The sequence below is a fragment of the Sturnus vulgaris genome, chromosome 1 (assembly GCF_052056855.1).
Source record: "Sturnus vulgaris isolate bStuVul1 chromosome 1, bStuVul1.hap1, whole genome shotgun sequence".
Lineage (NCBI taxonomy): Eukaryota > Metazoa > Chordata > Aves > Passeriformes > Sturnidae > Sturnus > Sturnus vulgaris.
The window spans coordinates 49,801,029-49,873,117 of record NC_142243.1 but is presented as its reverse complement, the minus strand read 5'-3'; the positions used below and the strand labels follow the sequence as shown (position 1 = coordinate 49,873,117).

The 72,089-nt window shown below is 39.7% G+C and overlaps 1 long non-coding RNA gene across 1 annotated transcript; it reads left to right on the top strand.

Moving 5' to 3' along the window:
* Positions 1 to 43,733: 43,733 nt before the first annotated feature.
* On the top strand, positions 43,734 to 50,932 carry LOC148225204 (uncharacterized). Its single transcript, XR_015804392.1, has 2 exons — positions 43,734 to 44,023; positions 46,159 to 50,932. It is a non-coding gene; the product is annotated as an uncharacterized LOC148225204 (long non-coding RNA).
* Positions 50,933 to 72,089: the final 21,157 nt, after the last annotated feature.

Genomic DNA, 72,089 nt, shown 5'->3' with positions numbered 1-72,089 from the left:
GCTAGTTTTTTTGTTTGTTGGTCTTCTTCTGTTTCTGGTTGTGTGGACAGTCTCTGGCGAAGTGTCCTGGCTGTTTGCACTGGAAGCAGATGATGTGCTGCAGCTGCTGTGGTGACATTGGTTGCTTCTTGGCTTCTGGTGTTACAGTTGCTGTGGTCTTTGGGTGTGCCAGTCCTGGATTTCTCTCATGTCCACTGAGCAGTTCTGCTTTCCTGGTGCAGGCTTCTATCATCTGTGCTAAACTAGGTGCTGGCTCTAGGGGAAGGCTAAGGATATTCCTATGGCAGGTATCATTAGCATTCCTCTGAGCCATCTCTTTAATCAATTCGGCTTGTACCACCAGATCAGACACCTGTCTTTCCACTTGCGCACGAAGGCGGTCCACAAACTGTAAGAAATTCTCAGAAGCAAACTGTTTAATGTTAACATAACTGCCTTTTGCATCTACTGTTGGTAATTGATTAAAAGCCTTTTCTGCAACATTGCAGATTTTATCCAGGACCGACTTGGATAGTACTCTGGTTTGGCTTTCGGGGCAATGCCAATCCTTTTCCCCACATAGGTGTTCATATGTTATGTCATTATTATCAGCATCTTTTGCTTCATCTGAGCTTTTTAAAAGCTCTAGTAAAAGCACTTTCAAAGATCTTTTCCACAGACTTTCCCATAGATCATATTCTGAAGGAGTTAACAGACATCAGAAAAGCTCTTTGATATCATATGGAACCAGTTCGTTTGAGTTAAAGGTGGCTCTCATCATGCCTTTAAAGATTTCACTATTTCTACCAAATTCTCTCTGTACTTTACAAATTTCCTTTTTATCTTGATAGGACAAAGGTTGATAACTTCTTCTACCATTTCTTTTACCGAGATAAACTACAGGAGCAACTGATGGTATATACTCTTTTCCCAGGTGTTGACTTTCAGGGCTGGGCACCTCCTCCCCACCCAGCCCGGGAGGCCACCCACTCCCCCCACCACGGGTACACCATCTGTCCCACAGGGGCTGTGAGCTGATCCCTCCCCACCCCCATTCCCACCCCCACCGAAACTAGCAGGGGCTCCACTGCCCTCCCCCACCCCGCAGCAGCTTGGAGGGAAGGAATGTGAAACTGGAGCGGGGAAGGGGTGGTGGGATCCAGGGTTGCAACACCTGTGGGCGGGGTCGCCGGGTGCCATGCAGGGTAGGGTCTTGGAGGGGGGAGGGGGCAGTGGAGCCGAGGGAAGGGATGGGCTATGGGATGGGACAGGGTTAGGGGCAGAGACCAGTGGGTGAAGGGGGTTGCAAGATGAAGGAGGAAACACGTGGCTGCCACCATATGGGATCCCCCCCCCACTCGGTCTATCGCATGACCAGAGCTATCTAGGACCTTGACCCTGACCCCTTCAGGCGTAGCCACGTGGCCGTTGGCCAGAGGGGAACGGTACAAGGAAGGAGGGCTGACAATTTTCGAAAAATTATCAGTACTGGGATACTGGGGAGGACCCAGGGACTCAGAACAGCTACAGCTATGCCGGGTGCCCTGTGTCTGCCAGGGAGACCCGTGGGTCCCCTTCAGGTCCGGGTTATAGGGTTTTGGGGAAAGGGAAGGTGAGTCCAAACTGTTTTGCTGCTCCTGCCTGTTTTCTGTTTGAATTTAAAGTTTCCGAATTTGTAAGAATATCGGGAGGAATACAGAGGCTGTTTTACCTCCATTTTCCACTTTTAAAGTTAATAAATCCCCTATTTCATCCCAAAATGAAATCGAATTTATATTTTGCCATTCAAGGTCAGATTTTTCAACAGACAGCCAGCTGGCAAAACGTGCTAATCTTTTCTTAGATATTAAAACATTTCCTGAACTTAGTATTTCCCTGAGTTAGTTTTTTATACTCTTTTGTAAGGCAGATTGCTGTAAGCCCATGATGTTTAACAATTTGCCACTATATCCACCCCACTACAGTTAAAAACACAGGAAAGGAGTTAGGTGTTAAAACGTGCCAGGTACACCACGGTTTTCAGGCTTTACTGTCTGCGGAGCGGATGTTAATTTCACCGTTTCTGTCAGTATAGCCCACGTGGCGCCCGCGCCGCTGTAGGGACCGATCCCGCCACAAAAATCCGCAAAAACCGCAAAAAAACGCAAAAAAAAACCAAAACAAAAAACCCCGTGCTGCAGCTTTGAAACTGGTCAAAGCTGTCTGCCTGCCATGCTGAGCCTGGGGTGGCCGCATCCAGCCCCCCCCAGCCAGCGTGCCACACCACCTGGCCTTGGAACACCAAGTCGCGCACGCCGCTCACATGCCCGCGCCGCCTCTCTCCCCGAGAGTGGCGCTGTGCCGGCCAAATGCCACAGTAAGACCTCCCTGCAGAGCTCCGGGAAACCACCCGCCGCGAAAGGAGGCTTTCACTCACCTTTTTTTCTTGCAGGCAGAGGCGTCTGTGTAATGTAATGGGTCTACATCCAGAACCGACCTGCCTGGGCTCCTAACAGGCTCCTGGTTCGTGCTTAAAAGTCTTCAAACTGCACAAAATGCAACTAAAAGAAATTTAAGCTAGTTGATCAGCTCCAAGGCTTCTTGAATCCTGAAAATAGGAGTCACAGCCGGTCGTGGGGTGCTCTGTAGAGACCATCCACGTTGAGGTGCCAACTGAGGCTTTTTCTCGGTCCTAAAATGGGGTCTACACCCTTTCCTCCGGTCTAGCTCAGCTGTTAGGGTGAAGCCTCTCAGGCCCTAGCCACATGGACGTAAATAAGATAACAAAAGAGGCTCTTTCCCCTGATGAAGTTGCAGGGTTTATTTCTTGTGGGTAGCGAGGAAAAGAGAGAGAAAGAGAAAGAGGTCAATGGGCACAGATCTTTTCTAGGGTCTGAAAAGGGGGGCGGGGAGAAATTGGATCCCAGCCAGCCCTGTATGGCCAGGAGGGGAGAGGGACCAAGCTACAGGGCATAGCAGGGGTCACAGAATGTACCATTTACAATGCATCTAGGAAATGCAACATTAACTTAATTAATTAATTAATCTTTACAAAATTAGTATTTTTAACATTTCTATTAACATGCATCTTTTCTCTTCACCATAACCATTTGCTGGTTTTTACGCAATTTCCCAAATAACATCTGTTACTTCTGAAATTCCAGTACTGAGTGCATTTACGCTTTGTCAGACTAATTTTGAAGGACATCATTTGGAGGTGTGGATGCCCCCTGATCCCAAGGACCATTCCCTTAGTTTTGGAGGAAGGGCAGTTTTTATGAAAACAGAGGTAAAGTCCTAGCTCAGCTAGTCTGTGCAGCACAAGTACCCTGCCTTGTCCCAACTCCAGCAAGTCCTGGTGCCGACTGACAAGATATGTTTTCTGTGTTCCCAGGCAGATTTCTTGTGCCAGGTGTGTCAATAGCAAGGGACCTTTGCAAAAGATTCAAAACCTGAACAGAGAAATCAAGGTCAAGTCATAAAAAAACCTCCACCACATAGATGAAGAGCTTAAGAACAGTAGCTGAAAAGTCTCAAAAGACAAAGAGAGCACACAAAGAGATGACTAATTCAGAACTCTCCTTAATCCTCATAATTGTTAAACATGTATCACTATGCTTAGAGAGAGCACTTTGGGTTTGTTGTTGTTTGACTTCTAGTTGGTTTCTGTCTGTGCATTTGTTTGTTTTCAGGTTTTTCTTCCAAACACGCCTGCACTTTATCTGCATTTCTTCCTTCACAGGAGCTAATGGAGTCCACACAGCACACAACTGGGCTTTCTGCTCTGAAACAAAAGCTTTTTTTCTGACTCTACTATGATCTTTTTTCTGCATGCCATGGCAAATCTCTGTTCAGATCCTCTGATGTATCCTTTGCAAAATTCTCAGGTCTGCAAGAGCCATGCCTATGTGTCTCCTTCACGGCAGTGGTTTTACAACACAGCAGCTTGTTGGGCAAATGCACTAGATCTTGTTTCCGGTTTTGCCAAACGTTAATATAGTCAGAACCAAGGAAGAGACTGGATCAAAGTGAAAACAATATAGGGTGCTATACCATGTGTAACTTAAGCAATCAAGAAGTTAGAAAACAGAGAATTTGCTTCAGAAATCAAATACATAGCACCTCTAGTCTCTAAATGTAAAAAACACAGGTGAGAGGGAGCAGGGTGTTGAGAATTCTCCATCTCATCAAACAAAATTACTTTCATGAAACTAGGGCCAAGAAGTCTGAGAGCATTGAAATTGGCCACCAAACTCACAGAATTGTGACAGTTTACACCCGTCAAAATTTTTGACACCGATTTTTTCTGGTTTGCCACACCTCTGCCTGGAGAGAAGTCTCTGCTACAATATGCATGATGAATGCATGTCATCACAGGATGGGCAGAAATCCAGTTGCCCAGTGTTGTACAAGGAAGTGAGAAAAAGAACATTTCTTGAATGTTTGTTGCCTTTGAAAATATTTGAATTGAAATAATTATAGTTTTGTTTAGTACTGTAGCTACATAATTACAACTTTTAAAACAGTACACTCATTCTCCAGAGAAGCAGAGAAAATGTTCATGTGCATTCTACATTTATAGAATATCCAGTCACATATCTGAAAAGGCAAGCAGAAGGATTTGATGATTTTTTTCTTAAATCCTTTGAGCAGAGGCAGCAAAAAATCACTTACGTACTTTGAGTAGTAGTAGTGATGATAATAATAATAATAATAATAATAATAATAATAATAATAATAATAATAATAGCTCTTATGTAATCCAGTATGAAAACTGTGAATGGCTGCTGGCACAGCAAATTAGCTAGAGGTCTTTGGGGGCCAGATGAGCTAAAGAAAGATCCAGAGATGCAAAGAATCCGGCCAATTCAGAAATCCTCTATGACTATGTGTGGGGCTGATGACAATGCCCTAGCCTCTAGAAAATAAACCAGGTGTGTTAGCCTGGTGATATCCCCTGTGTCACTCACCATTACCAGAGGGGATGAAGACTGCCAACCTATAGAGATATTTCTCTATTGCGCACATTTTAAAAAAATAATATAGAATTGTTTCTGTCCCCAGCAATGTTGATACTGGCAGTAAAATCACACTTTAGTTGACCTCTGATTACTCCCATGCTCTTCCTGGTCAAAAGGCAAAATTCACCAGAAAATTCGTGAATATTCAACAACATGCTCTTATTGATCTGGAGGTAGCTGAAACCATCAGAGCATGGACACTTGGGGTCACCAATTCAAAGGTAATTTTTGCACTTCTTCATATTCCAACTAGCTGAGCAGTGGTGTAGTGTTCAGACCAGCCTAGGTCTCTCCAAGTTCATGGCAGAAAACAAAAGCCACACTAATCACAGGGATCTTTTTCACATGTCAATTTGTATTTTTTATCACTTTAGTGAAGCACCAGTGCCTATGCATCAGCCCAAAACTCAAAAGCATGTATGTGCCTACAGTTTTTTAGTCTATGACTGAATAACTAAACTACTGCCAGCTTACTTTTGTGCACCATGACATTGCAAGCTTGTCATTTGATAGCAATTCGGGTACTCAGTGAACCACAGCACACTTTCTGCCAGCTCATGCATAGCACATGTATTGTGTCAAATTATACATTACAACTAACCATGGTACCTCTCATTTAAAACACCACATCACATTATGTCAGGTTACATTGTGTCAAGTCACATCATTTTCTATAAAGGAAACTCTGTCAGACCCATTGCAATGATAACTTCCATTCCTTTTTATTTTGTTTAATAGGAACGGCCCATCTATAACCACACCAGTGATCTCTCCCTTCCACTTCCATCTCTGAGGACCTCTCAGAAATTTTTGTTTTCTTTATACAGATGCTAGAATCAAATGTGTAATTTCTCATCTCAAAAGTCATGCTGCCAGTTTAATAAGGTCCCCATCATCCAGTCCCTCAAGAATGTCTCCTGAAAGAGCAGGAATTTAAAAATATACTTTATTATTTCACATCAGTAATATTAATATTTTCTGTTCCACAGTGCAGCCACACCTCATCCAGGTATGTTACAGCACTTGGTAAACATTAGCTTTTCAAGAGACTAGCCTGAACAAAACATGTTGGGGCAGCTGCCTTGCTTTACTGACTGTGCTCTGGAGCAATACAGAATACGTGCATACTGCCTGAAGCCACAAGAAGTGTGGATTTGCTGGAAGATCTGATAACTACTTCATTGCTCCCCTGCTTACTGTAATTTTTCATGTTTAGTTACCTGCTAATCTTTTCCTACACCTTGTTAAATTGCCAGCACATTGAATAAGGGACCAGTTTCACACTGGACATCTGGCAAAATGAGGTGCAATCTCACCTCTGACACACTGTAGTACACCAGCTTTGTGTTGCTGGAGGAACCAGACCACAAGTATGTGTGTATTTGTGAGCACAACCAGATTGAAACATCTGCCCCAGATTAACTATGTACATAATATGCTTTTTCTCCATCTTCGTTAGAGATGTTACACCTGCAGCTGGCTGCAAATGTCCTTAAACTGAGGGCCTCGTTGTTGTGAAGCATTAGAAGAGGAAGCACGACTCCAATATGGTATTCTCCTTCCCCAAAAGGAGAAAAATAATCTTGAAACCCTGTGGTGAGCTTCTTAATAAGATGCAACCATTAATTCCAATATGACAGACCGGTGCAAAAAGCGGTTGCTGCCACAATGAATGGGAACCCCAAAGGTGTAATAAGGGCTCAGCAGCTGGAATCCCTCATCTTCCATGTGGTAGACATCCTAGCCAGAGCACCTGTGCATTGTCCTAGTGAGTGTGAGGGAGATATCCATGAGAAAATGGGAGCAAGTGCCATCAGCTGCGTTTAAGGTAACTACCACCTTAATTTTCAGTAAGGTCTTGCACTGAGTTCTACTACATTAATTTCATGTATAATTGCAAAAGACATCAGACTTTATGCTCAGGATGCATATTATACTTACAACTCAATAAATTTCCTACTTGTAATATTTTCCAGAGATATATAAATTTTATCTCTTATGAAATTACACTGTGAAGAATCAGAGATTACTGCTGTTTTTATCTAACTCTAATAGGACACAACATTCAAGTAAAAAATATGGTTTATTACAGCTCAAATATTTAATAGTTTCATTGTTTAACCTTTTAAATATATTTTCTGTACAAATCTAATTCTCTAACCTTCTTAACCTTCTCAACCTTCTCTAACCTTCTTTAATTAAGGCCCTGATGCTTGTTCATCCAACAATATAATAATTTATCTTAAAATACTAAAAAATGGCATTCCTACTGACTGAATAACAGAAAAAAGATAGCTAAAGAAAAGTCCAAGAAACATGCCAGTTTTGCTTAAATAGTACAAAAAATATTATATATATATGCTACCAGTTTTACTACCTATCACTTGATCATATTAGACTAAATGCATTCCCTATTCATAGAAATCACTTCTCATCTAAGTAAGAGAGTCCAAGAGTCAGAAAAAAAGAAAAATTGAAACTTATTTTCAGTGCTTCAACCAGTGAATATTTGGGCCCAAAAGTTACCTTCACATTTTATAAATAAAGGAAGAAATATAACTTCCATTGTGTTTTCTTAGCTATATATACATAAATGACTATATAGATATAAATATAGATATAGATATATAGATATATGCATGTACATAGAGATACCACTGCATGAAGACCACAAAATATAAATAATTTTGAGAACTTCACTGTAGAGTGCAAATTTGAAATTCTGGTAACCAAAGCAAGGCCTATGCCTTTGAATGATTTTCAGAAAGATAAGATGTGAAAGTTTATTATAAATCTGTAACAACATATTTCTTTGTTCATTCAAAAGGGTTTTTTCCTGCAGAACCAGGTTCTACAGTAAGGATAGGTTTATAAGCAGCATGTTTAAAAAACAAGAGATTAAATCTTCCCCAACTGTAGAAGGCTTTAAGTAAATAGATGTCCTGGGGTACAATGCAAAAGTGTGTATTCTATCCCCGTCTGTTGAAATGTGGGAGGGATGGTGATCCTTATCTCTGTGGGAGATATCCTCTGATGATGTGCCACCTGATAAAATCAGGGGGATGATCATTGCTATCTTTTCACAACCCATCCTTCCTCCAGAAGATATATTCTGTTAATGGGCCATTAAGTCCTATTGTGTGACTGATAAGATTACATCATCCTATTGGGAGATGCTCCAGCCAGGGGCAGGAGCCAAGCCTTTCCTACCTAGATAAAAAAATGGGGTTTGGGATGCAAAACAGCCCTTTCCACTGGATCCCAGAGGAAAGTAGGAACTTTTCCACATCATTGCTGGACCTTCAGAGAAAAACTGCATCCTTCTATGTGATCACTGCTTCAACGGAACCACATCTGTCATCCAGGAGGACTGCAGCCACCATTTAATGGGACTGCTACTAACACCCTGACTGACAGGGTGTCAGGTTGTATTCTGACTCTCTCAGTGGTTTTTCTTTTGTATTATTGCATGTATTTTATTTTTTTCTCTTTTTTCCTATTAAATTTTATTACTGACTTGAAGTCTCTCACTGGTTTTCCTTTCAAACCAACACAATAGAGAAATAAGAAGACAATAGCTCTGGATAAGAGATTCTCAAAATGAAACATGTACCCCACATTTGGAGGTACTTGCTATACCAAGTCTGAACAGGTGCCTCATCAGGAATCCACATGCCTGTAGAAACTGTATTCACTTATGGAGAGAATGAGTCTGAATTTACACGTATTTTGCACCTGCCAAAATATTTCCATGTGATGCTGGCCACATTGCTCAAAGAGTTAGCAAGTATCAGTACATCCATGACCATTGTAATTGTATTCTGGGTACCCATTTTAAGATCTCAGCAGATTTGCACAACCTGTAATCAGTCAGGACTGAAAATAACAGTAATACTTACTTCTTATAAATTTGTATAAAAATTAATTAACAATAATAGTAATAGGACACGTCCATTAAGTCTACAATGCAAACACTCAGTCTGGACTTTCAGGATTGGTGTCTCACATTAGCATATACTTAAAAGGACATAGTATAATATTTTGTATTAAAAACATTTACATACACTCTAATTTCAGGTCTCTGTTCTCCACTATAAAGGAGGAGGCATTATCTCACCTCTCCAGAGCTTCATGAGCAGCAACAATTAACACTCAAAAGCATTTAGATACCTGAAACCCCCTGACATGTCCCTGGGAAGAAGCAGCCATGGCACACTGGGAGCAGAATTTGACTAGGGAGCCCTGAATACAGCCCTACAGCCATGTGTGGGCCTGACTGGAAGGAAAAAGCAGCTATTCGGTGAGCAAGGGCTGTGGAAAATTATTTCTACCCAAACAATTCACATTAATAAAGGCTGAGAATGGTGTCTCATAGGTCTTGAGCGGTTAACCTTGCAGCCTTAACATTTTTTAAAAGGTGCCTCCTTTGCTATTTAGTGACGTTTCTTCAGTATCCTAGCCAGTGGCATAGAGCCCAGGGCCATGCATGAGCCCCTCCACAGCACAGCCCTGTGGGGAGGGAAGCACGAGTCCTGGCACAGCTGTTGTGGGTTCCAACGAGGCTTGTTTGCGCCACCAGGGATTTTGGCTTTTAAATTAGAGAGACAGGAGAAAGGGGAAAGTGTTCTGGGGCAAAGCAATGTGTTTCCTCCAAATTAGGCATTCCCTGGCTGTTCCACCTTTTTCTGCTGCATTCCTCTTAATAGCATTAAACCCGAGACAGAGATAGAATAGAGAATTTAAGCCTGAACAGCTAAAGTCATAAGCAGTGGATAACAGAGTCTGAAAATAGGAAGCCTTTAGCCAAACATCAAAAACAGCTTATTTCTGTGAGAAGGGTTATGCAAAATAACATCTCTCATAGCATCACACTGCTCAATGAACCCAGTTCCAATTCTGATTATACCAGTGTGGCTTTGATGTAATGCACTACACCTGATTTATTCCAGTTCAAAGGAAAAATGAATCCACCTATGCGTGTCTGGGCCTTTCTGTTGTTGAACTCTATCAGAAAATACATCAAAACATCGGAACCATATCAGCCAGTCAGATTTCTTCTCAAAAGTCAGAGTGGTGCCTAAACTCACAAGAAAACGTGCAGCTCAACAATTTTTTTTCCTTCTTTTCTTTCTTTGTTTTTTCTATTTTTCAGGGTTTGTCTCTTTCCTGATCCCCTCAGCAGTGTGCACGGTAAAGTCATATTGTGTGTGGCTGCTGCCTGTACCAATAAAACCAGCTTTAAAACTGGAGTCACCCAGCCCCCCATTCCGAAGAGGAAGCAAGGGAAGCAGGCAGAGGAAACGTTTGGCTGTTGGTGCTCGCATCTCCCAACTGCTGCCTTCCTCAAGCCTCTTCAGCAGAAATGATTGTGGGAAAGCATTTACTCCATGAAGCCCTCCTGGCAAAAGCTGGATGATTTCTCACTCAGGTTGAAAGGGATGCGTTTATGTGTTAGGTTGCAATATAGGATGTATGTGTTCTATTACCATCTATTAAAACCAGGTGGAGCAGTGATCCTTATCTCTGTGAGAGATATTCTCTGCTAATGGGCCATCTGTTAAAAACCAGGTGGGGCAGTCATCCTTATCTATTCCACAACCTATCCTACCTCCAGGAAGATATATATTCTGTTAATGGGTTATGGAGTCCTACTGTATGACTAAGAAAATTACACCATCCTATTGGGTCCCACTGAATAACTGATAAATTGCATCATCCCATTGGGAGATGCTCCAGCCAGGGGGAGGAGCCAAGCATTTCCTACCTAGATAAAAACTGAGATCTGAAACACCAAGACAGCCTTTTCCACTGGATCCCAGAGGAAAACTGTACCTTTCCACATCATCACTGGACCTTCAGAGGAAAACTGCACCCTTCTACAGGACCACTGCTTCAACTGAACCACATCTGTCATCCAGGAGGACTGCAGCCACTATTTAATCAGACTGCTACCAACACCCTGACTGACAGGGTGTCAGGTTGCATTCTGACTCTTTCAGTGGTTTTGGGTTTGTTCTTTGTAATTCTGTATTTCTATTTTAATTTTCCTAGTAAAGAACTATTCCCATATCTTTGCCATATCTTTGCCTGATCTCTTAATTACAAAATTATAATAATTTAGAGGGAGAGGGTTTATATTCTCCATTTTAAAAAGAGGCTCCAGCCTTTCTTGGCAGGCACCTGTCTTTCAAACCAAGACAGTTTATAATTTAGTAGCTCTGCAGTGGCCATTCCCTCACTGTTCAGACCAATCAAACCTCCAGCAGAGCTCCTTTCTTTGCAGAAAGGAGTGGGCCCATTTTTTTTCTTTTTTTAAAATTTTCTGTGTATAAATGAAGTTTTCGTTTGAGCTGTCTGAAAAGCAAAGCTAGCAAGAAAAAAACCCAGACCATCTGAAATAAGGCAAGAACACTGCTATGAATATATAATAGCTTTTAGCTGGTTAGATTTTTCTTGTTGCTTGACAGTGGGGGATTTTTTTAATTTTCAGATGCATTAACTTTTTATATCTTTTATAAAGGTGTACTAAAATTAAAATTGCAATAAAAATAAATACAAGTGTGTTATTTTCCTAATACTGGATTTATTCTGCAGCAACATACACACTTAGCAGCCCAACTACACTTTCACCTTTAAAGGTCATTTTGTCTTTGAGATTTCAAAATAAAAGGATAAAAGTAGGGTAAAGGTATTATCTACTAATGCTTTGTTTCTGTGATCTTAAATTTTAACCTTTTCTTGCTATGATCTATATATGGATGCAGATTTCTATATAATGAGCTGGAATCTCAGCAGATTTAAAATACATGTATGTTGCCTTGTGTTTCAGCCTTCTGATTGTTGACAGATTCTTTTTACAGTTTCTCACACTCTTTCCTGTAAATAATGATTGTTTCGCATTCCTCTTTGGAGAAAGAGAGAATGGATGGACTGTTGATGGGACCTATGGGGTCAGGAGGTATTATCCTCACTGGCTAGTCCATGGTCATTGTTGGAATTCTATAAATAGACATGAAATGTAAATAAAGTACTTCTTCTCCTGCTTGATTCTTCAGAGTGTGTCTTTCCTTCTGTGCCATTACACCACACGTATAGTCCACCAAGTTGAACTGAGCTGTGCCAATTTATGCCTACTGAAGTTCTGGATCACTATTCATAGCCCTTTCAGCAATTTCTAACTAGTCTGATACAATCTTTCTCTGTTAATCCCAATTTCTGTAATGAGCAGCATACCAGAAAGGGTTGAAACTCCATTCAACTGTACTGCATATTCCCTAAAATTCTTAGCCACATAAAATAATAGCATGAGCCCAGAACATCCTCACTCTGGCTTAAGGTCTACTAACTTGTGCTATGTGGTTATAATGTGGAACTTGTTGAAAGGCTACAGCTAACATCTGACACTATCTTTGACTTTCAGCCTAGTCATACTATGAGAATTTGCACAACTTAGTGGAATATTTCATATATAATTGGCAAGCTCATCCTTTTTACTAGGAGAGGTAAGCTGGACAATTGCTACAGAGACTCTGTTCTAAAATACCACTTTTATGTTACTAAAACCTGATGTTTTGGTGTGCTTGTCTTCCTGAGACATTAGCTATTCTAGCCTTATCAGAAGTGTTTTTGAGCCTATACTTCAAGTTATTGTTTGTTTATTTTTTGGCATGGACCAAACTGTAATATCCATCCATGTCAGCCTTGCCACATGATGTCTTAAATACCATGCAAAACAAAACTAGTTATCTTAAACATGGGTGTACTTGACAGAGTTGATATATTCGCCCATATTGTTAGGTCAACATTCACAATAACAATTCTTTATTATATTAATTATTATATTATTATATTATTATATTATTATATTATTATATTTCATATCTGTTATTATAAGATTATGATCTAGCAGTACCTAGAGGTCTCAGAAGTAGCTGGCTCATCATGCACATAGTTTTATACTCCTGGAGAAACTATCCAAAATGAACTGGGGTTATTTAAGTAGCTGCAGTGTACTTTCTAATTTCAGCCTCTGGACTTGCACCGGACGTCATTCAGAGACTGAGAGTGAGAGATGGCAGATCATTTCCCAACAGTGATATTAGCTCATGTTTCCAATACAATTCTTAGTGCCTTCCAGACTAAATGTCTTTAATAGCTGTCCCAGGAAAATGAATGGACCATGAGCAGAAATAAGACAAGTTTCAAGTGAACAAGGAAATCAGAAGTGAGTTTGAAGTAATTTGAGACTCAGATGGAACTGAGGGCTTAGGAATATGCCTCTGATCCATGTTCGTAGTTGCATAATTGAAACTGTAATTCTGCTGGGTTTCAGCACTCTGTTGTCATCTACATTTAATTTCACCCTCCAAAGTGCTCACAATAGTGCTAAATATCCGTCCTAATCAGAGACTTTACAGACAGTACACTATAGTGTAAGAGACCTCTGGTCTCTCAGTGAGAGATCCAAGAACTGAAACCACAGAGAACTTTTGGAGAAGGAAAGAGAGCAACAGAGAAGCTTGTCATACAGCTAAATCACTCACTGAATTCTGCAAAACATGTGGCCTGCTTTACCTCTGTAGGCCTTTTTTTCCCAAACTGAATCGATGCTGCCCTGTTCTTTATATTTATTCCATTGATAGTTTAGATACAAAATGTCAGAATCAGACATGCAAGTGTAAGATAGCAGTATTTTAATATATGTCTTTAACACCGCTAAATTTTTGTAGCTACAGCTACAAAAATGTGAGACCCTTTCTCCTTTTGCCTCTGATGCCAGAGTGTAACAGCAGGCTAATATTACATTGATATGGGGATTAGAATAATATTAAGATTATATATACATGTGATAGTTATATACGAATAGGCTAATACTGGAGACTAATAATAGGTTAGCATATAATTCTGCATGGAAAATCTTCCACATATATATAATATCATGTCTACAGTTGCCTACATATGTAGTACCCCCTAGTGCAAATGGCTTCTTGTCCCATCCTTCCCACAAGAGTTCAGGGCCACAGACATGACTGAAAGCATGTCCTTCTTTCCCTGACATTTAGCCTTCTTTTTCTGCTCAGCCTTTGACCTCTGCTCAAAGCCTCCTTCCTCATTTATTGAGAACACAGCATAAGTAGCATATTGGCAAAAAACAATGCCCTCTGTATGCACTCCATACTGCATATGAAAATATTTTTCTGCTACTGAAATACTAGGAAGATCAGCCTGCAGACAGCAACATGGGAGAAAGACAACCATCCAGTGAAAAAAGTTCAATGAGAGCTAAGGAACTTCCTCTATAAAGTGGTTTCACTCAATAAAGATGTTACCATGCTAAAAGAAAGTTTTGTGCTAGCGCAGAAGTGAATCTAAACAATTGATTTTTTGTAAAAGGTTTTTCCATTAGTAATCTCTCAACAGAAATCCCCAGAGGTGTTAGGAATCTGTAACATAAATCTGTGCTTAAAATGAAAACTTTAATAATCTTATGTAAGGCTTTACATGATTTCAACTGTGACAGAGAATAGCACAGACTTCCACAGCCACTTCCAGGGGCTACTTCCAGAAACTTCCAGTTTCTCTCTACACCCCTAGCAAGACCTCAGTCAAATCTCATATTCATCTCACTTGCTCAAGGCACTTATAGACATTCTTAGGAGGGACAAAAAGCCTTGGTAATGATACTACTGAGTTGAAAGCAGATTGATCCGTTCAGTAAGTGCAAGAAATGCACATGTGTGTTTGAAAGGTTTAAAAGAAAACTAACCTGTTCTTAAAATGTGAGTATCTCTTTCAGGTAGAAAATCGGCATAAGGCACAATTAGTAATTTTCCCTTACTATCTTTATATTTGCCTACCTACTACTTAGCCATTCACAGGCTCAACTGTGCACAGACATCTGAGGAGTGAGTCCTCAGTCTAGTCTTAATTATACCTTGTTTTGCATTTAGAAGCTTAGAAACATTACTATGGGCTACTCTGAAATTCCAGCAACTGTATACGAAGGAGAGATTAGAGCCCTGCTGAAGCCAAAGGGAGTTTTGCCATGAACGCCTGTATGTCAGTCAGGGCACTCACTGTGGGCTGAATTGAGCCTGCAGTTACTGCTCTGCCAATCTGTAAGTGCAGAAAAGATAGCTGGTGGCTAAAATGGAGTAGTAAGTGCCAAAACTCACAATTTCAATTGTTTCTCAACTATGTCATGCCACTCTAAATACTCTTCTAAGAGACACTGCATTACCAAAGTAATTAAAAAGTAATTTTATTTTCATTATCTTCACATTTGCATCCAGAAACAGAGGAGAAAGTTAATCAGAGGTCTTGCTCACCTATGCATATTGCATGTTAACGGTTGCTTTCTTAATTCTACACAAAACACTCTGGAACTTATGAATAGCATACCAGACCCACATTAATTGTACATATACGGAAATACAAACCTAGCCTAAACTTTATCTGTTTTGACTTGAGGGAAATCAGAGTCACAGTGCAGATCTCTGGGTTGAGTCCTCTATTTGCCTGCTTTCACTGTGTTAAGAAAACATTATTGGCATTTTGGAGCAATCTCCAGTGCTAAACCTGCTGGTCAAACTTGCTTGAAGCAATGTGAAAAAAGGGCATTTACTCAAGACCAGGCTCCAAAACGAGAATGTGGGTAGGTAGAAAAAATTACTATAAGAATTTGCTGTCCTGAGGCTGATGCAGTCTGGTGTCAGCTTGTAGTTTGCAGGGTCTACTCAGCTGCAACTGAAACTTTGAATAGAGGCATTCACTTTGCATGCACTGATGAATAATTATAACTCTTTAAATAATATTTTCACACTTAAAAATTTTTTTTTTTTTTTTTTGCATACGACTTAAGCCTCCTCTTGACTTTATCATTCAACTGGCCCAGTTTAAACTTCCCATCCCTTGGGACAGAGGTATAAAGTCTCTGTAGCATGAATAATTTTCTGGAAGGGCTGTGTCTGCTCAGTGCATTATGAACCAACAAGTTCAAAACTCAAACAAATCAGGGTGGAGCTATTCCAAGCACTAGTCATCTCAGATGTATTTTTCTCCTTCTCTTGATCATACAGATTCAGACAGTCACAGCCCAAATACAGAGGTAACATCATCAAAAACATTTCTGAGTATCACATGAATGACAAATAAATCCTGATACACAGCAAGATAAAAGATATGCAGTTAATTAACTTAATGCTTGATACACTGGCCCTACCACACCAATACAGAAAATCAGCCATATGAACACAAAGGAAACATCGAGGTATGAGAGCACAAACATAATTTAAATGAACAGCTTCGGGTGATGATAGAAACTACATACTTTCACTTTTTGTCTTCTCACATCTCTTTTAAGTCCCATACAAAGTACATTCATAGTATCTGTGAGACATAGCCACTTATCTGAGGCAAATTGCACCAGCAACTATGAAGAGCACTATTCATTGAACTTATAGCTGGTCACGCTTCAGAACTGCAGGTATTTTTCAGTTAAAAGAGGTTGCTTTCTGTGAAAACACACTACTGCTGAAAAACACTGCAACTGGAAACATACCAATTTATAAGAGGAACAAAGTTCTCATCCCCAGTTCTAGCTGGTCCCTGTGGAACACCTTATGCCCACATCCTCCTCTGTGTGGAACCATGGAAAAGCACCTTGCTAATGAAACATATACCTTACACGCTCATACATCTCTTTTCTTCTCCACATGTTTTATATAGCCTACACTTCCTTTTTCATAGATTTAAAATACTGCCTGAGGAATCAAGCTGAAACTGAGCTGTAGCAACAAAAGTTAGTGTCTTTTTTTTTTTAATTAGGAAGGAATACTGATATATAAGTATGAAACTGCTATCATCACAAAGAGGCAGATTTGAGTCTTGCACTCTGCCAGGGCTCTCTTCCCAGTAGGAATTTGAATGAGGAATATGTAGTAAATAAAAAACTTACCTAGGAATTTACCAGAGTGTACTGAGTGGCTGTGGCAGTCTAAGCACAAAAGCTAGCCACTGTGGAGCAAGCCAAGTGATGTACTTTTAGTATCACCCACAATAATAACTGCACTATATGTGCACATTTACATCTCACATAATTAATTGCTACAATAAGTTATGTTATCTACACTGTGGAACGAATTTTCTAGCCAACGTCAGTTGATGTCTGCCAGTGTCATACCCAGACTCCAGTCTAAGATGGGACCCAGTCCCTCTTTCATATCTAGTTGGAAGCTGAGCATACAGGTTGGTGCAAATCCAGCATGTGCCAGCCTGGCCCCTGAACTCCCTTGTTTCAGAAACCAGAAGGCAACCTTTTGATGAACCCTGTAGAGCCAGAATCTGGTACTCTTACTCTTTTCCTGCTTACTTGCAAGAAGTTCAGATTGCCCTCCCATGTACAAGTCTTTTACTTTGTATAGTAAAACCTGTCTCAAGAGATTGTTGTGGTATACCGAGTCCTGAAACAGCTGCAAGGAGCTGGTTTTGCATGGCATGATTTCATTAACATTCAGGATCACAACACTAGAAATAAAAATAGATGCAAATAGTCAAAGAAATTTAGGGTTTTTACTGCAGTCTTTCATAGGAAGCTGGCGAAACAGTTTTTACTTTACCAGATTTCCCAGTAGAAACTCAGCAGGAGCCAGTAAGTAAGCAAAGATGGTGTTGTTCAACTGATCTGTATTGTCTTGTAATAGATAAGGACAAGGATCCACAAATTCCTAAGAATCACCAGGTCTTGCCTATCAAAAAAAAAGGCCAACCAATGCTGCCTTTCACAGATACCTGTCTACAGATTTTGTGGACTTAGTTCCCAGCACTTCATTGATCTTGCTGATTGCCATTAAAAAAATTGACTGTCTTCTGCCACCTTTCATGGATTGCTGACCCAGCTGCTACATATTTGTAGAGTGCTCTGGCTCACAGTATCAGTAAACAGAAATATTCCAGATTCCATCCGAAGTTTTCTAGCCTCACTTCCAGCTTTGGGATACCACATGCATTTACCAGTGTAACCATGCAACAGGAGGTTGTTTGGTAACACATTCCCAAGGAACCAGGAACCACAAGGATGAAAATCATTGCAAGCTCTGTCTGAACCACCTAGACACCCAGGATTTGAATCACAAGTCAAGTGAATACAAAACTACTGGGATTGCTTTTGCTCTCAATCTGTTGGTCTTTTAAAATTAATTTTTTTAACTGTTCAGAACAGAATACTCAAGGGAAGCTGAATTCTAATTCATTACTGAGGCATCTAGCATTCGTGATTTAAGCAGGCATGCCTAAATACTTAGAAGGTACTTAGAAGACAAAAAAGGAGAAGACATTTTCCTAACTGCTTTTTTTCACACTGCTATTATGCTCAGTGGAACAGATAAAACCATAACAAGTCACTGGGTTGGACTTGCTGCTGCAGAAAAATGCTGTAAATCTTTCGCAGTAGTCAGACACTGGAGTGGCCATTTCTATCTTGTTATTAGTGCTCACATCACTGATACAGAGACCACTGCAGGCCTTAAATTGAAAGACTCTGACTAATGGGATTTGTAACAGTCCTGAATGTACTCATCCCCCACAAAGATTGCTGTTGGGAAATCAGGGTCGGTGTTAATGCGAGTCCACAGACAATTTAGAGGCACTGTGATGAGTGAAGTCCTGCAGCTAAGTCGTTATTTCCGCTTTTATTGAAGGATAAATTTTGTGTTAAAGAAAAAATGCTAGGTTCTTTTAATTCATCTTCTGGATGGGGAATGTTTTAAATTATGCTTTTAGGACTTTCCCCCCATTGTCCATGCAATCTGAGATTCTTCTAGAACAGCACCAAGGATTAGTGGAAAATAGCCCATATCTTTAGACTTTCGGGAAAAAATAAGAGCTAACGAAAGTGTAGTTATCACTGAAAAAGCATTAAGGACGTCCTGCACCTTCCTCATTTGCATGCAGCACTTACCAATGTCAATATTGTTAACATGCAAGCCTTTACTGCATGTGGTTCCTCTTGAATAACTAACATTTGTATCTTTCAGGCAGCTGGTATTACATAAATCTATGGAGTTCAAGATATTGCTCATTTGGATTTCCTTATTTAGCAGCTGAGCCTCATGCCTCTGTCATTTCTCCTGGCATATCTTAAAGTGCTAATAACTCTCAGTGGCTTAGTTTAACACAGGGTCCAAACATGAATAACTTCTATCCCCTATACCTGTAATTCCCTAGTCAAGCTTCTAATCCGAATTATGAAGAAGCTTTCTAGACCAAAATTCTGCTGGGCTTTTTTGGCAGGATAAAGAAGTCATTAAACAAGTGAATATTATATTTCAGTATCATATTGTGTATGCTTATAGGTATAGCTAGTTCCTTCAAAAGCACTGGCAGTTGCAAATCTTCTGTGACACTTCACAACATTTCTCCCCAAATTACTTTAATTCTAAATTTACAGCTGCAGGCACAAAGATGGGAATGTTTTGTGATGATTTCTTCTGTCCTCAGTTAATTAGCATGTGGAAAGACTGGTATCCCTGGAGCATGGATGGCTAGTGTCTAGAAGGCAATCAGATTTTCTAAACAAGTCCAGCTGCAGATGGGTCAGATTAATTTTTCTCTGAGTTCAAATAGGGAAAAAAATACATGAGTCATGGAACTGCTGTATTTACAGATGGTCCAAATGTGAAAATCCATAGTGGTCTCAATAGCATGGCTATAGAACATAGGCTCATTCAGGGATGACTGCATCTTAATGACTTTGAAGTGCATTAATATCTATGAGCAGTATTATTGACAGGCATTCAGCCATCAATTCTGTGAAATTATTGCCAGGCAAGAGCAGAGTGCAAATAGTACAGAATCACTTTTTTAGACAAAGACAAGTAATAACTACAGTGCCCAAGGAAGGGGTCTGACACCCTGATGTTAGAAATTGCTATTTCTAGGAAAGATGTAGGAAAGATGTAATATGGCAAATCTTTCTCACCATGAATATAAGTATCCAAAAAAGAAAGAAAATATCCCTGGAGAACAGTTATCTGGTAAGGGACTTTTTGCTGGAAAACGTGTCTGTAGATCCAGGCTTTTGTAGGCCATGGAGATTGACTTCAACTCCTCTATGATCCACTTAAGGTTCCTGTAATGGTTGTTCATATCCCTACTACTGCCATCCCATCAGCCTTAGCACTTGGGAACCTAATCAGCTTACAGATGGCAGAGTAATGCTGCTCAGAGAAACAATAACTTACATCTTACTGTGTGCCCCATTGCCCTCGGAGGTGACTGTTTCCAGTGTACAATCAACACTGAATTTCAGGGACAATCACACACTCCATGGAGGCCAGAAATGAGCAAAATAAACATATTTGAAACTATGTGTGTATAATTACATGCACAAACAACAAGGCAATCCTTGGAATTTGCAGATCCCCAACACAGCTTTTCTCAGGCACTCTCTTATTTATGCTGGAATGAGCATTTCCAGGCAAGGGTGAAGCCACAGAACTCTCTGATATGTGGTGTTGATGGTGCCCTTGTCCAAGCCTGGGCTGGAATCTCAGTACACCACCAGGTCTGAGATCTGCTGTGCCAACGTTTGTCCCAAGCTAACTTAACCTCCTGATGGTAGAGCTGGACCTAGAGGGAGCCTCAGACTCTGAATATATCTCTCAGCTGCCCACTGAGTTCCCTTCCCAGGCAAGCACTGGAAGTGGTTTGTTGCAGGAGGTGGGCAGAGACTTGTAGAGCTGTGGGGTGCCCGGAGAAAGGGTCAAATGCATTGTTATAATAAATACGTATGCTTGGAATAAAAGAAGCTAAGTCTTATTTTTTCCCCTCCCTTGGCTTTCCCTTCCCACAAACAGCACAGAGCCAAGCCCTGATTAATGCAACACAACACCAGCAGAACACAGCTGAATATCATAGTCATAGGCTGTTTATTGGGATGCCCAGTTGTATATTAGCCTACAAATTAAACCTGACAGATGCATATTGGTATAAAGAAACTGACTAATGAAGTGTTGCCTTCTTGTTACCTGCTGCACTGCTCTTATATTCACAGGCATTGTCTAGTAGCATGGGACCAAGAGAGATAGGACACCTGCTCCTACCCTGCCTTTGGTCTGTCTCTGACTCCAGGCAAGTTGCTTTGCTAAAATTCTCCTAGTTTCTTCTCTCACCATTTCTTTTCCACATTCAAATGTAAATTTTTCAGTGATGATACAACTGTACTATGAATTAGAGCAGTACCTAAGTCCTACTCCAATGACTTTAGCAGCAATTAACAAAAATCCTAAAATAGTGTAGCAGTCCACCCAGATTTTGAACTTTTTCACAATAAATATGCTTTGTATTATGTGCAAAATTCAGTCACTTCTTCCACTTGTTTAAAAAATGACAAATTAAGAAAATAATCAACATTATTGCGCTAACTTTCCTCTTGTTTACATTAGTTCTACAAATTCTTGAGTTCAGCAGAGCTGTGCCTGATTTACATCATTTAAGTGAAAAAGGATCAAACTCTGTGTCTCTAGATGCAATCCAGCCAGAGAACTGGGTAATCGCCTGAAATTTCTATGGCAACAAGGAAAAAACTGTTCAGCCTACGGTCTGGGTATTTTCACTCTGTGTATGAGGGAGCATTATGTCAGAGACAGGGAGGGAGAGAGAGAATATTTAACACATAATCAATTAAATTTCACCTTTGATACAGTCAGTTGTTTAGAAACATCATCTTGGCATTAGTGAATGATTTTTCTCATGGGCTGACAAGGTACCTGTTTTTTTTCTGTAAGGAATGATTAAATTAGACATCCCTTTTCCTCCTATGAATGAATGATGAAAAATGGATTTGGTATTGATTGGCCCACTTAGTAATGCTTCTGGATCTCTGTACCTTAGTTCTTTGTGAAACTGTAGCCCTGGAGAGTATCATCTCCATTCCTGACCTAGCAACATTTTTCTGTCAGACACACCATATTTTGCTTGGCCTCCATGTGACTACTTAAGGAAGAAGAGGGGGCATAGAGACTTTCACAATTTTTAATAGCTCTCATGTGAGGAGAAGTGTACTCTGTGCTCTCCCTACTGCAGGGGCACCCGTGCTGTCTCATCTTGTCTCCCCTTAGCATCTCAGTAGAGTTCAGGATATTACTCCTCATGCACTAAGGAAGCAGCAAATAATTTCCTCAAAGTGCTACAAGTTTCCCCTTCTGTGAAGACACAGGCCCGTAGCATGGTCAGAGCTATACTTTAGTTGAAAAGCTCAGTTAGAAGCTGAGTAGATGCTTACCAAGACCACTGAATGGGTCAGACAGCTCCAATGAATTCTATGAGGTTTGTAACAGGCTCACAGTATTGATTAGGGCTCTAACACAACATGAATTTAAGGGCTGATTGATGCCAACTTGAGCTTCTCTGTGGCTCAAGATCCAATCTAAACCTAAGTATATGCTGAATTCGTATACACCATGCAAACCTACATTTTCCTATTGAACAAATAACAAGTTTCACAGTATAGGGAATTGACACTTATTGTTTCTGTGTAGACAGAAAACCAGTTTGATAATATCCAGATCTTTTCACAGTTCACCCAATGGAACAATTCCTTAAAATGGGGAAGACTGTCTTATGATAAGATGCAATCAATACATAGAGCTATATTTGGCTGAATTTGACAATATTGTGTTTCAAAACTGCCTACTGATAAAAGCAAAGTGACTAGGCTACATATGGATGCTTATAAAACCATTTGTATGCACAAAGAGAATAGTTTATGCAAAACAAGAGATTTCAACATATTGTGGCATTGTCACTTGTATGTTGTTTTGCTGGACAGTATCACCTAGACTGCAGGATCAGGCTAATTTGGAGACACCATCTAGAACTCACAAACTGTCAGACCCAGAAACGTGTAAAAACTCGTAATTTTGTTGCCAGGCAGTCAGCAGTGACAGAAAATGCTCTAATCACCCTAGAATAGCATTGCAATGTAATACAATCAAGTACTTAGCACTGCTAGCATCTATTCTTCTGCATATGGTTTTAGGCATCCCAGCTATGTAATGTAAATTACCTCTGTGCAAACTTGCAGTGCTTAACAAAAGATTTTCAACAAATACTAACAGTGATGCTAAGAATATTGATAGCTTGCTATTGAGATAGATGGAACATCTCCTAGCCCCAGTTCTTACCCTAATAGTGATGCAACAACATCTATTTTTCCAATCATATATTACTGCCTGATAAACAAACTTTGTTTCTGTTAGCCTAGAATGTCCACTGCTCTTCACCCATTTCTGGGATCAAGACTTCTCTAAATTCTAAATTGGCTGTCCACCAGCAATACCCTGGAGTGGAGTGGAGGTGAGATGATTAAAGTGAATAAAGTGAATAAGTCAACATGCATTTCACTTTATATAATAATCAGGCAGCAGGGTCTAAGCTGCCTGGGAGCCAAAAACTCCCATAGTTTAATTGCAGTCTTCCTGTATAGTTTCCTTTACCTCTCTTGCCCTGCTTTTCAGTTTCTCTTTTTTTTTTTTTTTTTTTTTGTAAATTATTTCAAATGGTACAACAGCAATTTAACATAGCACCATTACTCTTTCTGGAAATTGTGTAAAGGACTGCTGCATAGGCACATTTTTTGGTGCATTTTTGTTGTAGCTTCCTTCATTTGTATCTTTCCTCAATGTACCTCTACACAGTAGAAAAATCTGCTTTCACTGAGACAGTGCTCTGCCTCATGGTAGCACCTGGACTATGCCAGGACAAACACTGCCAAGGATCAGGTTGTCACCATGTGTGGCACTATGTAGCCCACTACTGAGGCCATGTGGTGGGGAGATAAATAAGCTATGGTACAGGAAGGACAGATACCGGGTTACAATTTTCTCAGCCATCACCAGCTGCTGGAATTGGTAAGCACTGGTGGGAAAGCAATTGTTTTCGTGCTGGCTGGTGACGAAGGAGGCAACCTGATGTTATTGGGATTTTTCCTGATTCACACAATCAAATAGAGAAAGCAGAGTTCTGCTCTAAAATTCACAAATGCTCTTCCTGCAGAGTCTCTAAACAATGCTGAGGGGAAGCAGGCTGCTTTCTGAGTGCTGCTCTTTTCCTTATGTACAGTACAAAAATAATAGATTTAAGCAGACTCAAATTGCAGGCTGTAATTCAGACACCTGGTTGTCCCTTCACAAAGACAATGCATTGAATGTGAAGCTATAATAAAACACAAATACTTGGACAAGTCAAGATTTAATGCTGAATGTGTAGGATACACAGAAGTGCAACACACTAGCACTACATTTTCTTGATTCATTACAGGACAAATATCAGGTGAAGAGTTTCAAAATTACTCACTGAAACAGAGCTGCCTTGCTCTTACCTCAGCACCTATTTGAGCAATTTAATTTGCAAATTTGTCAAGTATTCAGTACCCTTGACTGATCGAATGAAATAGGAAAGATAGATGCTCTGAAAGAATCATATTTACAAGTGATTAGATAGAATGTGAGTTTACACAACCAATTTGAAAATATTAAACTTAATTTTGCAATGCACAAAAGCAAACATTTTTAAGGCAATACCATTTCAACTGGTTTTTGTTACTCCACATGAAATCGAACAGTATGATCCTTAAATGCAAAATGATATACATTTCCTCATCCGTAAGATGAGTAGCACAGTTGGTTAGAGCTAGTGCTTGTAACATCAAGGCTATGGGTCCAATCACTGTATGGGTCATTCATTTAAGAGCTGGACTTGATGATCCTTGTGGGTTCCTTTAATTCGGACGATTCAGTGATTCTGCAATGTAAAAAGGTCTTTGAAGAATATCATTACTGTGCTGCATCTTGGATGCCTTTCTGAGCACCTGAGCATAACAGAAGTCCGTGCATAAGAGATACTAATTGCCAGGCTTTGACAAGCCTTCTTTCTTTATTGCAGTCAACACAAGAAATGTACAGATTTATTAAAATAAATGGAAGCGTGATAGAGATCTCATCACATTCTTGTTGTTCAGCAGCTGAACAAATCCCATGCAGGTAAATTCAGCATAGTCCACATTGCACAAGTCTGTCTCTGCTGACAACGTTCCAGCTGTTTCACTAATGCAGTTACCTGGAATTTACTTACATTTCAGATTGCTTCTGGACAAATAGCCCTGGACCAAGAAGTTCTCTGGCTCCTCTCTGACAGTTTGATACAACAAAACACTGAGCATGCTGAGGCTGAGCTCTGCAAAGTGCTTGACATAAAGTATGTATTTTATTTAGCATGTCAGAGGAGCAAGCCCCACTCACAGTCACCTTTTGTAGCAGTGATGAGTTCCCTATTACCTATTCTACAAGAGAGCAGTTTCCACTAAAGCCAATGCTAGTTCCACTTCCTCCACAGACACTAAACGTGGGAGGTCAAGATCTATGAGAAACACAGATCACGGCATCTTCCTGAGAACTGAGAATTTCACATCAGTGGTAGCATTAATATATGCCTCTGAGTCTACAAGCAAAGAACCTGACTTCAGGAGCACAGTAACATAAGCAATCCTGTTCACTGTAAATTAACTTCTTCCTGATTCACTATCACCCAGCCAGCCCTAAACTGCCACCACAAGCACAAAGGGGTCATATACATTTGCTTTCCTATTTGTGGGAAAGTTATTACAGCACCTTGTATGCATTTGCATGAAGAAAAGATTATTCTCTACAGCCCAATCCAGATTTTAACAAGTTCTGTGACTAATTTTGCAATATTTACTTTTTTAATGTAGTCAGCATCTGACAAGCCTTGGGGTTTTTTTGCATTTGCATAACTTTTCCTTTGGTTGGTAGCATCCTGTGGCCCTTTCTAGAGGTGAGAACAGGGAGTAAGTCCCCCCAAGAAGAAAGGACCTCACAATCTGCACTTTTAACCACACTAGTGAACTGATTTACTTTGTGCACAGCATAATAGTTTTCTAGAGTAATTTCTTGATCCTGGTGTCATAAGAACACTTCCAAAAACTTTGATCCAGATGCCAGAAATGAAACTTGAATGACTTTTCCTTTTTTTTCATCTGTTTAAAGCAAGATTCTATTAGCTAGCATGCATTCATAAATTTGCATGGGTCAAAATTTCATCATCAGTGTTTGTATACTTCTTCACATCACAAAAGATACTGACTCCAAATTCTAAAGCGTTCATTTATGTCCCATCCTTAATTCGCCAGTGCAACTGAGCAAGGTAATTGTGCAAGATCAAAAATTGTTTTACTTTATTTTGAAAACTGAGCACGGTGAGAAGACATTGAAAAAAATAATCAGTCATTTAAGGCACACAGTAACGGCAAAACAAAATTGTCTACTTGCAATATAATTTTTTCATGGCTTTATTTGTATATTTTGAAAGAATAAAATATCCCTGACCTGGCCTTTGCCTCTCCCTGGTACAACAGGTTATTGAAATGTTCAATGCCTTCACAGCTCCCTCTAAAATGAAGCCTTTAACCTTTAACGTGGTCTTTCTTATGTCTATTCTTGACCTCATGCAGTAAACCAGAAATAAGTCAATCTCTATTCCTTCCAAAAATTTTTAATAGAATTAAATGTATAGGTCTTCTATTACTCCTCCATTTCAAGAATCAATGATTCCTCAGGAAGTTATTTGTTTGTAGCTTTTAAAATATTTAGATAGAGCCTGACTTCAAAAGCCACAAATGGGAGTAAACTTACCTGAGTAATAGATGTGATACAAGAAAATCAGTGAGATTTCTTGGCCCATTAAAAAAAAATTAATGAGGAATTAAAAATGTAGATAAATCATTTGAGTGTCTTCAAAGTCTGCAAGTTCTTAATTTCTCCATGTTATTTTGAAACTAGCAGGTACAGAATGTTTGTTTCTGTCTGTATTCCTTATGTAAAACTACAGCAGTATAAAGTAATATCATTAAAAGAAACAAGGTCAGAAAAGACCAAGCACTCTAAGAGCACAAAACAACAAACTTAGCTGAGTTTCTCAAAATTCTGGCTTTCATTTAGGGGGAAAAAAGGGCTCAAAGTTCCTGACTTTTTCCCTTTTCTTTTAATTTAAATTACTTGTTACACATTACAGTTGACCCTGTAATTAAAGAAAATTTATAAAGAAATACATTGCTTTCCTTCTTGTACTAACTCCTATGCTCCATATTATTGAACTATTTAGCTAAACGATCATGAGCTACTGTTCAAGACACAGTGGAGAATTTTATCTTCCTTGTATGCCAACTTGAAAGGCCACCAGAAGCCTAATTTCACCATAAGTTACAGATTTTGCTTCAGCTGCTACTAACCAATGCTCTAGCTCCTGGTACCAATGCCATAGTCGTGAACGTAGAGGTTGCTGCTGCTGAGGCACTGTTTAAAAACATGTCTTTCTGCAAGACACATTTTGTAACTCAAACACTCTGCTTTGGCTGATTCCTCCCCCAGCCTCGTCTCAGGGGTTTAAAATCTAATGCAGTTGTCAACAGATAGGCCACCTGCCTGAAGCAATCAGACAAAAAAGCAAGGGAAAAACAGAGTCAGGTGGACCAGACAGGGCCGTTTTGGGGAGCAAAAGGGGCAGCCCCAGTGGACAGCTTTTTGCATTTCATTAGTGCTTCTTTTGCTGATCGAATGTGCAGAGAAAAAAGCATTTAACTCACAGTCATCAGGCTCACCCTTTTCAGATGCACCCTTTGGCCCACTAAGAAAGATGCAGGCAGTTCAGGGAAAACTGTTGTGTCTTCTTGGGGAAGGGGAAGAGGGGTACTATTCAATTGAGAAGTGCTTTTATAATTAATTTAGGATATTTGGCCCCCCCGATCCTTTCCTCTTCTCCTCAACAGTATTTAGTTGTTATTTTCACCATCACCTAATTATTTAGTATTGGTTTGTGGGAGGATTCAGCTTCACATGGCATCCCACACCGGTTGTCATTTTGTCAAGAATTCCTTCATTAACAAGCTGTCAATACCTTGCCAACAGCCACCATTTGGTTTGTTAAGGGACGTGGGGCTCTGGAGTGAAGAGTTGGCTCTGTACCCTTTCCTTTTTCTAAAAAGATAAATAAATAAAGCAAGAGGCAGATGTCTGCCAGTCTGTTCCTTTGTGACACATTGCAGCCTTTTCCCTTCTTTTTTTCTCTATTTTTTTCCTTGCTGAAAGAGCAAGGCAGAAGAGGGAGAGGAAAATCACACAGACTGTGTAGGTTGTAGCTCAAGCTCCTATCTCCCTATCAGGCTGCTTCCTTGGGAAGTTGGCTGAGTGCTCTTTGCCCCATGCTACCTCCCAGGCCCCACATGCCCCTCAACATGCCCCAACTTCAACATGTAAAGGAAAGTTCTAAAGGAACACAAGCACCATTTTACCTACAACCTTGGAAATAATCATCCTAATGAAATATGAAGACAGCCTACCCATTACATAGGTGCTTCTGGAGGAGTTTGTCCTTTCTGGCTAATTAACTGGATTAATACAGATGCTGACAGGTTTTGCCAGTCCTCTTATCACTACTCTTTTGAGACACTGATGATTAAGAATGGCTTTGTGCATCTTCCCCCTTGAAAGCCCTACCATATTTGCACAGTCATTTTTTTTTTCCTATTAGCTCCCAGGACCAAATCTCAGCTTGATATCACTGATTAGCTTTTGATTGCCCTGTGCCTACCAGGTAGAGATTCAAGGTTAGCACAGATGCTGAGAGAATTGGAACATTTGTCCATTGTCTTGAGCATTTCTGAGACTCTGCTGTTGCAACCAAGTTTCGGCTATGTCAAGCAGGAATTTAGCTGGGTTGGCACAGATGACAGCAAATTAAAAGGCAGACAGTGGGACAGGGAGCAAAGAGTGATAGAAGTCTCTGTGGTATCCAGAAACTACAAAAATAAAGGATTGTTCAGAATGACAGGGAATGAAGTAAGTGTTGTCTCTGGAGGTCTCTCTAGCAGGTTTTTGGTCCTTACAGGCCGGTGAGGCTGTCATTATGTTCAGAAGACACTCAAAGGAATTTAGGGTAATCAATGACATTTTTTTCCTCTTTTTGTTCCTGTCTAACAATTATGCCTTAAATGTGGGGTAGACCATCCAGTCAGCTGTAAAATCACGTGTACAGAAGTCATATCTGCACACAGAACACTGATACTTATTTGCCAACAGTTTTTTACACATTCAGCTACCCACAAATACAGGATTAAAATGCACCCAGATAAACATTTAAACTAATGTTAAAAAATTCAGTTCCAGTCTTTATTTTGAAGAAATGCAAGGGTGTTTATGCCCCTATAATTCTCAGAAACAGGGAATTATAACAATGATCAATCACAATTATACAAAAAGGTTCTCTGAAAGTTGTGTTTGCTTTGCTCATAGATGCCTTTTGAAAAAAAGTGCCTGGATCACAGAGAAGGCTTTATAACATTCAAGTGAAGTGTAAACACTGCTATCTGGATAGGAAAAACTCTTTCATTTTTCAGCTGCATATAGATCCCAAACAAAATTTCCATGGAGTCCACATGAGTGGAGTCAGAGAATAAGTAGAAATTAAGAGAAATGGGTTGGATGCAGTTTGTTCCAGTCATCCTCTCTGGTTGTTCTCTTTTATCCTCTCCTCTCATCTTATTTTTTTTCTTTTGTTCTTTGCTTATTTAAAGTGTTTGTTGTTTTTTTCTGTCAGGTCATACAATACCGGAGAGTGTAAAAGTGAGATAAACAGAACTAGCTGGCAGATGATTTGACAACCAGATGTATGCACCTTGAAAAACATGTGTGTATAGAGACAGACAGGTAAATAGATAGATATAGATATGCACACCTTCATCTCTGCAGACTTTTAACCTCTTTGGGCCCCTTCAAACTATCACCTTCACTGGATTATCTCAAAGATGAGCACTGGTGATCCCAGTGCTCTCCCTGGTGACAGCAGTCTTCCAGGTTTAGCCAAAAGCCTCCACATGAGTATTGTCCCAGAGGACATGTGCCCAGGGCACGTGTGACAGGGGTCTCTCTATAGCTCTGAAAACCTGCAAGAAGTATTTGCTCTGTGTATTAACTTATCAAAACCCAAGTTCTCCATTTTCCCTGGGGGTTTTCTGTTCTTGTTCCCACATTAGAGAAATTAGACATAGGATCATCCCTTCTCATAACCAAGGGATTTTGTCCTTGTGCCTCACAAGGGATAAGATATCTCTAAAATTTGGTTAGCAATTCTGAAATAAAAACTTCAGATAATACATTGTAGTCAGGGGAAGCAGAGGGAAACCAGAGGCTTAAATTTCAGAATGCTTCAGAAGCTTGCAAATGAGAAAGAGTCCTCAGTTGATAACCATTTACCTGCCTCTACTCTTCAAGGGGAGCATAAATGAATCCAAGACATCTAATAAATAATGTTTAGAACAAAGCCAAGCTATGTGTTTACAGCATCCCAAATGACATGTTGTTAGAAGAACTTCAGCAGAAGATATGTCCACACAGTCAGTAGTGGGAAAACTAAAGCAATGGCAAGCAGGGTGTGACCCAGAATCCAGCCTGCAGGATGATTCTTTATCTACAGCAATTTCCATGAGTTAAATGCAGAAAATAAAACCTGAGACAGGTTAAAAAAAGAGGAGTACTGAAGAGCTTCAAAATGTTGTGCCCAGTTACAGAATCACCTACATTTTGAAAGTGGTACCTAACAATCTGGCCATATGGTTCCCATCTACCTTAATGGAACTCAGGCAGGCAAATCCCTTATGCAGCACTTCAACAGTGCTAAAAAGCATGCCAGGCTCTACACCCATCATTGTTATTTGCTGCAGAGCATTAAAAGATCAGCTGGATCTTAAAGGTTCCCATTATAAATATGTTTCCTTGAACAACTGAGAAAAGAGGGACTATGACAGAGAAGTTACTAGTAGGACCCAGACCCTGGCAGACCCCAATGCTGGTGCACAGCAAATACTATCATCAAGCATTAATGTTATTTAAGCTTGGGCAGGCAGGGCTGGAGATAAAGTAAAATATCTGATCTTATCTTTCAAAGCACTATTAGGAGTGAGTCGATCTTTCGGATAATGGCATTACTCCTTCTCAACAAATAAAATAAAATTAAATTAACTTAAAATATTTGTAATTACATCCTGGATTATTTCAAAGCCTCAAATGTAGTGATTTTCATAAAGGATTCATTGAGCTCATTATTTGTGCTTTAAAACAGCTATGCTTCTTAAATATCTGTGCAGACACAGAATAACAACATCCTAAAAATGTTTGCAACATCTCAAAACCGTTTCTTTGTACTGCATTGAGCATCCAGTGCCCAGGAATATCTCTGGGTTTTAGTGAAGAAAAAATACCCCAAAAGTAGCATAGACTCTTGAACTGGATGACTGTTTACTTCTTCTTGCAGGTATTCTGGTTTATGAAAACTCCTTTTTTCTGACTAGGATGCCAGTCATGTTGAATCACATTTTCAAAACTAGACAAGAGCAAACTCTTCTACTAAGACAAATCTGCCCCGTGAGCTTTAATAAAGCAATCTAAATTTATGTTGATTTTAATTGTGGGCTCAAGAGTCTCTTTTCATTCATATCTGTATTTGTACAGTATCTGTCTAAATGGCAATACAACAAAATCCTCATAACAAACTTAGCCAAGACAAAGAAGCTGAATTATCTTTCAAATTTAAACATTTGGTGGATTTAAAGTGTTTTTAAAATAAATGATTGATATTAAAGGTTTCAAGAGTTAGCCTGGTTTCTGAGAAGAGCAGTTAAACAATGACTGATGAGATTTGAAGTTTTTCATATATGAGCCTGGAGTTACTTTTTTATGCACCCTAATGCTTCTGTAGAGTGCTTCACTTTTTATTGGCTAGCTGTGATGCTTTAGCTGCAATTTTTTCTTGCTCACACAATAAGAGGTACTGTATCTATGAAAGACCCTGCCCTGGCACTGGTTCTGAAGCAGATTTGCTTTCATGGTACCAGTTGTATTGGTCTCCAAAACCAACCCACACAGAGTTTTGGATTAGGAATTAAAATATACAAGAACTAAAATGCTTTAAGAGTCTCAGAGAAGTATTTACAAGACCAGCTTCAGCCAAAGGAAGTGAGTCTTCCTCTGTTCCTTTTGGAGGACAGAGGCAGACTTCTTTGGGAGCAGCTCATGTCAGCTAAAACTCAGTGTTTCCTTAGCTACCTTAAACTTTTTAGAGGTTTCAGTGTCAGCACTATCAAGGCTAAGCAGCTTAGGGACAATTCTAGATGCTTGTATCCTCCAAAATTATATATAAATGCCTTAGAAGACTGCTAAATGTCTCTGACCAGTTTAGTGTCTCCCTGCCACTGATCTCAATGTTTTCAGTCCTCTCTTTGTACATGTGCCAGCCTTTCTTTTCAGTCTTTTTCAGACCAGAACATTTATAGTGTGATCTGGGAGAAGTAACTTAGACTGCAAGCCAGATACCAGGTTTCTATATTTGAAACAATTTAAAGTGAAGTAAGAACTTAATTAAGTTTTGACTTAGAGGTAACAGCTTTGCACTTCTTTTAACAACCTCTTAAAAACAACTTTTACTAATGGCAAATCTCTGTCTTCAGTTACATAAATACTTTTAAATACTGCTCCTCATCCAAAAAAATATTGACATCAAAAGAGAAAGTGAGTAGACTTCAGTATGTGGAAACCATTATCCAAAAAGGGAATCCAGACAAAGGGGAAATAGTCTGCTTATTTTAAATACATATTTTTAATTAATTTCTTAGGGCTTTCATACTGGTATTTCAGCTAGTATTTATTTTAACAGCCATAGGAAATCCAAGTGATAAAAATTCAATACTCAAGCATTGCTTCAACAGCTAAACTGAGGGGACAAGACCTTCCACATAATTTTTCCTTAGAACAAACCAAAGAAAAGGAGACTTCACAGGTATGACACTTACCTCTCTTCTTGCCTTCATTTATATATTGTGCAAAAGTGTTGCGGTTCAGGTTTTAATTTATATGTTGTATAAGTTGTTATATCCCTTGTTCATAATGGTTTTTCCCTTGGTTGTTACCCCTGGTTCAATGTATAATGGTTTTGCCCTTTCCCACCGGTACCCCTGTCTGTCATCCTAAGCGCCACCCATTCTTCTAGAGCCTTCCCTGCCAGTTTTCCTAATTCCCTCCCAAGCCCTTGTCAATCCCTCTTGGCCCCTCCTATTGTTCTAGTACCTTCCCTGTCAGTTATTCCGTATGTTAAGTATATGATTTGATGCCATGTATAAGTCCCCACCTATGTTTCCCCCCATTGGTTGTATGTATAATTAGTCCCGCCTTATGTTATGCCCCTAAACTGTATCGATTGGTTGCTGCATTGTACCCTCCCCTGTGGGACGTCCCCTATTTAAGTTGCTGCATGCCTGTGTTCCTTGCCTTTTTGGGTTCCTTTCCTTCGTGTCCAGTTCTCCCCTTGCCTTCCCAATAAATCCTACCCTAGAACCTGAAAATGTCTCCCTCTCGTTCCTTTGCTTCTCCCCAGACGTTGGAAGAGGCCAAAGGGCGCTTGGAGCCCTAGCTACACTCCTGGTTCCAGGAACCTGGGAGGTAGCCCACTCGTGACGTCGGCAGTCAGTGGAGCTAGCTGGGCTTGCCAGGGTTCAAGTGGTCAAGGCTGCCACGTTACAAAAGCATAGCCATTCTGGGTCCTAGCACTGGGATAGGTCTTTCTCATTGCAATTCCGTTATTACAATTTGTTTGCCTACTTTGTCTGTCTCCTTCAAGCCCTGGTGTGCAGCCGAGCTGCTCGGCAGTGAAGGCTGCTCAGCCACTTGCAGGGCTCCTCTCTTGAGTCAACACTGGTGTGACCACTGAATGATGTGACATTTGATCTAGAGGTCAAATAGATCAATAGATCTAGAGGTACAAATCAGCATGTGGCAGGACTTTTACAGGCCTGCTGGCATATAATACCCATTGATATTTCAGCATTTGGGGTGATTTTAAATCCCAGATGATTGCCATCTACATAGGCACCTACGTCTTGTTGTGATGTAAGCCTTCTTTTGAAACAAGAACTTCAGAGAGGAATAGGACTTAACCACAGTTTATTTTGTCTAATTGGGTGCTGACATAAATACACATGATATTTTATGCACATGCACACACACACCTGTGCACCCAGAGGCCTGCAAGACAACAGGTAAAATTTTCAGTGGTCCCTAAGGCTAAAAACACATAGGAGAAGTGCAGATCACATGGTGACAGCTACCCACACACACAGACAAATGTACTGTCAGGCTGAAAGAAGAGACAACATGGCACACAGGAGAGCAGGAATTTGAACTGTGAAAAATTCAGTCCAGGTTCAGTCACAGGAAAGTTCACTGATTACAGTGCAGGCCCAGTACACTGGCAGAAGCTGCATCACTGATCTGCCACTTTTTGAAGCCAAGGCATCTTGGTTTATCAAAGAAATAAACAGCATGTGTGATTTACATCCTTTGGGCTCCTGAAGATGTAAAAGACTACCAAAACAGAAACTTTTAAATATCCATCCTTTGTACTGGAAACCTAATCATTACTGTGGGACTGTAAATTGTGCTGAATTTAGCTGCTACATTCTGAGCCAAAGTCTGTCCTCATAAGTCTATAGCTTAGTTGGCTTTCATCTCAAGGTTAGTTTTTCAATATGAAAACCTTTTACCAACACTAACAAATGGATCCCAACTTGATGGTGTCTTCCTGCATAAATACCATTATTTCAGTTTAATTATTTCATCCAATCTGATTGTTATGGCTATTAACACTTTACCAGCAAAGGCTGCTTTCTTTTTATTTTTTAGATGATGTAATGCTGCCTGAGAAAATGTGGTTTAGAGCTACTGATATATATGTGTGTGTGTGCATGTGTGTGTGTGTGTGTTTGTGACAATATATGATTTTTAAGCAGAGCAGGCTCCTCTCAGCTCTCTGATGTGCACATAATACTGGTATGGAGTTTGACTGTCCATTTCTTTCACATTGCATTACTGTATCATACAGATTTTTAGTTAGGCAAACGCAGCAAAAATATATGCCAATAACAGACAACACAGAATTTTTGCAACCATTTACATTGATTAGAATATTTTCTACTTACCCTCCATATTTGCAAATAACTACAAGCTGTTGAGAATCAAGATATTTATCTTGATGATTGTTGTAAATGAAAAATAAATTAAATTTTAATCGTCTATTAAAAAACTATTCATCATTGGTAAGTCTGTGAATGCATTCTTTTAAGGCTACTCCCAGGAAAAGAGCAATAGCTTAAAGCTTCACTGCTCCAACTGTTCTGTCATTCCTACAACTAGCAACAGTTAAGATTGAAAACTCTCATCTGGAAGTTTTTCCTGTTAAGAAATGAGATTGTGTAAAGAACAAGATTTGGCTAAGTAATGCTATTTCAACTCTTTCTTGGGGTTTGTTTTGTTTTGTTTTGTTCTGTTTTGCTTTGTTAATAGGATATCTTATATAAAATAGAATAAGCCTTCTGGTTACAGTGGATTTCAAGATTCTCATGACTTTTCATTCTATTTTCTTCTTTTGTGATTATAATAATTTGAGTGAACAGAACTGATTTTTTTTTCATCTTCTGAATCATCAGACAGTTCAGCAAGACTGAAAAGCCAGAGTAACAAAAGGAGAAATAAATTTTTAAAACCTGGTCAATAATCTAACTTTCAAAAAGTTGTGTCCCATAGCTGGAAAGAGTAAACATTTTAAAAAGAAAAAAAAAAAAGAGATAAAAAGTAAAAAAACTTAAATGCTATTCATATTGTTAGTCTCAGTGGTAGAAAAAAGGGGAGTGTGGAATTAATATAAAAATTTGTGAATAATAGACTCCAAAACAAATTTAAAAATAAAAGTAAGGAAATATTTTATTTTAAAACCTGAATGCAAGATTCTTAATAAAGATATATAACCACACAATTAGAACTTGTCCACAATACTTCATAGTCACATTGTTAAAGTATTCAGATTTGTAGCACTCCAATAAAATAAGGAATTTCTTGTGTATTATCAGGGGAATCATGATGATGTAGCAGTTTTGTGTGAATTAGGACTGCAGAATATGTCTTAAAATTAGAAGAAGAATGTATTTTAATTCAATTTTTTAAAGGACTGATTATTAATATGTTTCTTCCTTAGAGAGTTAGTTATGTTTAGAATTTCTTCAATTTGGCACATCTGTGGAATTCTAATGATAGTTATTTATTCATAAGCAAGGATAGATAGACTCAAGCTCTTCATTATTTGCCCTGTACTCCCAGCTCCTTTTACAAATTGTGACTCACCACTGTACCTTCAGTGATATCTTACAATTCTAAATTGAGTGAATTCTATTCATTTCTATGAATAGTCTCAGGTTCTGATTGGTATGTCCATATCAGATGTTATCACCGTGGTTTTGGCAATGTCAGTGATGCAAGGAAGTGGTTTTACATGATGGAAATAGCTCTTTAATCATTTATGGAAACCATGCACTTTGACTGCTGACTGTGGCTAAATATAACAGCAGGCTGTTGGAAAACACTAGGACTTCCTAAACATACTATGGAAAATTCTGTCTCTGACAATCTCCTGAGGACCCCACTGTAGTGGACAGCCAGTCTCACCTAGGAAACTATAAGCTAAAGTGCTTTGTTTGGGTAAAATCTGGTTTTAAAAAGCTACTTTTGTAAAGAGGAGAATGTCTATGGCAGATTCACAGAAAAAGTGCCTAATGGAGAGCAAGAAGGAAGACCTTGCTGAAGGGCTTGAAGTAGGCAGATTTTCCTCCTTTCCCAGAATGAATGGTTTAAAGTAATAAGGATCTAGGTGAAGACTTTTTCTTACCTCACAGCCTCATTTTCTTAAATGGAAGTTCGATAACGTTGGCTTCAGTTTAGCTAGGAAATCTGTCTATCGCTGACAAATCCATTTGCTTCTCCTGGGAGGGAGGTGAGATCAGCCCCCACCGACGAGGCTGGGACTGAAGCTGGGGTGCAGTAACCAGGACCCAGCCTGATGCTGAGAGGATATATGGGAAGAAACATGAAGTCTGTGGGAACAGGAAAGAAAGGAAGAAAAACATCAACGAAAAATAGTAGGGATCACCCTCATCTCTATTCTAGTCAAAGCCAGAAACAAAACAAACAAAAAAAATAATTCCTTGGGCATCTCCTGTTACGGGGTTGCAGATTTTTTCCACAGCTGATTTAGCAAGTAGCTCTCAGTTAAAATTCATTTTGCACTTAAACTTGAAATATTTTTGAAAAAAATTGCTAAAACTTGAAATAAATACACACTGGGCTACTCTAAGATTGACATAAGACATAAATGAGACATTCAGTTTAAGACCCCTGGGAAAATCATTGGCCTTAGCCTCTTATGACCTGCAGTGCTCTAAGTCTACCTGCTGCCCATTAGTACCAGTCTCTTATCACCTCCTTTTTAGCAGGCGCTACTTTCGATTTAAGGAAATGAACTGTTTGTCCCTGCCTTGAGGTTTTTGGTGTTTTAATGTGTCATACCTTTTTTTTTTCTTCCACAAGAAATAAAAGCTTTTCGCTTGAAAATCTTCTCTTGTGGATTAAATGCAGTTGGTGATGCCAAAAATAATACAGCTTTTAGATAACCATATTTTTCAAAGAGTGAATCAGATGACTGATATCTTCATTTAATAGTCTCTGTTAGCTATTTCTGCTTATGAGAGAACATAATTTGCCTCTTTCTCATTTTATTTTTGGGAAGTTTAGCAGTGCAAGAATTCTCCCCTAGGATCACAAAGCAAAGTTGGAAACTAGAGATGTAGAAGGAGTATTTGTTAAAAAGTATATAAATGCTAGTGCCAGTTTTTCTATAAAAAGGAAGCTGAGAAGCATGCTATGAATGTTCATTTGCAAAGTCTCAAGCTGTGACTGCATAGCTGTGAATCTCATTCCGCTATTGTCAAAGCACCGCATTGGTAATTGGCAAGAACGGATGGCTGGCCACATACAAAGTAACAAAAGTTACAAGATCAGCAGCAACTAAATATACTTGCTTCTCCAAAGTGTATTATCTTTTATTCTTTTTCCTCTGAGAGCTGCATGATAGGTGATGAAGGATGAAGTTGGGGAATAAAGGGAAAGTGCAATCCCCATGACTTAAAGCTGGAATCCAAGCCCTCCACTTGCTTTCCCTTCCTCTCTGCCCTGGAGCTCACTGTAGTGGTGCAAGAGGGGCCAGAGTGAAAGAGGCATTCAACGAGCATTCATCAGGGTTACTCATCAAACCCTCCAAGGACCACCAGGTGCCTGGATGTATTAAACCACACAGTTGTATCCACAGCCAATTCTCCCCAAGGGAATAGCATCACTAGCTGGGAGAGGAAATGTGAAAGGAAGTTCTTACTAATATCATGTGTCACAGTAGGACGTAAAGTAACATAACATACAACGTGATGGAATGCAACTTGGTATAGCACCAGTCTAAGGGGCAGGAATTTCACCTCAGCAGCAACCCAGACTGAAAATGTCTGCTATAAATTCCTGTAATGTAGGAAAAATACCATAAAAAGATTGTGCCTTTTTTTCTGCAACAGCTGTGAATAATTTGGCATTTAGGCAACAGTGTAATAAAAATAATAAATAATAATTTAGCCAGAGCCTGTTGGATCCTTTAATAGATGCAATACTTGAGCTGCTGGAGTCTCTTGAGCATTTCTGAAATGTTATCACAATACACAGGTAAAAGAAGATCCCATTGGTAGCTCTGAATGTCCCCTAATGATTCCCTATCCAGACAATTTGCTTAGACTCATCACCTTTACCATCATAAATCAAATGCTGATGTGATTTTACGCCCCTTAGCTACCCACACAGAAAAGATATTATATTAGATTGTTTTCTGTTGCCTTTTATCCTCCCCTGTTCCAAGAAGTTTGGTAAATATCAAGGCAAGTTTTGAAATTATAGGGAATTTGAAAGTGTTTGGGTTGGGTTTTTTTTAGCTCAGTTTTGTCCTTTAGTCTGATGGAAAATTTTTACCTTTTGGTGGAGGAGGAGAACCTTATTTTGTGGTGCATGAAAATTGAGACAGTTGAGGGGGGTCTTAAAATTTACAAAAATAGTTTCTCCAGGATAAAAGGGGAAAATTTTAAATTCAATTCCTTGGTTTTTTTACACAAAATTAACACAAAATTAAAATGGATTTACACAAAATTAAAATGGGTTTTTTTACACAAAATTAAATCTTGAAGACATGAGTTGTGTCACTCCAGCTGTGGCTCTGGAACAGTAAATTAAGTGGTAGCGCCACGACTGGGTGAAAAGAAAGTTGCCACAAAAAGTTATGTAGAAGTACATCTCAGAATACTCCAGCCTAAAATGGGTGCTTCCAAAAAAATGTAGGAAGCAGGAGTATTCAGAATATAAAAGAAGTTTTATTATGCAAGGAAATGCGGATATTTCAAACTTTGTTTTATTTTGAACATGCCAAAACTAAAATGAATGAAAATTATTAAAGTGATATTAAAGCTCAATTTTTTTCAGTGTAATGAATGTCAGAATATTTTCAAATACTTTAATTTTCAAGTTGTATGATTCAACAGACTGGATTTTGTCCATAAGGGGAATGGGTTAAACCTGTAGTTGAAAGGCAAGAAGTCCTATGGGAAAAAATGAGACATTTGCCTTCATTCGTCTGAACTGGAGGTAAATGAGCCATCTGGAACTGAGCAGAGAAGAATGAATAGCTTCTCTGAAGAGAATGTGTAAGTGACATCCTCTCTGAGCACTGCTTTCCAGCATGGAACTCAGCTTGGCCTAAGGGGTCCTGTGAGGATAGCAGCAGGTGAGGTAGAGATGTGGTGGATAGGTGTGAGTGAGAGAGACATTGATATATGTTTTCCAGATTTGACAAAATGAGCTTGAGCAGATGTGTTATTCTCTGCCCAAGAAGGATGCTGTGGGGCAGAGCCTCTATCCAAGTAATGTGCTCAGCCAGTTGACTAAGAAATGTTGATTTGCTTTAGAAAGACTATTTTTCTTTGAAAAAACTACTTCTGGCTGCCTCTGTACTCCATGAAGAGCTAAGTCCTCATTTCAGAGCACCTCTAGGCAGCTCTATGAGGGCAAGCATGGGGCACAGGGATCCAGGAGCAGGCTTTATACATGGTGCAGCCCCAAAAACCCACCCGCACTACTTAGCAAATTCCAGCTACATGTGAATTAACAAGAACTCATGAGTCTCTGCCTCAAGTCTCTCAAGGTACCAGGGACCTGGTCTAAGTATAAAACAAACACAGAGGCACCCTCCATGAGGCCAAGCAGGATGGGGATGGATGCAAACCTGCCCCTTACCCCTGAACACATCTGGGAATGCAGCTGTGGTGGTCAGTGTAGTGCAGGCAGTTTGAAGGGCTCTCAACAAACTCTGCTAAAAATACAGGCGCATATATCTCATATGGATCATCCCTTTTTCCTCCTCTGCAAGTCTGATTAACCAGTTAATCACTTCCTTGGCAGCATTGCCAATCCTGACAATGGCTTGGGAGGAAGCCCTGGGAATACCACCTACCTCACAGTTCATCACTGTCTCTTTCTTCCCTCATTTCTCCCTGCCAAACAAATGTTCTTTCCTGAAGCCTTTCAGTTGCTTTTTTGTTTGATTTTCCAATAATTCCCCTTGCTTTGTGAGGGACACATATTGAGAAAGTAAGAAAATTACAGCCTGAAAAATATTCCAGGCTGGAGCTTTTCAGCTCTGTTCCCAGCTGATAAGCTGGTCCAGCTCAAGGCTAGGGAGAATTTCTCCCAGGGTAATAATTTGGTCAAAATAAAAAGGAATTAATAACAAAGATAGAACACCTGTTGTGGTGTGTGACCAGGCCCTGGGAATGGGGTGTCCTCTCTCTGAACCAATCACCTTTTCTCTACTCTTGGAATTGCGAGTCATGCTATAAAACCAAGTGTCTTTCTGAATAAACGTGTCTCTTTCTTCCTGTCATGAGAGAGGACCATGTAGCTGTGCATCTTATTTCCACTGCACTTAAAGGGTTAAAACCCCTTTCCACGGCTACAGCTTTGTTGCTCTGAACTCATCTATTCAAAGACAGAACCCCCAAGCAGTAATTATGGAAAAGGGAACATGGACCTATACTCACAGCAGCACAGTCGTAAAATAGTTCTGTCCCAGATCCATAAGCACTGAACAGTCTATTTTGAACAGTCCCCTGAAAATTTTGTGAGTTTTACAGGGCAATATAAGGTTAGGCATGCCTTTAGTAGATCATGGTAAGTAGCAGCAAGTAGTTGCTGACAGAAAAGACAGCATCTCTTCAGCACTAATGTATGGACACTGCAGAACACATCTCTTTTAAACAAGAAATACTGGTAAGAAAAAGTAAAATAGCATTTAGAAAGAGCTAGGAAACATATTAGAGGATTTTATTTCAATTCTTTGCTTATTATAGATGTGCATTTTTCTGAGCCGCCTACCTGCCATCTGGGGCTCCTGCTGCTTCCCCTGGACCAGACACTTCTTTCATCATAGCCTCACAGTGATGCTTCACAGTGCATATCATACAGGATAATCTGGTTGCTTTGGCTTACCTCAGATACCCACCTCCATCAAAGTCCATGGAAAAACTACACACATCTTCCCTTGTGTTACCCTGTAAGCAGTATCAAAATATAAGGAGGCCAATTCCTTCCTTTAACTAAATTTCCACTTTCTCCCTCTTTAGTAAGTGCATGCATGCTGTTAATAATGTTTCCTTAGTCCTCTACCAGGATTTGGCCTTTTTTTTTTTTTTTCATTTAAAGCAGAAAAATGTTATACTATTGAAGCTGGTTTCATTTCACTTTCAGAAAAATGAAGCATGCTGTAGCAAATATATGCAGTTGGACTTGTGCGGCTGGAGCTCCTACACACACAGACCATTTCTCCTAGGAACTGAAACATTTTTACCATGTGTTGGGTGACAAAACACATTAGTATCTTCCTTATATAGAAACATCATATACCACTCTGTTTTAAGCAAAATTGGGTAGGTAACATGAGTTCTAGAAAGCTGGACTCAGATGAGTGAGCATTAACTGTTCCCAAAGAAAGGACTGAGATGAGATTTGGGTTCTGTGTTATGTTCTAGTGGATATGTAGCAGGCAGCTTGTATTTGCTTTGGCATATTCCATTGTAAGTGATTTGATGGAGAAACACATGTATTCTGCATAAACATCAAGGAAATCAGTATTTAATGAAAACAAAGCTGTATGTGCATATACATAGAGGAAAAAAGGAGGAAAAAAGAGGCAGCACTGCAACTGTACTCACAATCAGGCTGCAGGTGAACCCTGAGAGAGATGAGTGCTCACCTGAAGTCATCTTCCCCCCTAAATTCACATGCCTAGATTCCCCTCACCTACTGGGGAAACAAGAGAAATGTCTCCTTGTTTTATAGGGCTGTGGATGTGGAGACCACTTGACAAAAAGATGCCCTGTGCTTCCATAAAAAATTCGTGTAATGACCACATTTTTACAGTTCAGAGATAGAAGACTTGGAGGTAGAACTTTATGCTTTGATTGTGATATTTTTTCTTTTTTCACCTGTGGATTGCCCTTTAAAAAAATAAAGCACTTAATTCCCAGTACTTCTAATTGCAACAAAAACCTAACAGCATTAGTTTCTTGAGCCAAATCCTGCAGATGGCTCTGGAAGCAGCCTTGTTTAAATTCAGGGTAACAGAATTACCAGAATGTGGAGCTGTGCTCTGAGCAGGTAAGGGGATGCTGGAAATTACTCATGCCAGGAAACTGGCATTTATAAAGCTTGATCTGTCCTGTGTGAAATGATGAAGCTTATGAAAGCTAAATCAATCTTCAAGGAATAGTACTAATATCAGTCCATCATTCTAGCTCTGCAATAACCAGTCGTGGAAGATTTAGTACCTTAATAGTTTGTTTATGGGTCAACCTGGGCCTCCTGTGCCCTGCACACATTGCCTTGGTCTGCAGCCTTGCAAGGAAACATCTCAGTCTGTTCGATTTGCTTTTCCTATCTATAAAAGAGGTTTCTGGAGAAGCTTTAAAAAAACACAGCAGCAGGAGAAAGAAGCAGAATTATTTTTGGAGTTGCCTTTCTAGAAATGCCTCTCCCTGCTGCCTGCACTCATGCTTTGACAGAAAAACTGCTCTGGAATCACTGATGTATTCTTGTCTTTTGTGAGGTGTTGGGGAGATCTGGGCATAAAATCCAGGGAACAGCTGTGCATTAAGCAGCATCATTTTCACCTCTCTCTAGCTCTCTGTGCTGCAGCAGATTATTTCTTCATCATTGATTTAAGTTAAAGGAGAAACTCTGTAACTATTTCTCTCGACATTTGGGCTTAAAGTATTTTTTTAACAGCTATTGCTATATATGCTTCACTTTTCTGTCTTTTTCCCTTTCTCCCAATTATTTTGAAAATATTTGCCATGCCCGTATTCACTTTATATTTCTGGCATTTTGGAATTTCAAACTTGAAAATATGTCTCAAATACCAGCATGAGTTTCAGACAATGAAATCATTAGCTTGAAAGAAAAAGCCTTAGCTGTCCATCAGCAGTGATGTTGACTATGTGACAGAATGCTGTTGGGGGTTGAATTGTTCCCTTTTCTTTCTGTGGAATTTCTCCCATTGTTATGCTAAGTAATTGTGGCTACACCTTAAAACGACAAATAATGTTCTCTCGTAGGGGGGTGGGTGGAGGGGAAGGTGGGGGGGGAACCGGAAAAGGAAGGTGGGACAGGGGGTCTGGAGCGGGGGACTCTCTCTCTCGCTTGGCTCGTGGAGTGGGAAGACAGCCCGTGCTCCGATCTGGCACCTCCCCTGCCATCCCAGCACCGAGATCCACGCTCCCTGCCTTTGGGCATCGCTCTGCTGCTCTCCCATCTCACCCTACTATCTCCAGACACCCTGCTGAGCACCACGACCGACACCATGAGGGGGGGAGTCACTTTCCCATCCCCTCTCACCCCTGGGCCGCTGCCGCCATCACCCAGCCTCTTCAACTGCACGGGACCTGCCCTGCCCCCACAGCACCGGTAACTGAGCACAGGGAGACCGCCTGCGGCCAGAAGGGACTGGAGCTTAGCTATACTGTTCTGTTCTGTTGTCAATTTTTATAGCTGTTGTTGTTTTTTTTCTGCCTTATTAGATATCAGTAAAGAACTGTTACCCTTATCCCCATATCTCCTGCCTGAAGGCTTCTGATTTGGACCTAAAATAATTAAAAGGGAGGGGGTTGCATTCCGCATCTCAGGAAGGGGGCTCTTGCCTTTCCTTAGACCATACCTGTCTTTCAAACCAAGACAAATGCATAGAGCTTGTTATCGAGGAAAGGAATTTTATTTTTTTTAATGCAGGAAATAACCAGAATGGCATTTATTAAAAAGACAAGAAAAGGGATTAATGAAATGTAGTTGTTGGAACATTCTGAGTACAGTGATGGGCCAGTTAAATGTTTTTAGTGTTCCGATCAAGAATAATGTAAGGTGTTCAGTGTGTAAAAGTAATGCAGCTCAGGGGATGTTTGTCCAAGAAAATATTTTATTTAGAGATAGTACTTCTGAAAGACTAGTTGGTGTTATAATTGCTTCAAGCTTCTAATTATTTTATAGCTTAAGTGAAATTACTTCTTCAGAGGAAAATATTGGTTTATTTTGCATGTATACTGTGGTGTAATTTAAGAACAGGTAAAATTGAGCATCAAATAAAAATTTAACATCATTAGATTCTGACCGACAGCAGTATTCAAACCTAACTTTTTATATCTGAATAATTTCATTAGCTCCATTGACAGTGCTGTCTCAGTTGAGATCTTTATATTACTTACAACCATATACTACTATTCCACATCAAAAGAGATTATTAATATTATATTATGAAAAATAAAACAGCTTTATTTTTATTCAATTAAAAAAATAAATCTGAAATAATAAAAATTATCCTGACTTTTTTCTGGATATGAGTCTATACACAATTGCTATGACATACAAGAGCATCTCTATCTGTTGCTGCAGTAAAGAACAATAAGAGTAGTGACTTGCCTTTTTGTCTAAGATTAGAGACAATTGTGTTTACCTCAGCCTCCTTCATTTCATATAATTCTCCTTCAGGAGAAGAAGCAAAGAGGGCTGGCATACCTGTTGATCAAAACAGAGAGATGTCTCTCCTATTATTACATGGTTAACCATAATTCAGTTCCTCACAGTGTGACTGTGTCTTATGCTGGATCTACTGAAGCTGCAGACACATTGAGAGAAAGCAGGAAAAAGTATTAACTAGGTTTTGCAGATCAATCGGTGTCAATAAATATACAAATTTTTTCATAGGACTGAGCCTATTTAATTTATGTTTTTATTAAATGCTAGAAGCAAAGGACATTCTGAGTGCAAAATATTGCAATCTGTGAAAAAAAAGAGGTGACTCAGCTGTATGGTCAGTTTCTTCAAGCCTCTCATTATTAGCCCTGTGCTCCTTGTTACCTTTCCTAGCCCTCTCCTGCACAGAGATGTGACTATAACAGGAGGTCGGATGCTTCTTCATTACTCTCAGTTTCCACTCGGATGCTTATTTTTGGCTGTAGAGTGAGTCACTTTAGGAGGGAAGAACTGTTATATTAGAAAGCAATCATTAAGGGAAAATTAGGTAGGCTACACCATTGTGTAGACTATAAGGATCTGGATGAATATAGTATAGTCTCTTGGAAGCTGAGATAGTGTATCTGCTTTTAAAATTGGCCTGCTGCAGATTTTTAAAGCTTTGGTTACAAAATCTCAGGTAGAGGGGAGCAGAGGATGCTCCACAGGGATCTAATGGTTTTTTGAGAAGTGTGCTGAGGGGATACAGCATCCTTTAAAATACATTTTTACTAACATATTCTTACACTTCATATGCCACAACCCCACTATTTTGAGTATGACTGTGCAGGATAGAAAACTGTGCTTTATAGTCAGACAAAGAGCCATACAAACATGGTAGGTGGGCTGGGATGATTGTCCTCCTTCCTAAACAGTGATGTCTCTTATTGCCTGGTACAGCCAGCCCTGCCTACTGCTGCTCTTCTGTGTGTGCACATGAAGCCCTTTGTGATAAAGACTCACTTTTTCTTATTCTTCTGCATAGTAGCCAGCTCTCTGCTAGGATGTGAGATGATGCAAAGCCTTATGTTTTCTAGATCTGATTGGAATGGATCCGCAGCCTCGGTGCAATCACACACAGGTCTGAGTTGTTGAAATGCTGAATTATGGATGAAATATTGCAAGTCAAGAGGGGAAGGCATTGCAGATCATCTGTGAAAGACTGTGACTGGCATGAAGCCACCAGATTTCTGAACTGGATAGGGCTGGAGGCATATCCTCCTGACACTAGGCATTCAGGCAGAAAGCTTTAAAGCAACTTAGTGAAAACAGTGAATGACATCATCAAACAACTCTTAAGATTTACCAAAAATATTTGTGATTTTTAGGACAAAAAGAAGAGATTTGCGCATTACTGGCCAAAGCAAGTGAACTATTGCTGCCATCCTGCCTTTCCCTTTTCTTACTGCATTCATCTCCTTTGTCTTCTATTTAACTAGAGTCCATGATTACATATTCTTGTTAAAATGGGTATAAGATAGAAGTTCCAGTGAATTTAGCACATGTTTAGAAAGAACTTTGGAGCAAGAAGCAAGATCAGGATTTTGAAAGAACTGCAAATAAATTTATCCTGGCACATAACTGCTTTCCACCAAGAAACCACTGGGTCACTTTCCCATTGTCCTTCTTGCACTATTAAAGGCAATGCTTTCAAAGGATAACTGCTAAATTCATCTTGATTTTGTAAAGCTTAACTGTGTGTCTTGGTAATACTCCTCCCTGAAGGTCTATATGGTAGTTTTATACTGACTATGAAAGGAAAAGTCACTTAAGGCAAACTGGATAGGGAGCAACAGAATAAAATGCACATATATGGCTTAGCTGCATTTTTTTACCATTATCATCTCTTGTTGCTATGGAGAGACAGATTTTATATATGTGCCAGCAAAATCAGGTTATTCACTGCCAAGCTACCATCTATTGCAGAGATTTCAAAGACGAGTGGCAGAAGTTTCTCTCCTAAATGCAGGGTTTTGAAGGATAGAGGACATTCATCTCCATTTGTCAATTTAAGGTTTGCTCACTAATTTGAAACCACTAGATTTTTGGCACACCTAACATAACTAACTCCACCTGGAGTAATTATAATGAAGTCAACACAACAGAGAACTTTCATGTTTATGATATAATGTAGCTATTGTGGTGCTGATTTTTTTTTAATTTGATAACATATTTCCACAGATGCCAAATGTTAGAGCCCTTCTTTTCTCTCTTCTGGCACTGTTTAAGAGAAAAAAATGAAAACAACAAAAAACAACAAAACAAACAAACAACAACAAAAAAAGGCAACATGGAAGACTACCATGGGGAAAAAGTGAAAAGCAGTAAAAGACTACCTAAGAGAAGTTACAGTCAGAGTATTAAGAAGCCACTGATCACATCCTCTGATCTGATGAAATTTTATGTGGCATTTCTTAAAATGTGGGTTTCAGCCTTAAGGTTCATATTTTCAAACTTCCTTCATACCTTTAGAAGAGGTTATTTCTGGAAAAAAAAACCAAAAACTTCTTCAAAGAGATACACAGTGCAGAAATAAAAAATAAATTTAGAAAGACCTTAAGTGCTATTATCCTCCCAAGAGTTATGGTAGCTGGCAACCCTCCTGCCACAATAGCTGCTAAAGATGAAGCACCTGGCAAATACCATCCAGAGAACCAAAATATGGTGTTAACACAGATCCAGTGTCAAGTATTCCCTGGATTTCATGAGGTTGGCAAGAAATTGACTTAGGTGCACTGGAGTTTGTTGAGAGAACAGATTGCCAGAAGCACACAAGCCTGTTTTGTAGGCAGTGTTACTTTAAAAGATGTTAGCAAAACCAAAGAATAGGACGTTCTACCTTGTTTTCTGCTTCAACCATAAAATGTGGATTTATTCTTAACCACATTTTCCTTTATCAGTACAGCTCTGATTTGAGATCAGTTAGGAAAATGCTTTTAATAAGGGGCACAAAGAATGTTATTCAGCATTTCACCAAGTTGTGATCTAATCTCCTGCCAGAGTCTGGCTCCAACAAAGCCACCCAGTTCACAGCCTTCTGTCTTCTAACCCTGTATCTTGTGATGGCATCTGCTATCAGCCTTGAGCCACACCATAGCTTGCTAAAAGCTCATGCTGGCCCAACGAGCTGTCTAGAATGCGGAAGAAATCCTACAAGCACATAACACTGTTGATTAAGCACAAAGGAGTTCAGCTACCTGCACCATATCCAAGGCTCCACCAAGATCCCTGGAAGTCTGAGTGGTAGGGGTGAAGCACTGCTGTTGCATCAGGACAATTTAAATACCCACAGCAGTTCCTTGCTCATCAAAACTAAAACTGGCCTTTTTTTCCCCTTATATTTTGCCTTGATCTCACTCTTCATTTTCTCCAGAGCAAACATCCCTTTTAAGGAAGAGCTTGGCATCACCAGAAGAAAGCAAGAAGCACTTGACAGCAAAGGAAACTGTGCTCATTCCTGTTTTCCAGAAAAAATGGCAGTCACCATTTTGGTTAATATCAAGGCTGAACCAAGACATTTAAATAAAAAAATCTTGATTTGGAACAAAGACAGACCTGAAATCAGATGTAGGAGCCTGAACTATGCTTTTGATAGATATCAGATTAAAGAGCTATGTTTTCCTTATTAGTTTATCTGACTGACTACTGATTTAAATATACCTGTTGTTTTTCTGATATTCATGTGAGCTGTCATCTCAAACACGTATTTCAGTAGAATTACTAGTTCAATATTCAGAGCTGCTTTACTGTAGTGTGCATCTGAATGCGTACTTGAATTCTAAACAGGTAAACATTCAATAAAAAAATTTCCATCATAAGAAGTAGAATGACAGCAAACAAAAAAACAAGAATCAAATCCCTGAGCTATCCTCATAAATCCCCTCAAGCCCTATAATGACCTGGTGAGCAATCAGTGGTTACGTGACATGCATTTGACAGCTTAATCTAATTGCTGCTGGACTACACTACTTCAAGTATATTTCCACTCCCTCCTCAACGGTGGCTTCCAGTCTTTGTGCAACTGCAGCAACTCCTGCAACCACCCCTTACCCCGAGCATCTGTCTAAATCCCTGCACCACAATCCAGAGATCTGCAGTCCTCTGACCCCCAGGGAGCTGCTTCCTACCCTCAGCCCCACAGCACTATAAGGACTACCTGAAGGCAGGAGGAATAGGGTATTGTAGCTGCTCTCCTCTGGAGGTATGTCCACAGCACACAAGACAATCTCACAATGGAAAATAAAGCACAAATGCAGAGCATACAGAAAAGATTATCTAGCTCAGACAGAATATATGGGCTTGATGCAAGACTCAGTGAGTGAAATTCTATGTTCTGTGTTACGCAGGAGCTCAGGCAAAATAAATGGTTCCATCTGGCCCTTTTATCTGTTCATCTGTAATTGGGCATTTTGCTGATGATACAGAATACTCCTGTAGCAAAATCTCAAAATCTCTCTTCCTTTCAAAAGAGAAGTCTTGTGAAAGAGCAAAGGCATCCTAGAATTACCAGAGGACACATTTTCATGGGTAAAGACTCTAAATCAATAGTATGTATGATATTTCCCATGGGAATTCCCTCATCCCATTCTCTGCTTCCACCATGTTTATCCAAGGCATAATTAGAGGAAGTGATACATATTGGATTGAACTGGTATCTCCATGGGAACTGAATGACTCTGAAGATCAGAACCTTTTGTATGATAACATTTTTGTATTTTGTATGATAATTTTGTACACTAAAAGTTAATTTTTCATTACCAATCAGGACAGGAGCATCAGCTATAAAATTCTTCTGTGGATGTGGTTGAGAGAAAACCTTATTTTAAAGTCTTTGAAGTATGTGAACACGTCTCCTCAAAAAACCCATTTACATTTGTTCCAGTTTGCAAAAGTAATCAATTGTACTACAGGGCCTGAAGATCCCCTTAAGACTTGGCTGACTGAGCAAATATGCATCTTTATATATTATCTGTTTGCATATCCCTCTGGGGGATCTAAAAATCAAGACCAGCTGTGTAATTCTATGTCTAATTTCAGGACATGTTGGGTCTACATCCATCAGGCACAGTATTATGGAATTCCTCACACCCACCACACACTAAAAAACACTCCAATTGAAAAAGCAATTTTGCAATTGCTTTTTGCAGGAAAACAGCATTTGAGCCACTGCAAGGTATAAGAGAGAACTGGAGATCACACTTGTCTATCTCAAGAATTATTACCACAGAAGGATTTTGCCATGAGGGAAGCACAGAATGGAGCAACAGAATGGCACTGGATCTAGGCTTGGCGAGGTCTGACACATCCTGGGTAATGCATCCAGGCAAGGGTTCCAGCTGTGGCACATTATGTGGGATTGCAACTGCTCATACACATGTTACTGGTCAAACAAAGATCACCCCAGGTGTTTGTCCAAGTGTCATTTCAGGTCTAGGGAGGTTAACAAAGCTGGGAGAGAAGAATATCACTGAAAATGGACATGAAGAATCCACAAGAAAAGCCAACTGAGCAACTGTGCTGGAGTCAGCTTGGGCTGGATAAAAGGTAACTGGCACCAACTCACAACCCACCCACTCAAGAGAAGAGAAAGATTGAGCATTGGCCTTTATCTGTAAAAATGTACATATAATGAAAAGTAATAAACAATCTCTGGACTTCCACCACCAAGAAGCCCACGGTGAAGATGGACTAATAGGAGGCCACTGGATCCATGGATGGTGACTATCTCTCTCCTATCTCCCTCCACTCCTCTTTTCTACTTTTTTCTCTCTCTACCTCACGTTCACTGTTAAATAAAATTTGTACTATTGACTTTGGCATATGATCTCATTTGCACCTTAATTTGGGCAGAGGCATCTCTCAACAATCAGATGTTAACACTTTCTCTGGGCTGCACACACTGGTAAGTGACTAATGATTAAGCAATAGGACAGAAGACTTTCTGAAAATCCAACATGGTTGTTTCAAATGGCTGCTGCAAGGCTGCAAAACACACGCAACATGGCTGAATAAACCCAGAATAAACACAACATGCTCAGTTAGTTTTACATCTCCTCTGACACAAAGCTCTGCTGAATACTTTGGGTGAGAAAAGTGGCTGTATTGCATCTGAGTGTTTTTCCTTACAGGCCTGATTAACACCTTTACAACACATAAACTAGTTTCACAACTGCTCCTTGAACAAGTCAGAAATGTGGCCATATCTCTCTGTTTGGCCGTGGCTCCCTCCTGGGAAGCAGGTTCACAGGACACTGAAAGAGATGTTGCCAAGGGAAGAGAGCAGCAGCAGTAATGTGGAAGAGAAGCCAGCTGCTCTTCCTTGCTGTCAGGGGAGGCAGTGCAAGCATAAAGCTCTGGAAAGGAGGTTTTTGATCCACTCCACTCCTATAAATGCATTTTCAGACATGGCTGGGTTAAACTTCCGTGGAAGTAATGTCCTGAAATCAGGCAGAGAAAAGGAGGAATTGCAGTTGATTGGAGCATGAATGGTAGAGGGAAAAAAGACAGTGTTTCTTGCATTAAAGCATAAGTCTTTCTTTCAGATATAAAAACAGTATCATAAAAATTCATGATGAATATTATTTATATATAGCACATAAACTTGACTAATACTCCTTCAGAAAAAAAAAACCCAAAACAAACAAACACTTTCACCCCTGTGGAGCTTTCATGGAGCTTTCATGCCCTCTGATGTCACCTCTGGTCAAACTGCTTGATCCTTCTCTATAGAAAAGAAATCACAGCTTTGACAAGACCAACAAGGCTAGAGCTTAATGCAACAATGTATTTACACAAGGTGTGCTTAAAAAGTACTGGCTGCCATGGGTAACAAAAATCTTCAGTCTTCTGTAATATCTCTTCACTTGGGCACTTGCACTCCTGTCCTTTGTGGAAGTCCAGGACCATACCACTGAAGTAGACTACATTATTCAGCAACCAAAAAAAAACAGAGGGGGACAGAATAACAATGTCACTGCTTCCAATGCCGTGTGAGATCACCACATTAAAAAAAAATCACTTTAATATGACCAGGAGTGTGGACAGGACAAAAAGCCATATCCAAAATTATGATAAAAAGAGCCACATAGCCTGGTAGAAAGCACTCAGGAACAGTGCGGAAGCCTCCATTGTCATCAAGGTGCATTTCAGAGTACAAATTAATTAGCAGGAGGCTTTCAGAAAAGAATTTAATCCTTTATTGGCAGTTCTCAATATGAAAGCCCTGTCACCAGGGCTGAGAAAATGAAATACAAATGAGAAAGAGACAGAGAGCTGCCACAATATCCAGCTTCCTCTCCAACACCAACCCACCAAGACATTCAGCCAGCAAAATCTGCATTTAAATGTTATTGGTCACATACCATTATGTAACTAATATCGTATCATATTACTCCAAGCTATGCCCTGTTGTACACCTAAATGACAGAGCATCTCTTAATGTAATGTTAAGTGGAAAAAATACAGGAAAAAAAGGTACAAATTTTATGGGTAGCATGGCTGCTACCAATTTACACACTGACTATCCAAACTGATTCATATTTTTATTTTTAATATGATTATATTTCCTGCTACCTTCACCCTCCTCCACATTTTTCCCTTACAGCTCAGATGCTTTTTTTAAATTCACCAAACCGATGAAAAAGCTGATATTTCTCTGCCTACATTGTCTTGCAAAAACTCTGCAACTTTGTGCTTAATGAGGAGGAGTTTCAATAGACAGATAGAGAGGTTAAATTGGCTAACAGAGAAAAAAGAACTGGATAAGAAAAAGATCAGGTTTCCACAGAAACAGAGCCACATCCTATAAATATTCTTGCATTTATGCATTGATTTATTTATTTCGCTCTATCTGTTTCTAAGCAATAGGTTACAATAACGTCCAGGAATTCAGAGTTGAGAAAACTCTACTTTTAATAGGGGTCAGATCTTCAGCTGCTATAAATCAGAACAGCTTTGCTGAAGTCAGCATTGCTAATGACATCAGCATGATTTACATGATTTACATTATTTAGGATTTGGCCCATGTGCTCCATTACCACCTGTCCTCACTGGCAGTGGGCAGTGCACCACGACATTCCAGCAGGGCTCAGCTGCATTCCCCTCACTGCCCAGCAGACCAGCTGCCAGCACCCTTAATTTTAACAAGCCCCTCCACAGATCTCAAGTTCATTTATTTTAGTGCTTACCCCTGATGAAAAGGTGAAGAAGCATGTCATGTGGTGGGTATCCACCAGGCAGGCCAGAGCAGCCAGGCAGAGGAGGCACTATGTGCCTAGAGAGCTAAGAAAATTACAGCCTGGAAAATCACTTTCAGGCCAGAGCATCTCCTGCTCTCTCAGCTCCTTTCCCAGGCTGATAGCATGTTCAGCTTCAGTTAGGGAGATTTTCTCCCAGGATGATAACTTGGTCAAAATATAATGGAATTAAAAACATTAGATTAACACCTGTTTTGGTGCGTGACCAGGCCTGGGAAAGAGGTGTCAATTTCTCTGGACCAATCATCTCTATTCTGTCCTTGGAGTTGTGAGTTCTACTTAAGCGTGTTTCTGAATAAAGTTGTCTCTCTTTCCTATCCTGAGAGGGACTATGTAGCTGTGTCTTATTTCCACTGCATCTAAAGGGTTAAATACCCTAACCAATAGCTACAACAATGGGGAGACACCTCACCTAGAAATCAAAGAATTTATAGGAACTACAAACCACCACCTCAGCCACATGCAGGCAGGACTCAACTTTTTTTTCTGTCCACTTCCTCCCTGTGACCAAAGATGACAAAGAATCGCCTTCAGCAGAAGAGGTGTGTGAAGGGCTTCCTATCGACTGGCTGCCTCAGCTGCTGTCTCCTGTTCTGCATTTCATCCCTTCAAGGGGGAGAGAGGGAGATGAGAAAACCCTTTCCATCTAATTCTCTCATTAAAAGTTAGGATCATCATTGTAACGCTGCATACTCTTTCTTAAAAAGCTGATAATATTCAACAGAAGGAGTAAAAAACTTTACAAAATAATAACAACAATATTTTTAAAAAAATGTTTATCACAAGTTACAGAAAATTATTCTGGTTGCACAATACAATACTTTTCCTTTGATCAAAGTCTTACCTGATTTCTATTTTCTTCAACTCTAGCCAGTAATACCTTGCTACTTTATTAAAACTTCTATCCAGCTCCAGCCTGTAATAGTCAGTTTTGGTTTGAAAGACAGGTGTTTGTTAGGGAAGGCAGGAACTTTTTCTGGATTGGAGAATGTAAATCCCTTCTCTCTAATTATTATGATTTTGAAACTAAGGGGCTTTTAGTTAAAGATATGAGAATAAGAATAACAGGTTTTTACCAGTATGTATAATAAGCCAAACAAAACAACAACTATGGAATTAATAATAAATATAACTAGGGACTTAGTAACAGTCCTCTTGGCTGCAGGCACTTTCCCCTTCGGTGCAGTTACCATCAGAGCTGGAAGGGGGCGCTGGTGGCTCCGGGTGGGCAGGGCAGGTGCGATGACTCCCCCACGCCTGCAGGGTGGCGCAGGTGGTACGAGGTCGGGGAGCATGGAGTGATGGCAGCTGTGTCCCAGATGGGAAGGGATGGAAAAGAGAGGCTTTGCTTTATAAACTCTGTGGCAGTGTTGGTCCTGGTGCTCTAGTAGAACTTTTGGAAACAGCAAGCTGAAACAGCGGGGTATGCTGGCAGAGCAGGGGTGCAGGGTCCAGCAGCAGAAGAAGAGGCAGCTCTCGGCTGAGTTAAGGCGGTGGTAGTGACAACCATCCTCTTCCAAAGCCAAGAGAGAGTGAGAGGGCTAGCAACTGCCTCTTGCTCTCTTTTTACCTTCTTTTATTCTTGTGGTGTCTTTGTTCTTCGGGAAAAACTCTTAAAAATCAGAGGGGTTCCCCTTTTTCTGTCTCAAGTACTTTACTATTAGTGATTTTTAGCACCTCAGTGTGAAAAATTCTACAGGTAATAAGGAAAAAGATACTTAATCCCCAACACAGTCTTACCATCAATATCTCACAATAAGCCACGAGAACTTTCTGGATCACCCCAAGTTCTCTTAAAAGTCAAAGAAACACAAAAATTAATTTTATTATTGTCACCTGAGATTTTTTCCTTAATTTTATTTTTTAGATGTCTCTGTCTATAGGGTCACAATAATTATAATAATCTTTGTTCATTGCGCATGTGATAATATTCTTAGTAGCAGTACCTTCCTAAATGCTCACAAATCTGTTTTGTATTAGGACACTTTTCATATGTATTCTCGAACCTAAATTCCTATAGCAATTAAGGAACTAAAAGCAAAAATAATTTTTCAAATGTTAGAAATGTGAGTACATGCTTTTTGTCAATGAAAGCATGTAGATTGGCTGTAAACCTCTCGGAAGAAACTGTTTCTCAGATTTATAGTATCATAATTCTACTTTTCAGAATCTCTGTTGATATGATACTACACATAATTCTCCTCCTTAGAATCAATATTTTGATTATTTTGTGAGTTAAAAATTATGTGTAGTCATCATCTGAATCACTAAACACATGTTGCTTATTCTTGCTTCTGAGATAGTTTGAATTCAATTTTCTCACACATCCTTTTTGGTCAGCATGTTACATAGGAACTCCTGTACAGCATTGAAAACTTTTCTCTTTAATATGCTTATTTTTCTCACAATCTTCGTACAAGGATCTATTTAAGCTTGACTTTATTGACCTGTTAAAAAAAAAAGTGTTAGGTATGGGTCTTGCTGCTATATTCTTGAAAAGCCATTTGCCTTAGATCTACTTTGCATCTCTCAGCAGTTTTTATTGATATCTCCTGGTAAACTTCAAGAGTTACACCAGTTCTGTAGGATTTTCTTCATCTTCACACAGTGCTGACAACCATGCATGGTCCATAAGCTGTGAAAATGCTCTGGTACTAACATTTATTCCCTGCAAGCAGTCTCATTCCAACCACATGGCAAGAGGCCATTTTCAGCAACACTTGCAGTCTGTACCATGTCTCTCTTTTCTTGTGTGTTTCCTATATGGACTCACTGAACCACAGTAATGCCTAAAGAAGGCATCCTATTGACCATCTTTCTCCATCTTTGAAAAACAACATTCCAAAACATCAAATGTGTTCTGCATAAGTTCATTTTCTAAGATTCCATCAGTTATTTTTGCTTCCATAATGGCCATCTGGTTATATGTCACTGAGGAAGGGTCAGTTTCAAAAGCATCCCTCTGTTCTTTTTGAAATCACCATGCACTCACTGCCTTATCTTTGTTGCTGTCAGAATGTCATCAGTATCTCCTCCCTAGACTTGCTCTCCAGCAGTCAAATAAGTGGATTATATCTATGCAGTTCTTTCCAGGTCTAATTAGCTGTTCTCAAGCAGTTTCAACGATTTTTTTCTAGGTATCATTGGTTGGTATTTCTAGAGAACTAGAAATCTGCTGGAATAAGAAATCATTTCTTTTATCATGTCTGTTTTGTCATACAGTGCTTCACTGCTCAACAGCAAAGTAGTACCTTCTGACAATTCCAGTTCAATAATAAATCTTTTTTTAACACTTAAAATAAATATATATCTGATGTTTTACCAGTTACTAATCTTTTTTTAACAAGAACTATTCTCTTCAAACAGAATGTCTACCATTTTTGTGATGTACGTGGGCATTTGGGAAACTTTCTAGTATATATATGGTTTTCTTACGGTGCAGAAGTTCACTTTATCACTTGTAAAACAGACTCACAAAAGAGAATTCTGTCCTATTCTCTTGCTTAAATGTCCAAAATAATCTCATCAAAATTTGACTATACCAATGTCAGAAATATAAAATTATGGCACATTCCACTACCAGCATTTTCCAGGTAACCATGCTTTTAGGTGGCAGGCTTATAGTCCAAGGCCATAGTTGATTTGTGAAAATAAGTCATTACAGCAAACTCCATTGAAATATATTTGCCATGTATCATCACAAGCATTAGAGATTTATGTACTTCTATTCCAAGCAGGCAAATTTCAAAACTAGAACGTGACAATGGCTCTGGGCAGGTTTCAGAAGGACAGTCTGCAAATTCATGCTTTGCAGTGGCAGTTCATTGGCAAATGTATCTTCTGAAGTTGTGCAAATCATGCAATTTCTTCGTTATGAATTTGGAAAAATGTCCACTGGCTCCCTCTTCTTCTCTGCTTAACTCCACAGATGTGACATTTTTTCTTCAAATGCTCAATAAAACACTGCATGTATTGTAAGCTGCACAAAAATTTAGCAGCTCAAGTAAATAAAAACAGTAGCAGCAGATGTATAAATAAAATATTATCCAACTTCATTTCGCCAACCATCTTGGAAAAGTAGTTCATGCAGAAAGGTTATTGCACACAAAAAGACTGAGTTATATAGATAAATCTGTTCGACTCTGAATTAGCAATCGTTATCAAGGTGGCTAAGCACTGCTCAGTAAATACAGTTGGAGCTGTCAATTTTCCCACCATGCACAGTGGGATCAAGACAGAGAATAGAAATGGAAAGGTATAGGCCCTTCTTTCCACCCAGAATTATGTGATTACTCTTTTCTATTCCTCCTGTGCAGATGCTTGGAAAGTAAAACAGAAGGGCACGTTCTCACATACTGAATATGCAAGAACAAATTATTTGATTTCTTTAAAAGGTGTAAAGGCCTTCTCACAACAGGGATCCTTCGGGATTTTTTCCTGACCACTATTTATTGACTTCCTGGATAAAAATACAGCTCCTCTTCTAGGAGGAGGTCTGAAATAAAACTTCTTTAAATTGAAATACAAACACTCTCTTCAATACTTAACGCAGTGGAACAGAAACAGTTTAAAATCACATTCACCTTTCCCGAGGGCCCTCATGTGGATGTATGAGCTTTGCACTGACATAGCCAGTTCAGATCTTGCTTGTCTGGAACTGTTGAAAAATTTGTCAAACAACCAAAGCATACTGAAACTTGATCACAATAGCATGATAACTGCAGGCATTAATCAACATGGCAACTCATCCATCCATTTCAGCCTCAGTGGCTGCATCTCTACAAACACAGGACCAGGGTCAGAGGTAATTAGTCATGTGGTTCACCCTGAGTTCTTTATGAATTAAACTATACATATGGTGACTATATATTTTCTTCCAGTTCCTACCTGGGTGCTTTCTACAGCTCAAGCATATTTTAACCCAGTGTAATCTTTCCAGAACTTTATCCTTCATAAAACCTGATTAGCTCTTACTCTCTTGAGCTGTGGCTTCTGCTATTTCTTTTAGGGTTATGCTGCACTACCCTTGTCAACTAGTTATGTTCTTTCCATGCAGAGGATGGTTTTCATTAAAGATTTTTTCTTTGGTCCTTTTCTCATTTAACCCACCAAAGACACCTAAAACTAGGTAGTCTGCACTCCACACTCCTCCATTTTTGACCCACCATTTTAAGAAAACTTCTTGAAGTCCTCCATGTGCCATCAAAGAATCATAGAATGGCTTTGGTTTTAAGGGACCTTAAAGATCATCTAGTTCAACACCCTTGCCATGGGCAGGGACACCTTTCACTAGACTCAGAGCCCCATCCAACCTGACCTTAAACACTGCCAGGAATGGACATCCCCACTGAAGAGAATTAAATCTTTTTAGAGGAAACAGCTTTCTGTTTTTCTCTTGGTAACTTGAGTTCAGCCAAATTCAAGGTTTTATTGTGCTTTTAATCTTTCTTTGCAAATGGATTGTGATTTTCCCCTAGTAGCCCATTCATTAGGTGCCTGTCCAAACTGATGTATCTCTCCTGGCTCAGAGATGGCCATGAGCCAGGTCCAGGGCTGGCAGAGCAGATCATGAAACATGTGAATCACTGTCCTGCCAGACAGCATGGCAAAACCTCTATTAACACAACTTATTAATACACATAGAAGCCTTGCTCAGGTTTTCCTTTCCTATCCTAATAGACCACTCTGTCTTTTATTCCTGACTGCTTCCTCTTCCTGCCCCAGGGAAACATCTTATTCCAACAGTTTCTTTAACTATTGAATATCTTTAACCTTTAGTCTGAAGGTTTTGGTAAAAGGGTTAAGTGTAAGAGCCTGATGGAGAGACAGAGGCTTTCAGACGGCTCTTAAAATGCTGTTTATTGTATAGACGTGGGTGAGCCTATAGCTGCTGGCCATAGGCAAGCCATGTGTCCTGAAGCCCCTCTAGTTCTGGTTACAATCAACATCAACATCATACCCTTTACGTTTACATATAACCTATCAAAATTGCTAAAATTACCATATTATATTAGTGATTAGTCAATCATTGGAGTTAGTAGTTACATGTTAAACTTTGGGACTTGTTCTGCAGTGGAAATTTCTGAGATCTTTTCTCTACTTGCAACATTGGCTTTCTTGTTTGCCTGTGAAAATCCTTTTGTTTGGTAAAAACATCTTTTGTTTGAGGTGGATTTATCCTTTGCTCTAAGCCATAAAATCACTTGTTCTTTTTCTTCCAGTTACCCAGTAAGACTGGCTCAGCAATTCTTTTCTTCTATATCAAAACTTGGTTTCATTCTTTCTGTATATCTGCAAAACTCCTCCATTAAATTCTCGTCCATCCCAACAGTTAGGTATCACCACTCATTTCAACTAGTGCTCTTTCTGGCAGTCCTCAGGGAAAGTGATCACTCAGAATCTGTCCAAGATTCACAAATCTTAGGCTCCTCTCATGGCCTTTATCTTTTTTATTGTGATATACTTTAACCATTTTGAAACCACAGCAATTGATGGACTGGACTAATGTATGCAGTTTCCCTTGAAACTCTGGGGCAGAGCTACACAGATGTGCCCACTGCATGAGCAGTCCCCCATTGCTTTTTATTTGGTTTGAGCCTTGCTCTCTTGAGCCTCACTCCATGCAGTTCAGCTCTCCCACTGGCACAAACAACATACAATCAATCCTTATAGGCCTTTCAAGATTTTGCCATGTCTTTTCCAGACTGAAGAGTCCTAGTTCATTTAGTTGTCTTTGCCTCCCCCCTCCATTGCCTTTGAATCCTGTCTAGTTTAAATGAATTGATTTGTTTTGTTTTGCTCACTGCCTGTTAGATGCACCTGTGGTCCAGATGATATGCATCTTTGTTCTCCTACTTAATATTCAGCATATGAGACACATTCATAGAAAAATAAATAAAAGGGAGGAAAGCAGGAGGAGAAAATAGATTTTTTTTTTAAAGTGCCTTCAGAATTAAATCTTAATGGTAAGGTCATGCACACAAGAGGTTGGAAAGACTGAGCAGTTACCCGTGAGGCTTGCATAATAAATGGAACTAGTGGGTTAGAGATGGAGGCACTGAAGACTAGGGGAAAGAAGCTGCATCTCACACACTGCCAGGGGACCACGGGTGTTTGATAGCATGAGCAGGTGCAGGAGTGCTTCTTAAGAGTCTAATGGGTAAAACGGATCTGTCTGGTGTCTCTTGTGATTGCAATGCATTTACAGCAAGATGCAGCTGAAATACATTGTTGCTTCTGTTGTCCTGATGCAAGTGAATATGCATAAAAGATTGTTAAATTAGTCAGCTATTTCACAGACTGAAATCTTGGCAAAATAAGCTGCCATTGTATAGAGTGAAACTAATAAAATAGGAGAGGAAGAGGGAAGAAGGGTTTCTGCAAACACAGGCTCCCTCATAACCAGTGAATACTTTTTTCCTCTTTTCTTTTGCTTGTGTACGGTGTCAGGAATCAAACTGAACTGTACTTTTGGCAGCAGCTCCTGCTAGATGTGAGCAGTGAACTTGCCCTGCCCTCCAAGATAAAAGTTTAAAAAGCTGAAATGGAAGCTGCTTCTAAGAGCACAAGCTGTCAGAGCAAACCAAACTGGAGCTGCTGTATTGGGTTTTCCCTTCAGGACATCACGGTATTTTGCAGTGATGGCTTCATATCCTGAGGCCTTTGGATGCTGGAGACAGGAATTGTAATTTTTTTCTATTGACTTCAGCAAAGCTCTTTTCTGAATTAAACCTAGAAGTTTAGTTGGCTTCCTGAAGAGGTTAAAAATTTTTTTTTGGTATAATTACTATTTAGCTGAATCTAAGCTCCTTTAAAAGCCTTATATAAGAGCAAGGCTCTTTTTAGGCTTTGATTCCCTGTAGTCTCCAAACTGAAAGCCCAAGTCTAACAGGGCAAGTGTAGGTGGCGGTGCCACATGTGAGAAATCTGTCCTGGGACTGAGGAAAAAAACTGTCTAGAGTTACAGGTCTTTGTTTTGATACACACTAAGATTTACGTTAAATAGTCCTATATGAAGACATCCCACTAAATCACTACCACCAATCTGGTTTCTGGTTTTTCTGGAACGCTGAATAAGCACCCACCCACATCATCCCCAGCATCTTACGCCTTTTCAAGTGCTCACCCCTCAAGTAAAGGACTGGGTGAAAGCCACCAAACCGTCTAAATTAACAGCAGAGAGTCAAGGAAATATGAGTGAGCCATACTCTACATTAAGAGCAGGGAATGTTTCTGACAATATAAAGGCAGAAAGTGATGGAGTTATCAGTGTTCATTAGGGAATTAATTGCGTCTGAGGCTGTACCCTCAGCAATGTGCTGTGTTGAAACTGAAATTGATAATTATAAAGCTGATCTATGGACTAAGCAGAAGTCACAAGCACCATTATTGCATTCAGACAGTTGGTACTATTCATTTGGTGACAGGCAACTTTTATGTTCTTGTCCACTAATGAAAGGGTCTTTTGTCAGAGAAGGACATTCAGTCTTTGGGAAGCTGTCTTCCAGAGATACATCATGCCCTCCCCGCAAAAGCTGGCATTAGTGCTAGCATTAGTGCAAAAAGATTACAGTACAGTAACAAAGTACGGGGTCAGAGATGAGAGAGTTCGTAGGAAAGCTTCAACATTTCACTTCAGAGAGCAGGGCCCAACAGAAGTACCTCTCCTCTTTATCACTTCAGGAGGCAGAGGCATTATTAAGGTCACTGAGGTTTAAGGATGGGAAGCCAGAGGCCTGACACTGTGCCTCTGAGTATTTAAAACCATAGGCTTTTAAGGAAGTACTAGCAGGTAGCAGCTGTTCTGAAATACATATATAAAATAGGCAGAACTGAGAAGTAACTTTTTGAAGAGAGGCATGAGATGAACCCAAAACAAGAAAGCCCTTTTTGCCTTGAAGTAAAAGTGTTCCCAAGTCTCTTCACTCCATTACACGATAATTTGTAAGGAAATCTGGAAATAATTGCCTTGGCTTTCATGATGACAGAGCCTCTAGTACTGTCCAGCTGAAATTGACTCCTTTCTTCTTTCTTTCTGTCTCTGGCAAGTTGTTTCCATACTTATCCTATGGTGCTTGCATTTTTCACTCTCCCAGTATTAACAGGAACACACAAAACACTCAGTTAAAAAAAACTTTCAGATCCTGTTGAAAGGCCTTCATTAAAATTCTATTAATATCTGTTTGTCTTGCACTGTGAACAAACTGACACTTCCATGTTCTTCTAAATAAAGCCAAAAATAAAGCGCTGTCTTTATGAAAAACACTTGACATCTAAGAACAACCAATTCTTGATGGAGCACACTATATTTTCAGTAAGGGATGCAATGTTGAACATTCTGGCAGCTTAAGATGTTTGTCTAAACAGTAAATGCCACAATAATGGATGCAACATTTCACATTTTAGTTGCAGATCTGCCTACACAAGACACAGTTGCTGAGAAATGGACAGACAGAAAAAAACAAAATATTTCTTCAGGTCCCTGACTTTCACTAACTTTTCACTCCATAACCTTTAGAGTGAGATCATGAAGTTCCAGATTGGTTGAAAAAGAATCCAAATTTTGTAAATATCCATGTATTTATAAGTTTTTCCCCTTCTCCCCTATTCCTCCTAGGTAGCACAACTTCTGCCCCTATGTTATGGTAGAATATAAATAGAACCTAAGAGGAATTTTCTACCAGCACTGCCATATGCCTTTAACATTTTGCAGAACAGGAAATCCTTCCCAAATCAACTACCCAGCAGTTTCTTTGAAAAGGCTAATCTAAGCAGGAGAAACTGAATACTAGCCAGGTAAGTCAGAGGTCGGGAGTCCTCTGTTTCACATCAGATGTAACATTCTTCACAGAAGTCTATATGTCACAAAAGGATCTTACTTCAGTTTTAGCCATATGAGAAACAATACTTCTTTCCAATGCTGAAGTTTGCACAAAAAATGTCATTATTACAGAGAAGTGGTGTTTTGCTAAGCAAAATCAGAATTATTTGGCCTTAGTTAAGCAACAGGGTTTCCTGTTATCCTTTTCAAACTTTTCTACATCTCCACTTCTTCATTTATGCTGTTATCCACTTAGGAGAAGTTCTCTTCCTTTTTTTCCCCTTACCATTCTTTTCTCCCTTCTCTTCTGCTCCAAAGAAGTTGCTAGTTTAGCATTTGTGGCAATATCAGCCTAGCCTATGATGGAGCTGTGGTGGTCCAAGAGGCCTTCATGTGTTTTTTTTCACCAGATATGACTAGATCTCAAGTCTGATTATTTTTATTGCTCAGAAGCTCAGGGTATGGAGACTTCCTGTGCAAACCCTCCTTCACTTACAAGCAACTGGTACAGAGGTCTGGCAGATTTGAGATCAGCACTAGAAACTGCAGAGCTAAAGTGCTTTACCACAGATCAACATGAACCCTTTAAGGAGACTTACTTCTGACTTTTACACTAACCTGAAGAATATGCTCAGTGAAGTTCTTTCATAACATTGAGCTTTACAATTTAGATCACTAGTAGGACTTTGTTGTCAAGCCAAGGAAAATGTTACTTGCCTCATTTACTTTGACCTGAAACAACTTCAAATACAGGATTTCCAGGAGTTTGTGAATAAATCTCCTTAGTACTTTTAAAGTTGGTCAAATTTCTGCGGTGTTTGGTAAAAATTTCCTGAAATCTTTCCCTGCTCAGACCTGGGCATCCTCCCTTGAACCTGATAAGGACCGATCAATGTCGGATTTTTAGTATTGACACATTGTTATAACAATGAGAAAGTTTATGCGTCTTTGTGAAACGCTCATGTGAAGACAAAAATCCCCAAGAAAGCTCTTTCCCTTCCGGCCTCTCAGAAGGTAACACCAGCCCGGTCCCTCCTCATGGCCTGGGCCAGGCAGGAGTAGGCGGGCTGTCTGACAAAGGGCTCGGGAAGCTCGGTGGACTCCGTTTTCAACCAAGAGGCCCAATATCCAGGGGGAGGGGAGGCTTGCTCAGTTGCTAAAATCTTAGTTCGTCCCACCCCGGCGCGGGCAGAGAGCCCACAGCTCAGCAGAACATCTAGCCGACATTAAAACCCTGCCCAGGCCAAGCCAGAGGATCTGTAGGGCCCCCCAGGACAGCAGCTCCCGGCGGCTGGGCCCACCCTCACCGTGGAGCCCGTGGGGTCTGGGGGAGAGATAGCTGGGTCCCGCTTCAATAAGCCCCCTCCCCCAACCCTTGTCTGCCGGGCAGGGGGAAGGGAAGACCAGCCCACAGCTGGAATTGAATGTAGCAAACGCCAGAAAACAGCCATGGAGCCAGAAAACTCATCACTGCTTCCTGGCTGGGCCCTTACAATCCTACCCCAGGCCCAGAGCAGCCTTGAAAGACTCTTCATCCTTGTTATAAATGAGAGACAAAAGTCTCGATATTCAGCAAAATTTAGATTGCTTTATTTGATATAGACAGAGCAAGCAGCGCGCTGGGGAACGCAAGGGGTCACCGCCCACTCCACGCCCCACTGAACCTTGGTCTGCAGCCTCTTCTTATACTGTGGTTTCTCGTTGTAATCAATAATTTTTGGTTTTTTTGCTGTCATAATTTTGCCAGGTAAGCAGTGGTGGTCGAAATAAACATCCTTACACAAATTCACAAAGCCTCCAGGTGATAATCAGTCACAGATCTGGTCCTTGTAGATAACCACCAGAGAAGTTCTGGAAGTCTGGTCCTTGAGATAAGCAGTATTGATCAGACAAAGGCAGGAAGGGCTTTTTGGGAAGTCTGATTTTGCAAGCTGGTAGCTGATACAACTTCTTTGGAAAACATAGCATAATATAATATAATGTAACATAATACAATGTAATATAACATAACAAACTGATTTAAAACATAATTACTTTATCATATAATTTCCTTTATCTAGTGTCCATGCTTCATTTCAGAGCTTAGTATTCTGGTTTATAAAAAACCCAGTGCTTTTGTGATTAACACAAATCTTTTATCAATCATCACATCCTAAATAGCTCCAGCCCACCACCTGGAAGAGATCACAGGACCATCCGCTGCCTGGGCAAGGTATTAACTCCTTCACTGCCCAAAATGAGACTTGCAGACATTTTGTTCTGTCTCCTGAGTGAAAGAAAAGGACCAAGATGATGATGCACACAGAAACAGCATGAAAACACCTAGGTCAGACAAAAGGAAGAGTCAGGTCCCAGGTGAGGGAAGGAGGATAGTCGTGGACTGAAATGTCTCCTTTTTTTTAAGCTATGGAGAAGAGACTCTTGTTTCCCTATAACACATAAAGGTATTATGGGGTGGATGTGGGTGTTTCAATTGTAGATGTGAGCAGAGGTATTGGTGCTAGAGTGAGTAGATGTTAAAATGGCTGTGATCCCGTAAGTTTGAGTAAAGAGGAGATGAAGATGCCTGCTGCTCCCCAGGGAAGAAGAAGAAGAAAGACCTCTGTTTTCAAAGATGAAAAAAGATTTTGTTTGAACTGTTATAAGCCTTAAAATGTGCCCCATAAGTTGATATAATCCTCAACAATAATTGTGAGAAAAATGTTAGTCAAGGAAGGGATTTTTATATAGTGATCAATTTCCATTCTCCTGGGCAGCTGATCACTGTGACATCGAGGCCACGAGAAAACTGTTTCTTGTGGAAAAATCTCCATAGACTTAAGAGAGAAGTCTCTCTCCCAAGTGAATTGGTGAAAGACTTTTTTTAAAAAATGATAAACTGACTGATTAGTCTTCTGTACGTTGTTAGTGTGAAAGAAAAGAAGTTGTGGGGGGAGAAGTGTTCTGAAAGTTTTACGCTGAATTTTATTATTTTTCTTTTAGTTTCTAGTAATAAAGTTATTCTTTGTACCATTTAAAGTTGAGCTTGTTTTGCCTTCCTCCTAATCCTATCTCACAGCAAGGAAATTTCAAATTGGCAAACCAAAACCACTACACGAAATTGTTGCATCCGCCCAGGAACCAAAACCGTGACAATTTCTCAAAAAAAAAATCTCAAACTAGGCACTGCACCTAATTCCTCAGATCTGGCAGAGTTCACTGTAAATATTTCCAGTCCATTCAGACACAGTAATTTAGCCTTGGAGACATTTTTTTGCCATCAATGAGTATACTGCTTTTTATTTTCTGTGTTTCCAGATATGAATTGAAGGAACATCGTGTTCCTAGGGTATTTCCCAGAAAGGTTTCCTTGTAGAGCAAAAGCGAGGGTGGAATCATAGCTTAAATCCTCCAACAAGTTGCAGCCAGAACAAAGTCAAAGCAGAGCCAAATACAACAAAAATGGGAATCAAAATATACACCTGACACTTTTAGCATTACAGTGACCAGAAAAAGCACTGGGCTGAGATTTTACTGAACCTCAAAATGGTGTGGCAAGCTGTAAAATAAGGGGAGGGCATTTTGTCAGGAATGTAGTCAGCATGGTGCTGCTCCCAGGTGAAGCAGACGAAACACTTGCCCACACAAGAGAAAGGCATTTCAAGTCTGCTTTGAGATGTGTTAATCCATGTATACAAGTGCCTTGAAGCGCAGGACAGAAACCTCACAAACTGGCCCTGCTTGAAAGCTGCAGAAAAAACAGCCGCATCATAACAGAAAAATATAAAAGATGGAGCAGAGAGAGAGAAAAACATTAACACTCTTTCTAAGTATATGCTGGAGCAACAGAGAAAACCAAACAATTTTCCCTGTTTCATTACAGCTGAACACAAAGAGAGGGATCCTGTGAATCCCTCCAAGCACTTCCTTAAGTGGTGCCTGAGGGGCCACAGCACCAGGCAGAACTGAGCCAAAGAGACAGCCATTAAAAGAAACCTACTCATTAAATCATCATGCTACTATAGTGATTTAACCCCAGAGCCTTGTAAGACAAGCATTTCAGCACATTATTTTCACATATATCCACCAGGTCCACTACATTCCCTCTCATTATTTTTGCAAGCACAACCAGTATTTTTTATTCTCCAGTTCATTCATTCTTAATGTTTGTGATTCCTCTTAGAAAGCTTGGAAATAGCACTTCTTTTTCCACTTGGCCAATAGTATTTCTGTTGTCACAAGGTGGGAGCCAAAACAGCTTTGGTTTGTTTGCTTCTTTGCTTGCGCGCTGGCATCTGTGATCTGCCTTTCCTATAGGTATGACATGAAATGAGAACCATTAGCATCTCTGGTGCAGGACACTGAAAAGGCATGTATGGCCTCATCTCAGGAAAATATGAGAATTTTCTCCATCATTCTAATTGGCTTCCTTACATTAGAAGGTAAAGGAGAGGGATTAATCTCGCCTAACATGAGTACACACACATGCAACTTAGATTTCTTTTGTAGACACAGTACAGTAGAAAGTTCTCGTCTCTTATCATCCTTTATACCATGCTCCATCATCTTTTATGAGAATAGCCATGATACTCAGTGTGGTCTCTTTCCATTCACAGCAGCAGTCAAGGCTGACTGCTCAGATGTAAATGGCTATTTCATACTCTCAGAGTTACGTGAGGTGAAGTCCAGCCAAAACATTCTGATCACATAAAAAACATAGAGTATTAGAAGAAAAACAAGAAAAAGAAAAGAAGAAGAAACAAGAAAAAGTTCGTTGCAAAGATAGTATTTTCAGTTTGTGTCTTCTGAAACAGTAATATGACAAATGGAGATGGCACCTTATAAAATTTATATTTCCACTATTTTCAACACTGAGAGCTCAGTCGATGAAAGAACAGAAGTGGCTGAATTTGTGTCACTACATTCTTGGACCTTCAATGTCCTCTGTTACACAGCTGCTTACAAAAAGGTTCAAAAATTACAATATTCTTTTAAAAAGGAAGAATTTTGTATTTTTCTCTGCTGGTGCAAAATATAAGGCAGAAAGGACCCAGGCATTGGAGTTTAAATCCTTACAGTTCTCCAGAAACTGATCTGGACTAGCGCCTAGTATTTCCAGAGCCGTGTAACTGCCCTGACTTTCAGCTGGCCTCAACACCTTGGGCACACTCCTGGCAGTTTTCTGCTGCAAACTGATCCAAGGAGGGGGTAGCAGAGTTGCATGGATTTCTTATTGCCTTTTTTGTGGTATCATTCCCATATCAGTTTAGTCAACTTTCCTGTTTATTCACCTTGATTATATTCTGCTCAGTGCAGAAAAAATCACTCTGGGTTCAGATATCTCATGTAAATATATAGCTTACATTTTAATTTTTGGCGTGGACAGTTAACATCTCTGTAAAATGCCAATGACTGCTGCATGCTGGAGGATGCTGGCTTTTTGCAGTAACTTTCTTCAGAGAACTAGATTCATTTCCAGTTTAGTGAACTGAAAGGATCAGGCCATGTGGATGCAATACAAGGAGCGAGAAGGGGGTTGGTGACCTCATCTCTTTACTCTCAGTGGAACTGCATCTATGCTGTTCTGTAAAACCTCGCAAATGTAAACAAGGTGTGAAATGTTTTCACATCTCATTTAGGTAACAGATGAGGCATGAAATATGTTTCAAGGGCACATGTTCCAGAGCAGTATGCTAAGGCTTGTGACAATGAAAGACTCCTTTTATCAGGCCCAAGAGCTCTTTCTCAGAGCATTGGACTTGCTCTGAAAGAATGTGTAAAGAAGAGAGATATCATCAAGAAATGGCATGTTGTCTGCTTTTATTAGCTCTCAACATATTTTGGATAGTAATCAAAGTTCCTGGGGTCCTCTGTCATTGCAAAGTTTGATTTGTTTTTCTTTTCTCACGAAAGAAGTCGTCTCCAGATTGTACCAAACAATGAAAATAAATAAGTGAGTTAACATAAAGTCTCTGCTCTAGAAATGAGCTTCTGAGCCAGAATGCAGATTCACTTCTCTTTAAGAACAGGAATCTAAAGTAAAAAATAGTCTTCAGTTGTTTTTTAAAAAAATACAGGTTGCAAGAATTTTCTGGCCAATCACACAGCACATGTAACATCACAGATCTTTTTTTAATTTCTAAAACAAGTACAGAGGTACTTAAGATACCTCTTAAGATCGAGGAAAGTTAACTCAGGTTTAAGGTAAATGAACATAGCTATGAAAAAGTTGGGATAATGTGAATAAAAAAAGAACCAAAGTCATCATAAAATAAAAAAGTTACAAGTAAAAATGCATTCTAAATTAGAGAGACTGCAATGAACTATGCAACCCATGGAGAGATATTAATCTCCTTCATATCAGGTGAGTATAGAAGCTATTTGCTGGCAGAGAGTCAGAGGAAAATCTAAAATCTATTTTGATGCCAGGGGCACAATTGAAAAGTTCAGCAAAGGACACAATCATGAGGAGAACTTCACATGCTAAGGGCAGCAGCATCCAAGAGTGGAGCAAAGCAAAGCAAAGGAAAACTTCCTTCGCATCACAATGATAAAGAGTTCAAAAATGTTCTGATTTTTGTAGAAACCCAATAAAAGTCACTTCAGATGTCTTCAGCATTTATACCTTTTATCACAGAAAAAGTCTGAATATACATGTTCAGAATTTAAAGTACTTCCTTTTGAATTTTCTATCACTGTGAAACTACTAAAAAACAAACCCATTTTTGCTCGATTAAGCACAAGAAACGTTGCAACTTTTATAAACATTAGAAATTAATTTAAAATTCATTATACTTTATTCATCAGTAGAAATTATTTCATGGAAAGCACTGCTCATGTGTGGAGGGAGCTGAAAACATTCATAAAGCAGAAAACCTCTCTGTGTCCCTAGAACAGGCCCCATGGAAAACCATAGCTTAAAGATAAGAAACTGCTTGTTAAATGATGAATTCAAAAAGGAATTCAAACCCCCATTAGTGGACCCCCTGTTATCTTTCTGCAATATTAGTGGTTCATTTTCCTTTAGTATCTATAGGATAGTTTTGAATGTAAAATCCTTTGTGGATTGGTCACAATTTAGAATTCCCTTGGTAATTGGTGCAAAATATAAAACCCTTAGAAACTCCAACCATTGAATATACTAGACTGGATACCTTCATAGAATAAACTATGGAATCGCGCTTCTCTTCATGTTCAGATCTCTTCACTCTGCTGGTTTGAAGGCAAGCTATGAGCCAAATTCTATCTGGGCAAGGCTTGGAAGCGTGCCCTGTCGTTCAGGACTGCTTTGGCAGTCTCGGGGATCCCAAGGCGACCCCAAAAAACCACCAGCAACACTCATGGACAGTGCTCCAAGCTTTATCTTACATTTTCTTGCAGTGTCCTTTTTTAAATTCAGGTAGGGCACATCAGGTACATGCAGAAATCGACTACTGATGAATAATAGCTTTACAATACTGAAATAATAGTTTGAAGAACCAAATACTTCAGCCATTACTTAGGCAAAACTCTCACTAATTTGGGACTTAAAGACAAATCTACTTGAATAAAGCTTGCACCATCAGGCCAAAAACTGCAAATAAATAAAAAGACTGAATGGAGAAACAAGTAAAGGACTCTGGAGAGTCCTTTCTGGACAGTGCAGAAATGACCTGGCAGAAAATTTCTAATGATTCAGAGAAGTCATTGCAAACATTTTTCTTCTTGTCCATCTCCCTCAAATTTAGGAAGCATTTGAGTGGTGTTTTTTATGATAAACATTTCCTCCTTCCTCTGTTCAATCTAACTGGTACATGCCAGGTCTCCTGGTTGATCACTGTCATTCCCACAATTAAGTGATTATAAATCTCTTGCCTAGATCTCATTTACAAGGCTGCAGACTGCCTGCATATTAAGTTAGCACGGCTCCTACCTCCCTTCTCAACCCTTCTCCAACACCTCTTCCTCCATCCTTTTCCTACCCTTACCTTAGATTCCCCATCTCCACTCATTGTTCTCTCTGATTGTTCTTTTTCCATCTTTACCTGAGAAAGGCCTGTTCTGCACTCAGCTGTGTCCCACAGAATCCACATGCAGCCAAGAGCTGCCAACAGACACCCACAGACTGCCACCCACACACTCCTGATTCATACTCAGCCATCGAGATCCCTTCAAAGGTCTGCTGCCAATTAATATCACTTTCAAAGGTATCATGACATGGTATGTCAGCAGTCCTCTGGCATTCATCCTCTTTTAATCTCTGCATAGAAATGGATTCACAGGAACATAGTCTTTATTCCTCTAGATCCGTTTAGTGTTTTACTCACCTTAGCAGATGAGCATCCCAAGGACAGTAGAGACCATGGGCTTTACACTGTAGCTTCAAACCACATAGTCGAAATGTCAGTCTGTGTGTCTCTGCGTGTCCTTTTCCTGTAAATGAGTTCATCTGTCTAGATAAATGGCAGCCATCTGCAGATCCTCTCATAAAGATCATGGTCTCAAAGGTAAAAGGTACAATAAATGTTTTGTAGATAACCATTGTCTCAATTCATCATTTGACTGACTCTCAGCAATTAAACTTTCTTGCTAACAGGCTGGAAAGACCAGAGAGTTCTTTAAGTCTTACTGTGAAGCACTCGAAGGACTTTAAAATAACATCTCTCTTAACATTTGTTTTCCTACCAGCATTGCTTTTTTTTGTTGCATCTTCAGCAAGGTCATCACCTGACAAGTGCAAATTGGTAGAAGCAAGTAAGTCAAAATCACAGGATTTATCTGAAGGGTCATTCCTCTCCATAACACCTGACATACTTCTCTCTTACTAGGACCTCTACATACTGCTGACCTGATCAATTAGCCAATATAGTTTCAGGGATCAAATAAAGATCAAGACTTTATCATAGTCCTTTCTCTCTTGCTTCAGTGATGAAGT